Source organism: Trematomus bernacchii, unplaced genomic scaffold, assembly GCF_902827165.1.
Source record: "Trematomus bernacchii unplaced genomic scaffold, fTreBer1.1, whole genome shotgun sequence".
NCBI lineage: Eukaryota > Metazoa > Chordata > Actinopteri > Perciformes > Nototheniidae > Trematomus > Trematomus bernacchii.
Window position 1 is genome coordinate 1,161,876 of NW_022987645.1, and position 72,089 is coordinate 1,233,964.

The following is a 72,089-nucleotide window of genomic DNA, read 5'->3' on the forward strand; positions in this document are numbered from 1 at the left end:
CATATAGAGCAAGAGAGAGTAGCTGAATCTGTGACGAGAGTGGCGCAAAAGGCTACGCAGAGTTTCCCAAACTCTAAAATAACTATCTCCACAATCCTGCCCAGAAGAGATTTCCACCCTCTCACTATCCATAGGATCAATTCGGAGATCTCCAGAGGATCTGCTGTAATACCCAATGTCCACCTGGCACATCACCCCACCCTCAGCATTCACAGCCTCCATGACCACGTTCACCTCCGTAAGGACATTGTAAAAATCTTTGCTAAGACACTTAAAGATGTGGCCTTAGGACGAAGCCAGGGCGGAGCCTCTGCTAGCCGCGGACGAGCTAGCCAGCATATAACTGGACCACCCCTATCACCACCTGCAAGAGAATATCGCAGATATCCCCTTGGATCAGGCCCCTACCCCCCTCCACCATTATTACCTCACCTTCAGAGCCACCCACCCAGAACCAGAGCCATACAAGCAAGACAGGCCAGCACCACTCCAATAAACTCAAGGCCCATACCAGGATATCAGCCCTGCCCCCCGTTTCAGCAACCAGCTCAGAAAAGCTACGCCACTGCACTGAAGACCCCACCAAATATCGACAGAAACGGAGCCGACCTGGGAGAGATCAGGTCGTATAAGACTTAACTTAAAACAAACACACACACGCACACGCACACGCCTACACACACACACACACACACACACACACACACACACACACACACACACACACACACACACACACCTGTTTATCTCATTTTAAAAATGTATTTGTATTCTTCACAATGACCACTTCAATGACACCATTCTCCATCTCTATGTGGAACATCCAAGGTATACACTCTTCTCTGTTTGGACAGAAATATAGAACAGATGAATTTAAAGAGAACACACACAATGTAGACATTATTATCCTCCAAGAGACCTGGTGTAGATCTGATTCCAACATCCACTGTCCCCCAAATTACAAACAAATTATTCTGCCCTCGATCAAAAACCCAGCAATTAAAAAAGGCAGAGATTCAGGAGGCATTATAATTTGGCACAAATTCGAACTCTCAAAATATATAACAATAATAAAATCCGAGCCCTCCCACATCTGGATTAAACTATCCAAAAGCATCACATGTACAGAAAATGATTTGTTTTTATGTACAATATATGTGCCTCCGAGTGACTCTCCTTACTACAGCGAGGACATATTCCCACACCTCCACACGCAAATCTGCAGATTTCAGGCCCAAGGAAAAGTGTTGATCTGTGGAGACCTCAACGCACGTACTGGAACCCATCCAGACTCATACTCAGAGAGTGGTAACAAACATATATTTGGACAAAACTTTCCCCGCAACACCACAAATCTTCCTTGCCATAATTCTGACCCTCAGATAAACAAGAATGGGAGAGACCTGCTCCAACTCTGTCAAAGCCTCGGTCTGTACATTGTTAACGGTAGGTTTAGAGGTGACTCTTTGGGAAGACCCACCTTCTGCTCATCTCTTGGCACGAGTACCATAGATTACATGATAACTGACTTGGACCCGCTCTTTCTCAGTTCATTTATAGTCAAACCTCTAACACCTCTATCGGATCACAGCCAAATTACTGTGTTCATGAAAAGAACAGAAACTAACAGTCCACAATCTGAGCCCAATAATCTGTTTAACATTAAAAGAAAATACAAGTGGGCTCCAGACAGTGCACAAGAGTTTCCAGAAAGCTATCGGAAACGAACAAATTCAAAGACTCTTAGACAACTTTCTGGACACCACATATGACCACAATAAAGAAGGCATAGACCTGGCAGTTAGAAAAATTAACCAAATCTTCATGAGAACAGCTCATACATCCCAACTGAAGAAATGCAGCAACAAGCCCCCAAAACAAAAAGAAATCAACTGGTTTGATGAAGAATGCCAACAAAAAAGGAAAGAACTTAGGAAAATATGGAACCAAAAACATAGAGATCCTAGCAACGCAGACGTACGCCTCCTTTACTGCGACATGCTCAAACAATACAAACGTACAATCAAAATCAAGAAGGCTCAGTACACACAAAAACAACTAACGATAATCGAGGAGTCTTTAAACACAAACAGATTCTGGGAACATTGGAAAAATCTAAATAAAAGTAAACACGATGACCCAGTTATACAGAATGGAGACATCTGGACCGATCACTTCAAACATCTGTATGGTAACATTCCTATCAATTCAGACTCAGAACAAACACAAATCATTGAAAAGTTCAACAACTTAGAATTGGTCATCAAGGACTCCCTGAACCCTTTGGACTTTCTAATTACTGAACAGGAACTGGAAAAAAAGTTGATTAACCTAAAACCAAAAAAAGCAAGTGGGCTTGACGGCATACTGAACGAGATGCTAAAACACTCAAGTAAAAAGATCAGATTGGCTATACTCAAACTATTCAATTTGATCCTGATTGTAGGTTACTTTCCTGACAGCTGGAATCGTGGTCTCATAACACCCATTTTTAAAAACGGCGATAAATCTGACCCTAATAATTACAGAGGCATTTGTGTGAACAGTAACCTGGGGAAGGTCTTTTGTAGTATTATAAATTCCCGGCTTATAGACTTCCTTACGAAACACAATGTCCTGAGCAAAAGCCAATTGGATTCTTACCAAATCACCGCACATCAGACCACATTTACACCCTACACACCCTAATTGACAAATATGTTAATCAAAATAAAAGCAAAATATTTGCCTGTTTCATTGATTTCCAAAAAGCATTTGACTCGATTTGGCATGTTGGTCTATTCAACAAACTACTTCAAAGCGGTATAGGGGGTAAAACATTTGACCTAATAAAATCTATGTACACAAACAACATGTGCAGCATCAAGATCGGACACAAAAGAACAACCTTCATTTCTCAAGAACGGGGAGTAAGACAAGGATGCTGTTTATCACCGGCCCTGTTCAACATCTACATTAACGAGCTGGCCACTATCTTAGAACAGTCCACAGCACCTGGGCTCACACTTCACAAAACAGAGATCAGATTCCTGCTGTATGCAGATGATTTCATCCTGTTAAGCCCGACAAAAGAAGGACTTCAACAGAGTTTAAATATACTCGAAGGTTACTGTCAGACCTGGGCCATGGCAATTAACATCAAAAAGACAAAAACAATGATATTTCAAAAAAGATCCAGATGTCAGGCAAACAATATTGACTTCACAATTGGGACACAGACAATAGAAAATTGCTCAGAATATAATTATTTAGGCCTGAAAATAAGTCCCACTGGAAGATTTAATCAAGCTGTCAAGGAACTGAGAGAGAAAGCACGCAGGGCGTTTTATGCAATAAAAAGACAAATTCACATTCAAATTCCAATTTTAATTTGGCTTAAATTACTTCAATCAGTAATACAACCCATCCTACAAACAAACAAACAAACCAAACATTTGACAAATGGGAAAATCATCCAATAGAAAATGAGTTTTGCAAACGCATCCTCCAGGTTCACAGGAGAACAACTAACAACGCCTGCAGAGCGGAATTAGGCACCTTCCCATTATTATAAAAATCCAGAAACGATCATTAAATATTGCTACATCTAAAGAAAAGTGACCCCCACTCCTACCACCACAAAGCCCTGCAGCATCAAGAGATGAACACTGTGGCAGCCTACCTGACCACAGTGACTGATGTTCAACACAGGAAGTTGTTGACAAAGTACAGACTGAGTGCTCACGAGAGAGAGAGAGAGAGAGAGAGAGAGAGAGAGAGAGAGAGAGAGAGAGGAGAGAGAGAGAGAAGAGAGAGGAGGAGAGAGAGAGAGAGAGATAGAGAGCTAGATAGAGAGAGAGGAGCGAGAGCGAGAGATAGAGAGAGAGAGAGGAGAGAGAGAGAGAGAGAGCGATAGAGAGAGAGATATAGATAGAGAGAGAGATAGAGAGTAGATATGGAGAGTAGATAGAGTAGAGAGAGAGAGAGATACTGTCAGAAGCAGTGAATTAACAACACAGAGCAACACTGTCAGCGCGTACATTTACGCACAGTGTGGTGACGTGATATTGTAATGTACCTCAAATATATGTACCTTAATACATGAAGTATAGGGTGCTATCACAAAGCACTACTTAACAATAACAACAACCGTAATAATTCAGCATGAAATGGAAAACACTGACACTCGTCACCGTGGTTACAATATCAATCGACCCAGCAGAACAATAGTCTATAGGCAAAACACAGACAAACAATGAAAAATATGACATCAAATATACTTTCGCTAACCAAAGCTGTAGGCTCACTTGAAAAGAAAAGCGGCACGGTGGTTCTTCCTCTGAGAAAAGGTGTCAGTCACTTTGGATGGTGGGCACCAAGGCTCCAGTAGATGGTCAACTTCATTCATTTTCTAGTTTGATTATTTATCGCTGGTGATGTATTCTTTCTAAGCTCTCTCGTCTGCTCTTCTCAACTACACTTTTCACAGCACTCTCACTAACAGCCAATCAGCTCTGAATTATGAGATGACGTTTTAGTGGGGCTGCGAGCGCTTTGCCCCACTTGTGTTTATTTTCACAGTACACGTTCATTTAACAGCGAGAGAGAGGGGCAGCCCGGAGCTTGCCCCACATCGCTCAACACGACTAAATGTAATAATAACTATCTGTAACTTTCAATAATTTCCTCAGTGAATTTACATAAATAGGTTCAAGGTTCTTTATTGTCAAACTAACATAGCTACGGAGTAATTATGTCGTTGAAAATCTTAGGTCACAGGCTTCTCCAACAATGCAACACAATAATACAGATAAGCAGACAATATTAAAGCAATATTAAAATATATTATATTAAAAGTAATACAAAAGAAAAATAGTTCTAAAGAGAAAAAGTGGAATAGTGCAATACGAGTCTTTATACAAGTTATTGGAATGATATATTAGATAATAGATAAATAATTACTAAGTAGCAGATGAATGTTATGAAATTGTTTCAGCAGTTCAGTTGTTCAACAGTCTCATCGCCTGCAGGATGAAGCTGTCTCTGTGTCTGGTGGTATTAGTCCGGATGCTAGAAATAGTGTTCCAAACTAAATGTAATTCCGTCTAAGTAGCAATAAGCTTGACTCCAACAAAAATACATCTCAGGTAAGTTTGATTGACTCTTTACTAAAACAAAAGATATCAATACAAACACATATTATCAAAGGTCAAAAAACGATATTGCTCCGTGATTCTTTTCTCCTTCTCATTACCAGCAGCTGCAGTCGGCTATGACGTCAATTTAACGGCTGGTTTAAATAAATGATATAATAATAATACTAATAACAAAGAATTACAATGTTCAAGTATATATACACACATAATATATCAAATTATACATTTTAACATATGGCTCCTACAGTACTTTTAGAAACGTCATACCCTATTTGACGTATTTCTTACATATCATTTCCCAAAATACAATTATTTTCTGACATTGCCAAAACATATGGTCAGCATCAAAAGAACCACATTGTCACCAACACTTCTGTGGACTGTGCATCTGTTCACTCTTCACCTCTGGTGTTATGAAGAGAGGAATCAGAGTCTTCCACGTGAACTGGTGGATGAATGATGGATCCTCCACATATCATGCCAATCTTCATCTGGTGTTTCTATATGGAGTTCTTCCTCCCATCTAACCTCGATATATTTAGTTGAGTGTTTGTCATGTTTTGCTAAATCCTTGATATAATGCTGAAATGATTCTTATGTTTCTTTCCTGATATGCTTTAGTTATAATTTGGATGATATTATTCAACTCCTTGGAAGAATCTGATGTGACTCCCCTCTTGTAACAGTCCCTTAGTTGAAGGTATCTATAGAAGTCATGTGTTCCCAATGTGTGTTTTCTTCTCAGATTATCAAAACCCTCCAGCCTATTTAGAATTGGAATCTGGTTTACTTCATTTTCCATATGCTTCCACTTTGCTCTAAACTCCGTTTCACAGCAACAGTAAATGGGTCTTAGCTGAGCAGCAGCAGTACTCCATCAATCTGAGCAAACCCATACCGCCTCTTTCTTTGGGTAGCTGGAGAGTTCTGTACCTAACTCTTGGCCCCCCCCCCCCCCCCCCCCCCCACACCCCCCCCCCCCCCCCAAACAAATCTGGATATCAGTCTGTCCCAATTTCTAAATGGACCTTGGGGGCCCTCTACTGGTGAAGATTGGAATAGATAGAGAAATCTAGGTAGAACATTTAGTTTAACAATTTGAATTCTTGAGTTTAGGTCGAGTGGTAAGGTAGACCACCTTGTTTATATCTGTTTGTATTTCCTTGGTTTGAATTGTCGTAATTCGCTCTTTACAAATCAGAGATGTTTTACATGTACATTTTACATTTATATTTAATTTAATATTCCATTCCTTACACACTTAATGGATATAATATCCTGCTTTATATTTGGTAAATTGGTATTTCAAAATGTGTATTTTCTTCTTTTTTAATGCTGTTTTATTTCTGTTTTGAGATGTTTACATTTTAGAAGTGTTTATTTCTACTCTTTTCATTTCTCTCATGTCCCTTGTCTTTTATGCTGCTGCAACGCAATCATTTCCCAGATTGGGATCAATAAAGTGCATCTCATCGTATGCATTGGAAGCTATCTGTTAGCCGCGCATGCTAACCGGCTTCAGATAAACTCGTTGACACTGTATTGTTATTATTATTATTATTATTATTATTATACATTTAACTTTTTTATCTTCATATTCATATTTTTATTTTATTTATCTTATTTAATTATTTTTTTTATAAATGTATTCTATGTCACAAAACCAATTCTTCCCTCAGGATAAGTATTGTAATGATGTCTGCATGTATCCTCTCTCTGATAGAGACCAGCCGTTCTCTTGTATGGAATGTTCCAGCTTGTATCGCCCCCATGTGTTGCTGTAGCTCCGCCCCTTGATGGCACTGTTTGTTTCTTCCCCTGGATCTCTATAAAGTTTATTAAAAACTACAACCCCCATGATGCATTAGCTGTTATCCTTGCTAACAGAGACACACTTGTTGAGACTGTAAAGAGTCAGAGCTAACGGAGACCCTGAAACACAACTTCCGGTGCTGGCCTTCACAATAAAACCAACGGTTTTCTCTGGCCCTGACACACCAGGCAGTCACCAGAGAACTCGCTGACACCCGACACCGACAGTTCCATCGACGAGTTCTCCTGCGTCTTGGCCGTGTGTCGCACTGGAAATCACCCGCAAAGACTTCAGCCGAGCACGTACGAACTGCGCATGCGTGAGTGGCAATAACTCTCCTTACCAGCAGGCGGCGGTAGTGTGTATTCGTCATTCAAAAGAGGCAACAACCGGAAGACAGATAAGAAGAACAGACTGATATAAACAAACAAATAGCGTGTGCGTTCCATTTTCACTCTCGTCCATCGAAAACATGTTTTAGAATATAAAAATACATGAATGATGAAATGAGCACATAAAGTGCAGACATACTATAAAATCACAGTTAATAGACCTGCGTCTGATGATCGCAGTGTTCTGGCGGGTGTGTAGTTTATTGAGTCAGCAATGTAGTAATGGCCACTTCTTGCTAAATTTACGATGAGATGAAAAACCGGACTTGACCAAACAAATCACGGAGCTCTCAGCAGAGGACAGCCGGGGACGCTCCCGCCGATATCAGAGATGTCCCTGCTATGTGTGGGAGGTAAGAGAGGACATTTAAGGGCTATGTTTGATGTCTTTAAGTATCACCAGCTGGTGTTTAGCTGCTGCTTAAATCGTTTGTTTACGTCCCTCACTTCCGTTTCGCTTCTCATTTGCTAGCTGAACAGCTGATCAGAGTGGTTTCTTGGCCCGATAGCTTGTGTCCGACACCCGGCCGATTCAACATGTTGAATCGGCCGGGTGTCGACCGTGAAAGGCCAAATAAGGCGTGTCACGGCCGAGGGTTCGGGACACACCAAATTGACTTTGGGCGACAAGGAACCCGTTTTCGCCCAACAACGCAAGACGGCCGATATCGGCCTGGTGTGTAGGGGCCTTAGATCCATGGAGAAACAACAACCCCAGAGGGAAGGATTTTACTTTCTATTCTAACCCACATGGTAGCTATTCAAGGATAGACTTTTTTGTGTGTGTCACAACAACATATACACAAAGTCTTGAATTGTGACATAGAGACTATAACCATAAGTGACCATGCTCCTATAACATTGACTATAGACATGGGAAGAGAATCTTTTTTCAAATATTGGTGGCTTAATGTGTCCATTCTATCGGACCAGTCACACAGACACACAGCAGAGCTGGCAGGTGAGGCAAAGTGGGAGAAGAAAGTGAAGGTCCCTGAAAAGATGTTATGAATTTGAAATGCATATGACTGAGTGGCATGGGCCTTTGGAGTAAAAAAGAGAGTTTTTAATTCAAGCTTGTTTATGAACAGGGTCTGGGGCCGTTGGGGGCTAAACAGGGCACATAGTACAAAGCTAACTTAATCAGCATCGCATGTCTTCATTAAAAAATGCATTTAAAATGCGTGCTCTGCTCATAAAAAACACTGTAGCATATTAAATACACTAACAGCCAGACCCCAGCCAGCGTTAGAGATGTTTATACTTTTGGTGAGCCGTTATTAAAGCTCCGGGACCGCTATAGTTATGTGGCGGAAGGTGTATCTCTGCTACGCAGCAACCCGCACTCGGGCCGCTCCGGAGAGGGGACTGTAAACAGTGGGGAGGGGGAAACAACCCGAATCTCCTTGTAACACGCTGCCCGTCTTGTTGACCATGCTTTGAGGGTGAGGGTGTGTGATTTATGCTGGGTTAAGATCGTTTAAATACACCTTATTTATTTATTTCCTTTGTGTTTACAGGTTTGCTGTTTCCACTGAAGGTCACCATTTATGCTGATTTGGTAAGTTCCAAAATGAACTGTATGTAGTTTTCATGTACGTTTAAAAAGGATTGACAAACCCAAAATGGAGACTTACGGCCCGTGAAGTCAGGGTTCGAGTTATGTGGGAGCCAATGGGAGCTGAGCTCCCATAAGGAGGGGTCTGAGCTCCCACAGACGCAGTGTAATCATACATCTCTGGGGGTCGCTAATACATTACCAACACAACCATTATTTTAATCAAAAAATAATGCATGTGTCAATGTAATGAGTATTATTTACGTTAACGAGGCAAATAGGCTAAAAGAAAAACATGTTTTCGAGAAGAACTTACGCATCTCTTGAATGACAATATGCCTGCACTGCACCTCCAAGGTGTGCAACCTATGCCTGTGAGCATGCTGCGTGAGCCGAGATGATGATGTGTGTGCATTGTTGAACCTTTTCATATTTAAGTTTGTAGCAAGTAGAAGGGTGTGTGTGTGTGTGTGTGTGTGTGTGTGTGTGTGTGTGTGTGTGTGTGTGTGTGTGTGTGTGTGTGTGTGTGTGTGTGTGTGTGTGTGTGTGTGTGTGTGTGTGTGTGTGTGTGTGGTGTGTGTTGTGTGTGTGTGTGTGTGTGTGTGTGTGTGTGTGTGTGTGTGTGTGTGTGTGTGTGTGTGTGTGTTAGTTTTAAAGACCCCCTAGAGCTCAGTTTATAACTCGAACCCTGGTTGTAGCTTCAACGCAGCTTCCCATTCACTTTGACGTCACGCTTTGCCGAACTGCATTGTGGTTCTGTCACTTCGCTTTGCCTCCGTTGCTCGCTTCAAAAGTTGAGAAAAGTTCAACTTTTCAAGCTTCGACGTATCAACAATCAAATCATATGCCAGTACAAGCTCTAGCCAAACAAACCGCGTGCTTGTGTGTCCGGGGCGGGAGATTCATGTGATTGAATCTTGGTCGAGCTTCAGACACGCCCGCCGGCAAGCTTCAACGCACGCTGCCGTGTGGACGCTGCGTTACTCTACTCTAATCTCAAGTGATAATATATCTCGTTAGGTACCCAAATGTTAAATAAGGTAATTTTAAATATTAAAGTTAAATGAGAAAAAGTATGTTTTGTACAAGTAAATGAAAAATACAAGACTGCACTTCATTAATATTGTTGCATTTAAAGTCAATCCTCACATCTGTATGTTTATTGAACAAGAGCTACTGGTGGCAATCATTTGCTCTGTGATTCCAGGCATGTCACTATTGTGAGACATTTGATTTCAGTGTATCATTGCACTATTACTAATATCATTGTTTATGTTCTTGTTTTTTCTAGTTCCTTTTGGGTTGCCTGACATGGCCGTGAAAACGCCAGCCAAGTTACAAATTCTTCTGAATCCCGATGACTCCAGGAAGCTCGTTCTGCTTAATGGAATTCCAGGGACAATAGCGCAGCTTACTGATGAAGTCAGGAAAGTGTGTGAAATAGAGTGCCACAGTGACGCGTCCTAAAACTCCTTCTGGTTCCCTCAACAAATTTCTCCATAGGATTTTGGAAAATAGCTTGAAATAAGGTCTGTGGTTGACACACATTTAAGAGACGGATCACGTTTCGTTCAGTCGGATAATATCCACATGTCTACCCTAGTTTTATAATTTTCGATTTATAAATCTAATCGATAGATTTATGATTCGAAAATTATAAAAAATGCTAACTTACTTCCGGTTTTAAGACGCGTCACTGTGGCGCTATATTGGTGCAGGTTTTAGAATGCAATATCAAGACAGAGACATTGGAGATGCACTAGTCAACCTGACATCCACTGCTGACCTTGACGATTTGACAACTATCAAGGTCATCCCAATACCTGATGATTGTGTCCAAGAATACCTCTTTACCATCTGTGAAGAAGCAGTGTCTGCTCAATCAGACGATACTGACATCGTGTCCACACCCTCCAGCTCAGGCTCTACAAGAACTCGTATCTGGTTGAAATTATTGAACTGAATGCAATGCTAGTGATTGAACTGCATTTTTCGTTGCTTAATTGTTGTGGCCTCTGTATGTTTCATTTGAAGTTAAAAAAGAATGTGACATCACAGATTCTGGTAATGCTACTTAAACCCTTCTTAATGGCTAATACATGTTTATCTGAAGTTGTAAATAAGAGCTGCAGAAAATATTGTTGAAGTATTTAAAAATGTAAAAAAAAAAAGTTGTCATGCATACATTCTAGTCTTTTATTAAAAGGCAGCCAGGTTTAAACGCTGTCAGTTTTACAGTTCAATGCTATTGCATTACATATTTAAATTTTAAAGGAGAGATATGCAAGCTAGTTTAACATGTTCATATGCATATTTTTGATGCATACACTGTAAAAATATTCACCGTGAATTCACAATAATAACTTTTTGCATGACTTTCACAGTAAGGTTCACAGCAATTTACTGTGAATGTCTTCACAGCAATGTATTGTAATTTCACACCCATGATATTACAATGCATTGTTGTAAAGGTAAAACTGTATACTGTAACTTCACAGCTTCAATGACCAAGGAATTACTGTGATATTACAGTATGTTACCGGGGAATTACATCATTTTGTTGTACATGCATTACAACAAGGGCCTGTACTTTTACATTTCTATTGTGAAAGCAATGCAGGAGTTGCCAGCAATTTACTGTGAATGTACAATGATAGACGTGCATAACTGTAGTCCCCAGCTCCGGTACTTCCTGGAGGAAGCTCATACAATGGTTTCCTGTCAAATACTATTGGATGACGTGACTAATGCACAAAAAGAATCTCACCCGTGAGTCCAGTTGGGTCAAATCAAATAGGCTACACTGTAAAAAATAAAACTCGTAAAAAAACGGTCAAAGTACTGGCAGCAGCGGCTGCCAAACAAAAACCCTTAAATTAAAGTAAAACACTTTAACTGAAATAAAGTGCAAAAGCTATTAATAAACAGGAATTGTCCTTAAAGATTTTACAGGAAAACACTGTAGTGTTACAGATGTTTCCTCTCTTTTCAAAATCCATTGTTTTAAAATGTTACATTCAAATACCTTAAATAAAGTTCTGATGAGAAAAACAGTTTTTTACATTTTTTTTATTAGACTTTTATGATCACACACAAAAGTAAATACAGAACCTAAAGTTCTACAGGTAGAATACTGTTATTTTACAGCTTTTTTCTAACATTTTCCAATCAAAGACGTTCAATAAAAAGACAGCACAAAATGTTCTGTCGGGATCAATTACTATAAAAAATGTAAAACTTAAAATATAAAAATATTTGTAGAATTATACAACCATTAATGAATACAGCATTTCATATTTAAACATCTACTTATAAACAGTATAAAACAAAAAGTAAGTTTAATTTTTTAAGATTACTTTGAAACATTCTCAACTGAAAATAACAGAAATTACAAAATGGCAATATATGTTCACATTGTCAATTTGAAGGAGCAGTGTGCAGGATTTAGTACGTCTAACAATGGTAGGTTCCAACCAATGGATAACTTGTTCACTCACCCTCCTATCCCAAGTTTGTAGGAGAATGTATATTGGCTGCAAAAAGCTTGAGGCCCAATCATGTTTCCTCTGTCCATTCTGCGCTACTGTAGACGTGGCAGTGCAACCTAGAGGACAAAAAGACAACAATTAGTAAACCATAATGATGAATGTTATTATCAGCAGCTGCCAATAGATCCCCCATCTTGTATGATGGACCTTTGAAGCAGGGTTGGAAACTTAAACACACTATTGATTGTAAAACAGTTCTTGATAGCATCCCAAGGGAATTGATCAAATGCTAAACCCCTTCCAGAAAAAAGAACTTTCTAATACCTTAGAAACTACAACTAGGCGCTGGCACGAATGCAATGCTTCAGCTTCCTACCACTTTAAAGCTGTGTGGATGTGGCTCTATGAAGAGTTGCTCATATTTTTCTCATTCATTTAATAAGTTTAGAAGCGGGGAACATAGTCTAACAGTTAGCTTTTGTTAATGTTACCTCGAGGCAAACTTGTGAGACTTGTTTCTGAAATCCCTTTCTCTTAAAGTGAATACATACAAAAAAAAAGCTTACCCTAAAACTAACCACTGGATTGCTTGTCTAACATGACCTAGTCCATAAATGAGGTAAGGGTGGGAACAATCAAACGCACCCTCGCAGGCACTGCGTGTTAGCGAAGTACAACTGGGATTTCGAGGGGGAAGATATGCTTGGTCAATTCTTAATAAAAAAGCAAAAGTAACAAATTGAGCACTTGAGTTTTCATTAGCAGCGCCTAGCTACAGCTGCGGAGCTTCGGTCCATACCACTAACAGTCTATTTCCTTAAAATGGTACATATCGCTGAATCTATATTTTCATCTTCAGTTGATGAAATCTGCATAATGTCCCTGTACAATAAGATTCGAGCATTTTGTAATCCAGTGAGGAAATTCAAGACCAGTAAATATTGATTGATTAAACAACACTAAATAAAATGTTAGTGTTTTCTTCAAACTCAGACTCTCTGCTGCGGCTGTACCTCAAAAGACAAAACAATTGTCTGATGATCTTTGTTGAACAAGGTCTGATTGTCCTGTACATGTACAATGTGGGGTATTTTTAAATACTTTACTAAACCACATTGAATATTATGTTAGACACAAGTTATTACTCACATATCAAAGTCTTTTCATCTGCAAGATGGAAGAATAGCTGGGTGCTGCCTGGAGAAACTGATGAGGGACACAGGCTGGCGTCAGCAGCTTTCCACACAGCCATCACATCTTCTCTTCCACAGTCTTTACTGTCCACTGGTGCTCTGTCAAAAGAGTGAACATCACAGCTGTCATGTTAACCCTTTGTTACACAACATACAACCAACATGCGTCAAAAGTGACCCGAATTAGTTTTAATTGTAAATATCTTTGCAATAAATTACTTTAACCATTAATTCCAGGTATTCCTCAATTAACCTGTTTTGGATCAACACCAATTTTAATTTTAATTTTTCCTTTCTTACTTTTTGAATAAAAATCATGTTTGTATCACTACACCTGCACAACATGGGTAAAAAATGATGATAATAATAATAATACCAATAAGCTGTAAGCTAACGTTAGCTGCCACCTGTTAGGCCCGGTTTCCCGGGCGCAACATCTTGCAAGAAACAGCATCTCAGGGCTTCTTAACATTTAACAACCTATTAATGATGCATACCCACTTAACGGGAAGACACTCAGCTAACTAGAAGAAGAAACGTAACCTTAAATAAAAAATAAAACATTCACAAACTAAGGATTATCTAAATACATGTTTAACTCCATTACAGTTGCAGGACTCACCAGATCTCAAGTCTTCTGTTCTTTGTTGACGACGTCCCGATGCTCATATTTAACGTGTAGATGTAAAACGATCTCGATATTAATCCATAAACTCCTGCAGCAGAAATACAGGCCTCGGAGGCCTGTACTACGAAGCCGGATTTTCCTAACCTGGATATGTTTGAGTTAGCCGGTTGGCCCAATCCAAAACATACGCGCTCTCGCTAAACTGTACTACGACGCTGGTTATCAAGTGGATCGCTCAAGCCAGCCGTGTCCTATCTAGTTAGGTGCGCGTTCACATGAAAGGGGTGGTATTTGGAGCATTCGACCAATCTCAAACATGGACAAGCGTACTGACAGCGCAGCGTCATACTTCCTGAATGAAAAGTGAACTTTAATATTAGACAAATATGAAGAAGTTACACTTTAAACATCCATGACTTAAACACTTTATCCAGGATCAAAGCCACATAGCTGCACCTGCAAGGTGAATACAGCTGGTAAAAGAAAAAGCGTTTGAATGCGTACATTAACAGGTTTATGAAATCACTGCCCCGTCTAAGACACGATCTGACTTTAATTACATTGACTCGAGTGTTTCATCAACTTAATGTGTTGCTTAAAATAATACTTCTGCATACAGTATGTGACACTGTGAGTGTTGCACGGCCAGATACGGCTCAGCTGACTCAGATAAGGAAATATATGATACATTATGATGTGATATGATATGAATGATAATGGGACACATCTACGTCTGCACTCACAGTGCCGCAGACTGTACGTAATGTTACTCTGATCCGGTTCCTTATGTTGTGGCAGATATTTAAGTAAGCTTTCTTAACGCTAATGTTATAATAGTCAGATTGCTCTGAAGATGGGAGGGGATATTCTATTAATTTTCACGTTCACACAGTCAGTTGATTTTTGCCGGCCATCTTTCCTGCAACGGCAGTTTCTCTGTATTTCCTCTATCCTGTAATATGACTTGATCGCTTTAAACTCCGCACACGGAGCTCTGATTGGTCAGCAGGCGGTGAGCTCTGATTGGTCAGCAGGTGCTGCTTTCACTGAGTTGATCTCTTAGCCTGCAATCTAACCTCCTCCCGAGGAGGTTAGCCGCTCAGCATAAGTTACCATGGAGATCTAGCCCGCTAAAAAGAGAACCAGCGTCGTAGGACCGGAAAGCCCGAGTTTTCCCTGAAGTCAGCCGCTAAGCGAAAATCCGGCTTCGTAGTAGAGGCCCCTGCTCAAACTGATGTGAATGTTTCAAATGTGAACGACAGGCGCGGACAGTTCTCATTGGCAGGTTTCTTCGATGACGTTTATATTAACCAATCAGGAGTGTTGTGGACTCATTCCAAACATTCCTGACTTGTCTGCCTGTTTTGCCTGAATTCTATTTCAAGTGCCGTAGCTCTGGCTGTCGGCCAGAATCTGAAAACCATACATTATAGGCCTACTGCATGTAAGACTATAACTAACCCTTATTACTGTATATTGACCAATGGAAAAAAAAAAAAACCTGGCAACATAACACATAAATAAAACAAGGATAACTGTGACTTATTGTTGAGTAAATAACAGTGTGTGTTTTAAACCTTGGTCCTCCCTGCAGAGATTTCTCCACTTTCTATGATTTTTAACTGTGGATGTTTACAATATATAATAATAATATAAGTTAGGAATTACATGAAAACATATTTATTTACTTTTGTTTCAACATTGGATATTTTGTGTTTGTGGTGGATTCAATCGAATATTGAGAAAATGATTTATGTAAAAATGTTTTACTTTACATTTTACGTTTTATTTGACATAAACTTTTATGTTTACCTTAAAATTACAAAGAAATATCTTAAAGTCTTATAATAGTAATGCACTTTTATATTACGAGTTACATATTTAATTGCAGATAATAATTTTTATTTGACGTACATCTGCATGTGTTTTCTGAAAGTGCAAAAATACTGTAAATATGATATAGTAAATTTACTTTAAAAAAAAATGAAATAAATGTTATTTGTTGTTGTCAAAATACTTAAAATAATGTTTTGGGTTGTTAATGTATAGTTAATATCTGTAATTTTACAGGATTTTGCAAGTTATTTATAAAATCATGATAATTACTATAAAAAATGTGTTATTTCCTGTAAAATTAGGATATTTTTTTACAGTGTATAGAATGTCTCAGTTCAAATCTTCCAGACGGTTTGAGAAGTAGGCTGCAGGACACACGCCGGTTAGATAGTCTATTCTGCACATGTGCAATGCTGCACAATTCAAATGTTACAGTAATGGGTTGTGCTATTACAGATGATGTTGAGTACAGTGCCATACTGGGAAATAATAGTTAAATAATGTGAAATCCAATTTTACTGTAGTTTTATAGATATGTTGTTGTGATATTACAGGGGTTTTGATTACAATATTTCTCTGTAATATGATACTCTTAAATGCTGGGAAATCCTTGCAATGTTTACAATGTTGTTAGCCGGGCCGGCTAAAATGATTGGTCGTGCTTTTTACAGTACTACGGCTTCCACAGATGATATTTTTTTATGGATTTTTTGTCAAAGCACTTCAGATATTCATTGCTATCGGGATGTTAAGAGCATTCCATGGAATATAACAAAAAGTGTATCTCGAGCCGGTTTCTCAAACTTACCTACCCTACCTTTAAGTTATAACAAAGTAATAAATCTTGTGCGGTCTTCAGAATGAATCATCTTATTACTTTGTGTGAATGTAAATATATATCTTAGACGGAAACAATATCTTGTACTTAAAGGGCCCATGTCATGGCCATTTCCACTGATCATAATTACATTGTTGAGGTATACTAAAATAGATTTATACTGTGCAATTTTCCAAACTCACATTGGTTTCGCATACAGCATCTCTGTCAAGCATGTGTATTCAGCAGTATTCACTTTCTCCACTAAACGACTCGTTGGAGCTCTTGCCCCCCCCCTCCCTGTGAGCCTAGTGTGCTCCGATTGGTCAGCTCGGCCACTCGTTCTGATTAGTCAACCACCAGAGAGGCTGCGCCCATGTCAGTGCTTTTCCCGGCTGCTCTCAGCGTAACATCAGTCTTATCATGGCGTCGGTACAGCGGTATATTTTATATACATATATATTTTTAACTGTTGTTATAGAAGAGTGTGACGGCCCCAGGGCCTTTGTCTTACGATGGGGTGGAGCTGAAGAGGCTAATCAGCACGATCACGGACACCTCCGGACACAGTCTCTCTCCAAAGCGGCTGCAGGAAGACTAACTCTGCGATCCTCTCAACCACCTATCTTTGCATTTACCACAATAAATGTGCCGTGGTTTTGTAAACTCGTGTATGTCTCCTTGTCTTTCCGTTGTGGCCTACGAGCTACTCTCATAACAAAGAGTAAGTTATTTTTACCCGTTATAAACTACTACTGTTTGATGAGAAATCAAATCATGGTTTGCTATATATGAATTCAGGGAAGAAAGGATAGGCCTACTAAGTATTTCCATTAAACTTTATTTTTAGAAATGTACAAAATGAACATAAATATACATATATACACACGGTATATCATCCATTCCTCCTCCTCGCATCTTGCCTGCGCACAGTCGGTGCGGTGCCTTTTAGCACCCTCAGTAGTAGTAGAATCCCTTCCCCGTCATGGATTGTCCGCCAGGATCTGGCTGGACGAAATCAAATGCAAATCACAAAATATTAGAGAAACTTAGTTGTTTTAGATTAGTTAGTAGTAGTTGTGTAATGAACAGCTTGCCTGCTAATATGCTAACCTAGCTTTGTTTACCTTGGTAGCTAACACGATATGAACGTTAGCTTGGAGGAAAGGCAACTATAATGCAGTGTAATAAAACTACTATGAACAAAAGCTAGTGGTTCATATTAGGCTAGCAATAATGTGTTTATAATTGCAATCGTATACGGGTATTCTGCTACGTTCGGTCATACAATGTAACTTGCATGAATACATTGTTTTGCGCTAGCATACAGCTAGCCTCGTTAGCTACATGCAGTATATGTACGGTCACAATGTACGGTAAATCACAGTACAGTATACTGTATGAGTATTCCGTGTGTGTGACTGCAGACATTCTCCTGCCATGACAAACATGTAAGGCCATCTGCTGACATTGTAGTTGATATATTTAAACGCTAGCAACGTAGCATCACAAAAATGTTTTTCTGACCAAAACTAGCTCTAGCTCCGTGTGTTAGATCGCTACGCCAGCTATAATGTAATTACGTTTCGCGACTGACCGGCAAATCACCCGCAGTATACTGTCAATAGGTATTTTGTGTGTGAATGCAGACATTCTCCTGCTATGAGATACATGTATGCAAGGCCATCTGCTGATATTAGAGTTGATATATGGAAACTCTAGCAACTTAGTTAGCACAGTTAGCACTGTGTCAATGGCTTAGCAGTCCAACACAGTTTACACATTTAAACAGTCTTGTTTGATAAATACACAAATAACAATGCAAACTTACAGGTTCTATACCCAGATCTTCCCCTGCTCCAAACGGTCCAAACAAGCTGTGCATATCCGGCCTCAAATTGGGCAATGTTTTGGAAGCTTTCGTCTGTGAAATGCCGGTTCTTCGAACCTCTGGAGGAGGAACACGCCGCTGCTGGTGTGGCCATAGCTCTTCGGGATTGGTCCATTTCGTTCCGGGTACCGCATGACATCATGCGGTACCCGGAAGAATCAAATGGGCAGTGACGTATCTCCAACGAGGCGTTTTGGGGAGGTATTTTCTGTGTTAGAGTTTTACTCGCTACAGGGTGTACTTTGAGGGTTTTGACTCTGCACACCGTTTACATGCATAAAAACCTTCATAACACACAAGGGGACGGGTAATAACCGGAAAAGCATGACATGGGAGCTTTAACTCAAATACATTTTTTGAGGTCAAAACATTTATTTGGAATAAACTAAAAAAATTAGCTGTAACAAATTAGCAAAATTGTTTTAAGTTGATCCAACGTATCAATTTGTTCAGTGTATCTATCTATCTATCTATCTATCTATCTATCTATCTATCTATCTATCTATCTATCTATCTATCTATCTATCTATCTATCTAATAATAGCAGGGTCATGCAGAGTGGGGTCGCCTATCCCTTTAAGAGAGAGAGGGGGGGGTGGCGCGTGCATGTGTGGCGTGTGCATGTGTGGCGCGTAGTGTGTGTCCGGAAGAGAGCGGGAGTAGCAGCAGTGATCAGTCTGTCTCCAGTTAGCTGAATAACAAAGTCCTGAGGAAACACAGCGGCCTCCCAAGGAACAGCCTGCCTGTCTGCCTCATTTCAGAGTGGGTTATTGAAGCCGAAGCCTGGTGCTTCAGTCCGGGAAGACTGCAGAGAGTCCTCCCCTGCATTCCTCCACTACGGTCTGGGAGCAGCATCTATCTCCACTGTTGCTGTAACCATGTTAATGTCCCTCTGTGGGACCAATAAAGGACTTCTGATTCTGCGGACAGACAGAAGAGAGGGGGGAGGGGCGGGTTGGAATGCGGCCTTCTTCTTTTCCCGGATTTGAAGAGTCCTCTTCCTCGCAGCCCACCGTATCCCAGGATGCAATGCGCGCCGGTGACGAGGAAACAAAGAAAATGTCGGTCCGGTCTCAGAGAGAAAGCAGCACGTCAGGAGTAACTGATAAATGTGAGTATTGGGTTTAACTTACTTTAATAACTGATAAATGTGAGTATCACTTCAGGGTTTATTGTAATTTCAATCAGGAGAGACTGTTTTGATGTAACAATATATATGTATTGCCGGGTATACACGGATGAATGTAATGGTGTTGGCCGATTAGACCCCGTTTTGCTGGAATATCATTCGGGGGGGGGAAACCGAACCGATGAAGCCCCCCCTGGGGTCTAGACACTGGTGGTGGTGAAGGCATGAATAGATTGATGGAGGTCTGGAGAGGACTGGTTTAAGCTTGACCCTGGATTTGGGGGATGGAAGGGGTGGAGGAGGGCTGCGTCCAGTCTCCTGAAATGACAGCTGTCAGGAGGGGAGAGAGCAGATTTAAAGGGTTAGCAATGCACTATGATAGGCTTGTGGGAATAGAGAAGGAGTGATAGATTTAGCTGGGAGTGACACCCCCGATCACTGATTGAGAGGAGAGAGAGTACACTGCAACAAAGTAATTTAAGAAAGTGAAAAAAACTTGTTTCTGGGAAACAATTATTATTTTTCGTCTAAAAAGTCAAATTATCTTGTTAAGAATGTTTTGTTTAAGAAAAGTATTCTTACTTTGAGAAAATATATCTTACTTTTGTTTATTAAAAAATGCTATCTTATATTGAGCTAGAATTAACCAGTAACAAGTTACAGCATTGGTTTCCCGGCATGGAACAGATTAATTTTTTTCTTATTTTAAGAAATAAACCATCAAACAACTTCTCAATTTAAGAATCTGATGAAATGACATTTCATATATATTTATTCATTGCCGAGAGCTGTCTATTCCCTTTTCACATTGCCATTGAGACAACTGTGGTGTGGTTACACAACACACAACACAACAAAAATACAAGTAGAAGTTTAAAGCAGTTTAAAATGACCACACTGCAAAAACAGCCCTTCCAAAAACAAGCAAAAATATTCTTGAATCAAGTCAGATGTTCCTTTATCAAGCAACACAAATCTGCCAATGGGGTGAGACAAATTTGCTTGGCTGGAATTCTTAATATAAATAATTAATTAAATCTAGCTACTGAAATACCGTAATGGGCCTTGAAACTAGAAAGAAATGCTTATTACAAGCAATGATTCCTGAATTATTTAAGAAAGAATAACTCAAAATGAGTGTTTTGGTTGAGTCGACTAAGAATGTATTTATTAAATGAAGATTTATAATTAGCAAAGAAAGCTTACAATAAGAATTGTAATGGCAATTTTATTCTTCCAATGTCCTATATCCTTTTGCCATTACTTCACAGGAGGGCTGGAGAGTGATCCAGACGCAGACACAAACAGATGACTTTCCGGTCCTTTGGTGCAGTTCATAATGATGTTTATTTAGCGTTTTACATACCAAGGTTTAATTGTACAGTTTAATGGTTGTGGTGAGCATCTACCGGGCTGGTGGAATCAGTATGCTCTCTTCCTTCTGTGTCCTCGTCCTGCTGTCACCTATGACCTCTTTTATACACCCGGTGCAGCTAAACCCCGCCACCAAGTGTTCAAAAATAATATTGCACTATACATATAACTTAAATAAACTGAGACACCAACAACACCCATAAAATGGCTCCTACACACCGGCCCCTAATTGGCTTTAGTATGAAACAAAAAAAACAATTACCAATAAATAATAAAAGGAGCTATGAAAAATAAAAATGGTGTGTTCTGTGTGTTGGTATTTCAGTTTATTCTCTTCTCCCTTATTTTAAGGGTAACCAGTCTTTGTGGTACTTTATGTCTCAGCCTCTTGGAGCAGACATATCTTTGTTATTGGTTATTCGGAGGTTTCTTCAGGTCACCAGTCCACTTTTTTTGCATTTATGATGTCTGGGATCTCAAACCCGACCTCATACTGCTCCTGCTCTCGCTCCATGGTCTGTTTGACGACGACGACCCTGTCGACCTTTGATGCCGTTCATCAGCTCAATCTGCTCAAGTTCAGGTTCAAACTTATCAACGATGTCACAGGCATCCTTTTTGGTGAACGCAGTCTTTTCTGGATCCAAATGTTCCTGAAACCACAACAGCTTCTCACCGATGCAGCTCCGACGTGTAGCTTTGTCTTTATCCTGTCTCTCTTCCTTTTTCAGTCTGATTTCTTCTCGTGCCAGGTAAGCAGCTTTCCGGCTGTGCGGGTGACAAACCTTCTCCGGAACCTTCCGCATTTTGTCTGTTTGAAAACACGTGTGGGTGCTGCTGTTAGAATATCTGCTGTCGTTGCTTCCTCTTAGGGGACCATAGACCCACCCCAGTAGGGTCTTCATAGCATACGGTCCTTCTCCTTGGCTATTGACCAGCTCCCAAGGTTCCAATACCTTAGGAGAATTTGTCCCGATGAGTAGGTCAATACCAGAGTCAATTTTATGAATTTTGATATCCTTTAAAGTGGACCTATCATGCTATATTTAAATGATATATTGTAGGGCCATACCTATATAAGGTATATTTATACGTTTCTGTTTTCAAAATACCAAACAGATCATGATTTTAGCCATGCCTCATTTCGCTCTATTTGCTGTTCTCCAACCCTGTTTTTGCAGGGGGCTGATTCTGTGAGCTGCAGCTGACCACGCCCCCCTGCAGGAGAGGGGAGCTGTGCTCTGATCAAGTCAGAAGAGGGGGAGAAAAAGAGATCTCCGTCCTCCGTGTTTTATTATATAGAGTCGTTATTCATTTGTTTTAAAGCTCAATAAATAACAAAGAAGACCTTTGACCGGCACTTTTATAATTTTGTCCGGAAGATTTAAACTTTAACGGACATCTTGACTGGCGAAAGTAACTGAAACTGAAACTCTGCCGCACGGTCCCCTCGTTCCTTGGAAGAGGCGGAGAGGTGGGTGTTTGTCATCTGCTGGTGGACTAACCGGAGAGAATTACAGTGCTTGCCTCGACGGGGAGGGGTTGCATTGAATTAAAGCAGCGGGAGCAAACGCTTGCCTCGGGGAGGGAGAAAGAAAGCCACAGCGCAGAATAAACAGAAGGGTAACCATGGTAACTATGCGCGGGAAGTCTTCTTCGCTGCTTTTGTGGCAGACTACAGCGCCACTTACAGGCCTGGCATATGTACTCCGCTCTTTAGGGAGGGGGACAGCTCGTCGCAGCCTTTGGAGGGCGAGCGTTTTAGCCCGCAGCTCCAATCGAGACGATCACAAGGCTACAGGTAGTGATGAGCTTGAATAATCGAAATTTGAATATGCTAGCTTGGCTTCTACTCATAAAGTAGTAACCTGTGCAGCGAGAAGATGAAAAAGGACTGCACTCGTTGACAACACCGGAACTTATGCCTTCCGGGGCCATACGTGACCTGCACATGCGCGAGACAGAAGATATCCAGTGCTAAACACTGCCTCTGGCAGTCAGTAAGGAGGAAATAGAACAGACTGTAGTTCCACCTGGAGTAAATCCACAAGCTACCCTGCAGTATACAAAGTCATTCAAACTAGCTGCACCTTTACCAGCTTTGAGAACACTTTCATGATCAATCATTATAAAACATATCATATATATTATTCTGAAATGGACCAATCTGCACAATCACTACTTTTACTGTCGTTACTTTCACTATATTTTGATGAGAATACTTTTCTACTTTTACTTGAGTAACATTTTGAATACAGGACTTTTACTGAAACAGAGTATTCCTGCACTCTGGTACTTCTAATGCTCTTCAACTCCTGCGTGTTTCTGCATGGTCTCTGCGTGCCTGGATGCATGCAGCAGAAGTCTCGTCTCTGATTGACTGCAAATCGATTTTCCTGAAAAGCCTTTAAGCTTTATTTTATTTTATTTTTATCAACACAGAAGTCTTTTATCGTTTGCTGGCTGCTCCAATCCTTGTATTATTTTAAGAATTGGTAACACCACACCATAAAGATTAATTTAAAAGTAAATAAATGGGGTGCAAACTATTTACATTGCAATAAAATAGTTTAATTATTTGGATTGGATTTTCTTAATTTACAAAATGACAATGTAACTAGTTGATAAATAATCAAACAAACCCTGAAGGCCTACCAAAGACACAAGCAAAATATGTTATAAGACTTCTTTATTGTCAGTTCATTCTTTTAAATTGAGAATAGAGAACACTGATAACTAATGTTGGTGCACATTTATATAAGTTTGATTATGATCAGGAATATCCCATCTGTACTTTGCAGTCCTGTCCCAAGTACAAGTTAAGTAGGTATTAATCAACGTGTACATATAGTTTACTATCATTTGTAGTCATGCATAGTACTGCCTTCCTGATTGCTTTATTTTTGAGAAACCTATTCTGCACCTACCTGGGTTTTAAGAGAGTCCAATACCCTATGAGACTGTTCAGTCTCATAAAACATGCTCAATTTACTTTTTGAAAACACAAGCTCACAATAAAGTCAGATGGGAGATCTACAGAAGCAAAGTGTGATAGACAAAGATGCATTCCTATATTAAACAAACAGAAAAGAAAACTTCCATGAGGCAGTTGTAGCCATAGCAAATGGATTAACAAGTGAATTTAGGTACTTAACCTTCAACTACCTGCTGCCTGAAATCCCTGTGACATCACTGTAGATTGTTGTAACCAACTAGCTGTGTGGGACATTATCACAATACATATTTAAGTTAATTGACTTGGATTGTAAAAGTATTTCACTTTGTCAACATGCTTTGGTGAAGGCCTATTCTTTCAATAGGATGGATTTGAATAGTTGGATATTATTAGACGTCTAAAAGGACAACATTGGTTGTTTGTGTTACTGTAATTGCAATGCTACTAACAATTTAGCATAGTGGTAGCAGTAACTGCTAACAAGGTTTTGATATTCAGAGTCTGGCTGTTAGTGCTTGTTAGCATGTTCAACGTTATGGGCTTATGCTAGTGTGATAAGGCCTAGGGGAAGATGCTAATGTTATTTAACTTCTAGATCCTTTCATTTTTCACTTAGAGTAAAACTCATAATGTTTTTTGCATACTGTGCGCCTATCACTCTGTTTTTTAAATATTGAGTTAAAGTCACATATTTTAGTCTATTGATACATTTCTAAAAGCTACTTTCCTAACAAACATGGTGCAGTTGTAGCAATCGCTACGAGAATACACTCTTTGTTAGCTGCACAAGGCACTTTGCGGTAGCTTCACGTCTCTGATCATCTGTGAAAAGCTAAATAATGTCAAAAATTGACACAGCTTTTTCTTGTGTTGAAAGACATTCTCAGGTCAATTTTACTTGGGTTGTGAACGCACCGAACTCTGTCTGTTAGTGCTTGTATATCCTCCCTGTGTATGTAATGTGTGTAAACACAACAGAGTGTGGAAAGACATTTCCCTCCGAGGGATTAATAAAGTATATCTTCTTCTTCTTCTAAAATGTAGTTTTTTTTATATAATCGGATAGTCAATACTTGTGTTTTTCAGTTTATCAATTATATTTTTGTAACGCACAACAATTTCCTTCGGGAGGAATACAGTCCTATCTTATCTTAAAGTGGACCTATCATGCTATATTTTAAAAATATATTGTAGGGCCATACCTATATAAAACATGTCTGTGAAGTTTTTTTTTCAAAATACCAAACAGATCATGCATTTTAGCCATGCCTCATTTCGCTCTATTTGCTCTTTTCCAGCCCTGTTTTTGCAAGGGCTGATTCTGTGACGTAGCTTTAATGCAAATGAGCTGCAGCTCAAAGATCAGCTGCTGGGCTCTCAGAAGAAGGGGGGGAAAAGAGAGGCTCCGTCCTCCGTGTTTTATTCTTATATGATTATATAGAGTCGTTATTCATTTGTTTTAAAGCTCAATAAATAACAAAGACCTTTGACCGGCACTTTTCTAATTTTGTCCGGAAGATTGAAACTTTAACAGACATGTTGACCGGCGAAACAAAATCTAACTGAAACTCTGCCGCACGGTCCCCTCGTCCCTTGGAAGAGGCGGAGAGGTGGGTGTTTGTCATCTGCTGGTGGACTACCGGAGAGAATTAAGGCCGCTACACACCATCCTGAGACCAAAGAACGCGTACCGAAGGCGTCCCGACTTTTACGTCGCCTGTGTCGGCTACGCCGCCCGCCTACGAACACACCGCAAAGACTTCAGTCGACTAGTGGCAATAACTGTCCTTACCAGCAGGCAGCGGTAGTGTGTATTCGTCATTCAAAAGAGGCAACAACCGGAAGACAGACTGCGTTATACACCGAGAGAAGAACAACAGACTGCGTGATATAAACAAACAACAAATAGCGTCTGGGTTCCATTTTCACTCTCTCTCGTCGATCGAAAACATGTATCGTACGGTACTGGCGTTATCAGCAATTGGAGTGTTGCTTGCTGCTGCAGAGATTAAGAAGCGTAAGCAAAAAATCAGGAGAAACCGCACTAAATGGGTGAAAACATGGATACGACAGCGAGAAGCTCAGGGGGCTTTCCCGTGTCGAGAGCTGGAGTTAAATGAAATATGTCTAATGCTGTGTTATCAATGGCTGTAGTATCAAGGTACGAAATAAAGTTTTGTATTGCCTATCCTGCTATTTGTGTTTATTCTTTTAATCACACAGTGTTAATAAAAAATAAAAATGTGCCTACATAGCTGTCAGTTGCAGCCGTACATTATTATTGGTTTAACTACTAACAGTATATTTTTAACACATTTTAAAATGACCATCTTGAAGAGCTACAACGTTAAAATACTTCTAGGCAGATTGTGGAGGATAATGGGAGAAAGAATAGAGGGGCAGACAGAATGAAAAAGATTAGCCGTCTGTTTGTGCCTTCTTAATCGTTTGTTTGGTCCCTCACTTCCGCTTCGCTTCTCATGCACTGATTCGCTAAGCTGAACATCCAATCAGAGTGATTTCTTTGTCCAACTTTCTTTGGCCAACTGTCTACCGATTCAACAAGTTGAATCAGTCATGGGAGGCCGTGGGAGGTGTGAACATTTGCCGTAAAGAGACAACGGTGCGGGACACACCAACCTGAGTAGGGCGCCGCAAATGCCTGACGGCCTCTGACTCCCAAAATCGGGTTGGTGTGTCAGGGGCTTTAGCTAACAACAGTTAGCAGCTAACGTTTTCTGCAGTTTGTGTTGACACTGAAAAACGTGATGTAGTTATTTAAAGGTAAGATATAATGTTATCTTGCAAGTTGAGAGGGTTAAGTTTTGTTTAAAATCGTCAATGTAATGAATTACAGCGCTTGCCTCGGGGAGGGATTGCATTGAATTACAGCAGCAGGAGCAAACTCTTGCCTCGGGGATGGAGAAAAAGAGCCAGAGCGTCCACAGCGGAGAATAAACAGAAGGGCAACCATGGCAACCATGCGCGGGAAGTCTGCTTCGCTGCTTTTGTGGCAGACTACAGCGCCACTTACAGGCCTGGCATATGTACGACAGCGTCTCCAGCGCTTTCGAGCGGCAGTGGCCGTGGCCCAACCCCCCATTCCCCTGATAGGTGGAGAGTTGCCCATATAGGCGGAGCACCCCTTTTCTAACGTCAGAGAAATTAAAATCTGTATCAGCTCCGTTGCAGCCCCTTTTTTAGAGATTTGGGTATGGAGGAAAAGAGAGAGGGTTGTGTTTTCTGACACTTGGTGAGTTCCCTGGAACACCGGGGACAAATATTCATGTATAAAAGACGTACAAAAGTGCATTTTGCATGATAGGTCCCCTTTAAAGTAGTGTTTAAACTGAGCAAAATTATACCATATATATATATAACATATATATAACATACACCATATATTTTCTTGCAATTATATATTTTTTAAATGATTATTAACAGTATTTTTTATGTATTTGACAGTGATATATAGCCATAACAAAAGTATTTTTTTGTAAAATTACAGAAAATGCAGATAATTCAGAAAATCATTTATTTGTACGGTTAGTTTTGTTAAATTCACATTTAAAGGGGACCTATCATGCAAAGTGCACTTTTTAATGTTTTTTATACATAAAGATGTGTCCCCGGTGTGTCGGGGAATTCACGCAGTGTCAGAAAATAAAAACCTCTCTCTTTTCCTCCTTACCCAAATCTTTTAAAACGGGGGTACAACGAGCGGATACAGATTTGCTGCCGATATGACGTCATTTCAGATGGTGGACCCACAGAGAGTTGCTATCAGAAACAAGGCCTGACGTGTTTTGGACGTAATATGGTCTGTGTTTACATTAGCAAGCCTCGCTAACACTCAGAGCTAACCTGTACTGGAGAGCACATGTGTTTAAAAAGCAGGAAATAAAAAAAGGAACTCACCTTGTGATAAACCTGCAAGAGAAAAAGCATTTGAGCTCCATACTGTTTCAGAAATAATCCTTGATGTGGTTTAGAACAGGATGGAGTTTTATCACAGCAGAATTTAACTTTATCTCCGGGAGAATTCTGATCAGGCATTAGCTCTGCCTCCTCTTTTATTTTTCAAGCTAAGAACCCAAAATCTGCGTTTCTCTAACAGCTGGAATAGAGGGATATGAGGGATGTCTAAAGTGCATTCATCTGTTTGTATTTTGAGCAAAACACATCATAGACATGTTTTTATATATTTGTATATATCTGAGACCCATAATACATGCCTAAAGATGATATGATAGGTGCACTTTAAAACGGCTAAAAAACAGATGTATAATGTATTCCATTTATACAGTTTTTATTTTCTTAAAATAAATGACACATTTCAATAAACCGTTTATTCTTGTAATTTGAATAGGATTTCCTGTCATTATGAAATACAATTTAAAAGAAAAAAAAAAAAAGTAATTTTTTGAGGGGAAAACTGTAAAATAAATCAAAAGATTATTTTGCACTATTTCATCTGTTTTATCTGTTTATGTCCTATATATATTCATGTTGCTCTGTTGGAGGAACCTGTGGCTTCAGTTTTCATTACCATATCAACACTGTAGCTGCTGAGCACATGATGATAAAGCCTGAATATTGAATCTTGAAACCTGGAGCTCAATGCTCTCAAGACAGTGAGATGGTTGTGGACTTCAAGAAGAACGCAGCCCCACCCGCCCCCATCACTCTGTGTGACTCCCCAGTCACTGCTGTGGAGTCTTTCCTCTTCCAGTGACTTTTATCCACCCCATAATAACATTACATTAATGCACATCATGGCAACAACACCTTGTTCTTTTTAACATTGTAAATCCTGCACATGCTGCACATCTCTTCTGCACACTTCCTCTTTTAAATCAGCACAGTTCTCCACTTTAAATAAAGTGTATAGTATTTGTCACATTTAAATATTGTTAATTGGTTTTAAAGGTCCCATGTCATGGCCATTTCCACTGATCATAATTCCATTGTTGAGGTATACTAAAATAGATTTATACTGTGCAATTTTCCAAACTCACATTGGTTTCGCATACAGCATCTCTGTAAAGTATGTGTATTCAGCAGTATTCACTCTCTCCACTAAACGACTCGTTGGAGCTCTTGCCCCCCCCTCCCTGTGAGCCTAGTGTGCTCCGATTGGTCAGCTCGGCCACTCTGTTCTGATTAGTCAACCACCAGAGAGGCTCCGCCCGCTTTTTTCGGGGAACATCAGTGTAATAATGGCGTCGGTACAGCCGTATATTTTATACGCTAACTAACCGAACTGTACCTACAACTGTTGTTATAGAAGAGTGTGACGGCCCCACGGCCCCAGGGCCTTTGTGCAGGTGTGTTGCAGGTCTTACGGTGGGGTGGAGCTGAAGAGGCTAATCAGCGCGATCACGGACACCTCCGTAGCCGAGGTGCTATTAATCCCAGCGGCCCAGCGGCTCGGCGATTCTCTCCCCGACCACCTATGTCTGCATTTACCACAATAAATGTGCCGTGGTTTTGTAAACTTGTGTATGTCTCCTTGCCTTTCCGTTGTGGCCTACGAGCCGGTCATAACAAAGAGTAAGTTATTTTTACCTGTAATAAACTACTACTGTTTGATGAGAAATCAAATCATGGTTTGCTATATATGAATGATATGTTATAGGAGCAAATAATTCAGGGAAGAAAGGATAGGCCTACTAAGTATTTCCATTAAACTTTATTTTTAGAAATGTACAAAATGAACATAAATATATATATATATACACACGGTATATCATCCATTCCTCCCCGCATCTTGCCTGGGCGCAGCCGGTGCCTTTTAGCACGAGGCCTCAGTAGTAGTAGTAGTCCCGTCCCCGTCATGTATTGTCCGCCAGGATCTGGCTGGACGAAATCAAATGCAAATCACAAAATATTAGAGAAACTTGGTTGTTTTAGATTCGTTAGTAGTAGTTGTGGTAGGAGTGTGGATCTATCTAATCCATCTATCTAATGAACAGCTTGCCTGCTAATATGCTAACCTAGCTTTGTTTACCTTGGTAGCTAACACGATATGAACGTTAGCTTGGAGGAATGGCAACTATAATGGAGAGTAATAAAACTACTATGAACAAAAGCTAGTGGTTCATATTAGGCTAGCAATAACGTGTTTATAATTGCAATATTATACGGGTATTCTGCTACGTTCGGTCATACATTGTAACTTGCATGAATACATTGTTTTGCGCTAACATGTATAGCTAGCCTCATTAGCTATACATGCAGTATGTACATGTACTGTCACAATGTACGGTAAATCACCCGGAGTATACTGTATGAGTATTCCGTGTGTGTGACTGCAGACATTCTCCTGCCATGACAAACATGTAAGGCCATCTGCTGACATTGTAGTTGATATATTTAAACGCTAGCAACGTAGCATAACAAAAATGTTTTTCCGACCAAACTAAGGTCTAGCTCCGTCAGTTAGCTCGGTAGCATACACGCTACGCCAGCTATAATGTAGTTACGTTTCGCGACTGACCGAACGGTAAATCACCAGGAGTCTATGACTATTTCGTGTGTGAATGCAGACATTATCCAGCTATGTGGAACATGTATGTAAGGCGATCTGCTAATATTGGAGTTGATATATGGAAACGCTAGCAACTTAGTTAGCCCAGTTAGCACTATGTCAATGACTTAGGAGTCCGGTTTACACATTTAAACAGTCGTGGTAGATACCTTGTTTGATAAATACACAAATAACAATGCAAACTTACAGGTTGTGTACCCGAATCTTCCCCTGCTCCAAATGGTCCAAACAAGCTGTGCATATCCGGCCTCAAACTGGGCAATGTTTTGGAAGCTTTCGTCTGTGAAATGCCGGTTCTTCGAACCTCTGAAGGAACAGTGTTAAAAAGAAATTTCAACCACTGACTTCGTCGTGGTTCTTCCGTCGGTAGGACAAACAGCTCAGATTTCTCCTCACATTTCAGGAAACAGGTCCTTGGCATTGGCATGACTGGATCGATTGTGAACTGAACCAGAGCTTCCAACAGTAAATGTTAGGCTGGCAGAGGGTGCGGCCAGCGCCGCTGGGTGTGGCCATAGCTCTTCGGGATTGGTCCATTTCGTTCCGGGTACCGCATGACATCAGGCCGTACCCGGAACTAAATGGAAGACTCAAATGGGCAGTGACGTATCTCCAACGAGGCGTTTTGGGGAGGTATTTTCTGTGTTAGAGTTTTACTCGCTACAGGGTGTACTTTGAGGGTTTTGACTCTGCACACCGTTTACATGCATAAAAACCTTCATAACACACAAGGGGACGGGTAATAACCGGAAAAGCATGACATGGGAGCTTTAATAGTTTTAAAATAGTTTTGTTTTAAATAGCTGTCATAATCCTATTTGTATTTTATTTTGTTTTGCTAAGATGTTTCTTTCCGTGCTCCACATATACTAAAGCAAATTCCTCGTTATGTGTAAACCTACTTGGTAAATATAACCGATTCTGATTCTGATGAATATGTGTTTCCTGTTTCCTGCAGACGTCCAGCAGCTGGTGGTGGTTAAAGAAGAGGTTCCCCCTGAGCAGCAGGAGTGGAGCTCCAGTCTGGACCAGGAGGACCCAGAGCCCCCCCCACACATTAAAGAGGAACAGGAGGAACTCTGGAGCAGTCAGGAGGGAGAGCAGCTTCAAGGGCTTGAGGAGGCTGATATCACCAAGTCCACATTCACTCCTGTCCCTGTGAAGAGTGAAGATGATGAAGAGAAACCTCAGTCCTCTCAGCTTCATCAAAGACAAACTGAACACCTGGAAACAGAAGCTGATGGAGAGGACTGTGGAGGACCAGAACCAGCCAGGAACTCAGATCCAGAGAGACATTTACAACCAGAGACTGAGGACAACCCGGGAGACTCTTCTGAACCTGACACTGAAGACAGTGCTGATTGGAAGAAGACCAGAGAACCAGGTTCAAACTCTCAGAGAAATAAACAAGACCCTGTCAGTGATTCAAGACGTAGTGCAGGAGAGAGACCATTCAGCTGCTCAGTCTGTAAGAAATCTTTTAAACAAGGAAGACATTTAAAGGAGCACATGAAAATCCACACAGGAGAGAAACCATACAGCTGCTCAGTCTGTGAGAAAAAGTTTGCAGGGAGAGGAAGTTTAAATCGACACATTGCAATACACACAGGAGAGAAACCATTCAGCTGCTCAGTCTGTACGAAAACTTTTGCAGGGAGAGGACTTTTAAATATGCACATGGTAATACACACAGGAGAGAAACCATTCAACTGCTCAGTCTGTGAGAAAACATTTGCACGGAAAGGATATTTAAATCTGCACATGAGAAGCCACACAGAAGAGAAACCATTCAGCTGCTCAATTTGTAAGAAATCTTTTAAACACAGTGGAACTTTAAAGGACCACTTGAGAAACCACACAGGAGAGAAACCATTCATCTGCTCAATTTGTAAGAAATCTTTTGCAGTGAGAGGAAGTTTAAAGGACCACATGAGAATCCACACAGGAGAGAAACCATTCAGCTGCAGTGTTTGTGACAAAAAGTTCAACCGGAGTCAAAAGGTCAAAAGACACAAGTGTGTTGGTCGTCAGTCCTCACAGCTTCATCAAACTGAGGAGAACAGAGAGGCAGAGCCTCCAGCCAGCAGCTCAGCTGAACACATGGAAACAGAAGCTGATGGAGAGGACTGTGGAGGACCAGAACCAGCCAGGAACTCAGATCCAGAGAGACATTTACAACCTGAGACTGAGGACAACGAAAAGGATGACATATTCTGTTCATTTTCAGGTTAGTATTAGTATGTTGTCTTCACTGGGACATGTCTCCATGCTTTAATGTTGAAAAAGCTCTTTATTTTTGTCATACTGCCTCGTTTCACCCTCTGTCTGAAACCAGAGCCCAGTCTGGTCTGAATGGTTAGCTGGCCTGCTCCGTTGTGATTGGTCGACCAGTTAGAGATGTTAGAGAACACAAGGCAATTCAAAGTGCTTTACAAAAATGTCATTAAGAAAATGGCATTTAAAAACAGTCATTAAAAACCAAAGATAATAAAATAAACATTAAAAGAAAAAATACATGGATAAAAGTTACAGTGCAGTGTGAGATATGAACAGTTCAATTAAAAGCAGCGGCAAAAAGAAAAGTCTTCAGCCTGGATTTAAAAGTAGTAAGAGTTGCAGCGGACCTGCAGGTTTCTGGGAGTTCGTTCCAGATATTTGGAGCATAATAACTGAACTTCTCCATGTTTGGTTCTGACTCTGGGGACAGCAAGCAGAGCAGAAGACCTGAGAAATCTGAATGGTTCATCATTTAGCAGTAGGTCATAAATATATTTTGGGCCTAAACCATTCAATGCTTTATAAACCAGCAGCAGTGTTTTGAAATCTTAGACACACAGGAAGCCGGTGTAAAGACTTCAGAACTGGACTGATGTGATCCACTTTCTCAGTGTCAGTGAGGACTCGAGCAGCGGCGTTCTGAATTAGCTGCAGCTTTCTAATAGATTTTTTAGTGCAGTAGTCGAGTATACTGAAGATAAAAGCATGGACAAGTTTTTCCAAATCCTGCTGTGACATTGGTCTTTTAATCCTAGATATGTTCTTTAGGTGATAGTAGGCTGATTTAGTAACTGTTTTAATTTGACTGTTGAAACTCAGGTCAGAGTCCATGACTACACCTAGATGTCTGGCTTTATCTGTTATCTAAGTCCGAAAACCATTACCTCAGTTTTATCTTTGTTTAATTGGAGAAAGTTCTGACACATCCAGCCATTGATTTGTTCAATGCACTTACTCAGTGTTTGAATTGGAGCATAATCTCCTGGTGAAATGGTTATGTAAATGTGGGTGTCATCCGCATAGCTATGGTAACTTATTTTGTTGTTTTTAATTATCTGAGCCAGTGGTAGCATGTAGATGTTAAAGAGAAGAGGCCCCAGGATGGAGCCTTGAGGAACCCCACATGTCATATTTGTCAACTCAGATGTGTATTTACCTATAGAAACAAAGTTGTTTCTGTCCTTTAAGTAGGATTCAAACCAGTTTAGAACTGTTTCCGAAAGTCCCACCCAGTTTTCCAGTCGGTCTAGTAATATGTTGTGGTCAACAGTGTCAATCGCAGCACTGAGATCTAATAATACTAACACTGAAGTTCTGCCACTGTCTGTGTTTAAGTGGATGTCATTGAAGACCTTTACAAGAGCAGTCTCAGTGCTGTGGTTTGGACGAAATCCTGACTGGAACACATCGAAACAGTGATTTGAATTCAAGAAATTACCCAGCTGTTGAAAAACAACTTTTTCAATGATTTACCTAGAAATGGCAGGTTTGATATTGGCCTGTAATTGTTCATTACTGAAGCATCTAGATTATTCTTTTTTAAGAGCGGTTTAATGACTGCAGTTTGCAGGGCCTGTGGAAAAAAACCTGAGTGAAGAGACTTATTTACTATATGAAGGAGTTCTGAGGCCATGCAATGAAAAACATTTTTGAAAAATCCTGTTAATAATAATATCAAGGCAGCAGGAGGAGGATTTTAGATGTTGTATAATGTCCTATAGGTCTTTATCATTAATCAGACGGAATTGTGTCATGGTGTTTGAATTGATTTTAAGTGGATACAGGGACATCTGCTGTACCTGATACAGAGGCACTGACTGCTTGTCTAATTTTCTGAAATTTGTCAGTGAAGAAGGAGGCAAAATCATTGCACGCCCTGGTGGATAGAAGTTCAGAGGCTACTGACACTGGGGGGTTAGTTAGTCTGTCGACGGTAGCAAACAAGGCACGTGCATTGTTTTTGTTTTTGGAAATGATGTCAGAAAAGAAAGACTGTCGGGCAATTTTCAATTCCAAATTATAAAAGCCAAGTCTCTCTTTATAGATTTCAAAATGAACCTGGAGATTTGTTTTTCGCCACCTGCGTTCAGCTTTCCGACACTCTCTTTTGGCTGTTCTCACGGTCATGGCCTTTCTCCATGGAGATATTTTCTTTCCAGTCACTTCCTTTACCTTGGTGGGACCAATAGCATCTATAACAATTGTAATTGTTGAATTAAAATGATCTACTAGCTCATTTACTAAAATGTTAGCAGGGGCAAGTGTGGAAGAAACATTCTGAGTAAACATATCCCTAGTATTTTCAGTTAAATATCGTTTTGTGGTTACCTCTTTTTGAACATTTAAAAAAATCCCCAACAATGACTAGACGGTCGCAGTCAATACACACTATAGACAGCAGTTCAGTAAGGTCATCAAAAAGCTTGCGCAGTTTTTGGGTGGTCTATAGATATTTAGGAACAGAGCTCGAGAGGAGCATTTCAGCTGAAGGGCCACATATTCAAAAGAAGCAAAGTTCCCATAAGATGTCTTCCTGCAGGCTTTAGCTGTTGCTAGGCCATGCTACTGTAAAACTGAGGTCGTCGTAAAAATATTGAAATATGGCTGAAACCCTCCGTCTTTTTACGAAGAATAACTGTCCCAGTGATGAGTTAATGTCCAGGATCCGCTGCTCGAAGTTTTCAGAAAAGAAAAATAGGAAAATCAGCATAAAAAAGTAAGCAGAGGCAAGAGCAAGCAGAAAGGTCTGCACTGTAAGAAAGCAACGTCGCAAGGTCATAGCGTTTGATGGTTTTTGCGACTGAACTTGAGGATACATTAAAAGTTCTTGACATTTTCCAGATCGACTGGCCTTCATTTCTTAAAGTGAGGATGGACGGTCGTTTCTCTTTACTGAGTTGAGTGGTTCTTGCCATAATATGGATTACAAAAGTAGTCAAATAGGGCTTTCCACTGTGCACTAACCCTACCTCTGCACAACACAACGGATGGTCTCAAACACATTAAGAAGGCAAGTAATTCAACAAATGTACTCTTGACGAGGCCCACGTGTTAATTGAAAACCATTCGACGACCTCATGAAGGTGACTGAGAGAAGCCCAGAGTGTGCAAAGCTGTCATCAAGGCAAAACGGGGATACTTTGAAGAATCTGAAATAAAAATCATATTCTGGATTTTTTTGTTAGCTAGATAATTCCATATGTGTTCTTTCATAGTTATGATGTCTTCAGTATTGATCTATAAAGTAGAACACATTTTAAATAAACACAAACCATTGAATTAATAGGTGTGTCCAAACCTTTGACTTGTACTGTAACTAAAAGGGGTGAGTTATAAAAAAATTCACTCCCCGAACTATTGTCTTGAAGGTGGAATCTAACTATATCCAGAATATGTTTTTTTGGATCCAGTCTAGCAACATGTTTATTTCTGCTGGAAAGTTGGGCATTTTGACATGGGGGTTTATGGAAATTGCTCCTTTTTGCATCCATCCCCTATCAATCAATCAATAAATCAATCAATCAATCAGTTTATTTATATAGCCCAATATCACAAATGTTACATTTGTCTCAGTGGACTTCACAGTTTGTACAGAATATCAGTATGACAATACGACACTCTCTGTCCTTAGACCCTCACATCGTACAAGGAAAAACTTAAAAAAAAGGAAAAACCCCACAGTTTAAAGGGAACATGGGAGAAACCTCAGGGAGAGCAACAGAGGAGGGATCCCTCTCCCAGGACGGACAGACGTGCAATAGATGCCGTGTGTAAATCGAAAAGATAATTTATTTACAACATAGGTAGACCACATGTTTGGAAATGCATGTGTCTATAATAATAAGATGAATCCACGAGGATGTCAACAATCCTGTGGGATCTATCAGGGAAGTAGTATGATGAAAGTCAGGCAGGACCACAGAGACAGGTTCAGCCACGACTCAAAATCCAGGACTCAGATCAGGACTCAGGATCAGCCACAACTCAGGATCCCAGCGTAGATAGACACCAAAAAGAAATGTGGGGGAAGCTGGGTTATTGGGAACATGAGAGTACACAGGTACAGACAGAGAGAAGGAAGAAGTAAGGTGTCCCCCGACAGTCTAAGCCTATAGCAGCAAAACTAGGGGCTGAATCTAATCAGCCCTAACTATAAGCTTTATCAAAAAGGAAGGTCTTAAGCGCACTCTTAAAAACGGATAGGGTGTCTGCCGCCCGAACACAAACTGGAAGCTGATTCCACAAAAGTGGAGCTTGATAAGAAAAGGCTCTGGCTCCCATTGTACTTTTAGAGACTCTAGGAACAACCAACAACCCTGCATTCTAGGAACGCAATGCCCTAGTAGGACAGTAGGGTATAATGAGTTCTTTAAGGTAAGATGGCGCCTGCCCATTAAGGGCTTTGTAGGTGAGAAGAAGAATTTTAAATGCTATCCTGTGTTCTCTAGGGAGCCAGTGTAAGGCAGCCAGAACAGGAGTAATGTGGTCCCTTTTCCTAACTCTGGTTAGTACACGAGCTGCAGCATTTTGAATCAGCTGAAGAGACTTCACTGACTTCTTGGTACACCCTGATAATAAAGAGTTACAATAATCCAGCCTTGAAGTTACAAATGCATGGACTAGTTTCTCTGCATCGTTTTGAGGCAAGATATGCCTGATTTTTGCAATGTTACGTAGATGAAAAAAGGCGGTCCTTGAGATTGATTTTATGTGGGCGTTAAAGGATAAATCCTGATCAAATATGACACCAAGATTCCTTACAGTCTCACTGGAGGCCAAATTAATGCCATCCATAGTTATATATCTTTAGATAGTTTGTTTTCGTAGAGCCTTTGGGCCGAGTACAATAACTTCAGTTTTGGCCGTGTTTAACATAAACAAGTTTAAAGTCTTCCACGTTTTTAAGTCCTTGAGGCAGTCTTGAATTGTATTTAGATGATTGGTTTCATCAGGCTTGATGGATAAATATAGTTGAGTATCATCCGCATAACAATGAAAATGTACAGAATGATTCCTTATAATATTGCCTAGCGGAAGCATATATAATGTGAACAAAATGGGTCCAAGCACTGAGCCCTGTGGCACTCCATGGCTAACTTTGGTTTGCATGGAAGATTCATCGTTGACACGTACAAACTGAGAGTGTTCAGATAGATCGGACCTAAACCAGCCTAAAGCAGTTCCCTGTATGCCAACTAAGTGCTCTAGTCTTTGCAATAAGATGTCATGGTCGATAGTATCAAATGCAGCACTGAGATCGAGCAAGACAAGAATAGAGACAAGTCCTTCAGGCTATTAGAAGGTCATTTGTGACTTTAACCAGAGCGGTTTCTGTGCTATGATGTGTTCTAAAGCCAGACTGAACATTTTCAAATAAATCATTGTTTTTTAAGTAATCACACAACTGTTTTGCGACTGCTTTCTCAAGAATGTTTGAGAGGAACGGAAGATTAGAAATAGGTCGCAGCGCATCTGTAGCACTATCAACAACAAGATCAATTTGGGGTGGTGTACATTTTGTATAAGTTTCCTCCCTTACATGCAGACAAGCTATCGAGTTAAGTATTGATGGAATCTCTTCCTTAAATGTGGCTATAGCACTAACGGATAGATTTCTGCTGCAGGAACTTTTGACTAATGGTTTGTAATCTAGTAACAGTACTTCAAAAGTTACTATTTTTTTTCGGATAAAGCAGGATTATGCGGTTCGACTAATAGTTGCTCAATTTCAATACCATAAATCAGAACAAGGTTGAGAGTGTGATTATAACAGTGGGTTGGTTTATTTACACTCTGATGGAAACCAATAGAATCTAATACAGAGTTAAATGCAACAGTAAGGCTATTTTTATCGTCGTCAACATGAATATTAAAGTCACCTACGATAATTACTTTATCTGTTTTAAGTACCAACGTTGATAAAAACTCAGAGAATTCTGATAATAATTCTGAATAAGGACCTGGTGCACGGTACACTGTAACAAATACGATTGGCTGCAATGTTTTCCAGGTCGGATGCGTAAGACTAAAAACAAGGCTTTCAAAGGAGGTATAATGTAATTTTGGTAAACTTGAGTCAAAGATGGCTGCAACTCCACCTCCTCGGCCTGTGCCTCGAGCAATATGAGTATTGTTTGTTTGTAGCCTTTATTTAACCAGGTGAAAAATCCCATTGAGATCAACGATCTCTTTTTCAAGGGAGACCTGCGAAATATTGATATGGCTGGGTGGAGTGGCCTCATTTATGCTGACATATTCTTCATGTCTCAACCAAGTTTCAGTGAGACAGCATATATCAATATTATAATCTGATATTAAATCATTTACCAATATTGCTTTAGATGCTAGAGATCTTATATTTAACAGACCACATTTAATCTTCCTGTTTTGTTGCACTGTAGTAGTTGTTACATTTACTTTGATTAGATTATTATGTATGACACCTATTAGGTTTTACTTTGAATTTTCCTTGGGCAGACACACACACCGTTAATATTGGGTATTTTATTGGGTTCGGGATTCCTATGAGTGACTGCCCAGAAGAGAGCGCAGAGAAGTGTGTAAGACTGCGACTCCGCCTCCTGGTCTCAACTCCAGTTTGTCATGGATTAAGTCCACAAAGCCCTGAAATGTTTGCCGAAATGAGATATTCCCCTTCCAAAGTAGGATGAATGCCGTCTCTCTTAATCAGACCAGGTTCTCCCCAGAAGGCTGTCCAATTCTTTACGAAAGCCACATCGTTTGCTGGGCACCACCTAGACAACCAGCACTGAAATGATGACATGCGGCTATACATGTCGTCATTGATCAGATTGGGGAGGGGACCAGAGAAAATGACGGTGTCCGACATTGCTTTTGCATATCTACACACCGAACTATTAACCATTAACTTTGGTGCATTCTGATTGGCGTAAACTAACATCATTACCACCGACGTGAATAACAATCCTACTGTATTTACATTTATTCTTAGCCAGCAGTTTAAGATGCGCCTCAACGTCGCCCGCTCTGGCCCCTGGAATGCATGTGACTGTGGAGGCTTTGGTCTCTAAATTCACGTATCTCATAATAGAGCTACCAATAACCAGAGTTGGCTTCTCAGCGGGTGCCTCGCAGAGTTGGGAAAATGTGTTAGATACGTGAACGGGTTGGTGGGGACCTGTGGGTTTTGCGTAATGCCTCTTCTGAACAGTCACCCAGTCTCCCGGCTGCTCGGGAGTTGCCGGGGGACGGCTAATAGGAGCTACCTCTTCCCGGTCCGTACCGACTAACATGGCTTTACTGAAGCTGAGTTACTTTCTAAAATGCGGAACCGTGCTTCTATGTCTATGATTCCCGCCTCCAACCTAGCAACTATACTACATTTAATACATGTATGGGTACCAGTAAAGGAGGAAGGGAAGTAACCAAACATGAGACAGGTAGAGCAGGAAATAGCACCCGAGGGTGGGGAAAGAGCCATTGCTAGCCATCAAGCTAAAGTAGCTACCGTTTAGCAAACCCAAAAGGAGTGTAAGCAACTGTGGTGTTAGTCGCTAAGAGAAGGAGAGTTGTGAGAGCTTAAGCTGTAGTAACGTGTGATTACAACGTCAGGTAGCTGCCGTGATCAAGAATTTTAAAACGATCGATTTAAGATAATATAAGCTATCAGCACAGAACAGGCACAAAGGATACCCGGAGATGACAACAACAACCGGAAGTGACAACACGCTTACCGCAATAGTGAGGGTCCCATTGGCCAATAGATGAACTGCAGTTTGTGGCACTTCCTTTTGGGCTTCACGGCTCTGCCCCGGAGTTTGTCGCTTGGTTTGCATCTTGCAAATTATGTTGCACTGTTGGAGGAGCATGTGACTTCAGTTTTCATTACCATATCAACACTGTAGCTGCTGAGCACATGATGATAAAGCCTGAATATTGAATCTTGAAACCTGGAGCTCAATGCTCTCAAGACAGTGAGATGGTTGTGGACTTCAGGAAGAACGCAGCCCCACCCGCCCCCATCACTCTGTGTGACTCCCCAGTCACTGCTGTGGAGTCTTTCCTCTTCCAGTGACTTTTATCCAGCCCATAATAACATTACATTAATGCACATCATGGCAACAACACCTTGTTCTTTTTAACATTGTAAATCCTGCACATGCTGCACATCTCTTCTGCACACTTCCTCTTTTAAATCAGCACAGTTCTCCACTTTAAATAAAGTGTATAGTATTTGTCACATTTAAATATTGTTAATTGGTTTTAATAGTTTTAAAATAGTTTTGTTTTAAATAGCTGTCATAATCCTATTTGTATTTTATTTTGTTTTGCTAAGATGCTTCTTTCCATGCTCCTACTTCGTAAATATAACCGATTCTGATTCTGATGAATATGTGTTTCCTGTTTCCTGCAGACGTCCAGCAGCTGGTGGTGGTTAAAGAAGAGGTTCCCCCTGAGCAGCAGGAGTGGAGCTCCAGTCTGGACCAGGAGGACCCAGAGCCCCCTCCACACATTAAAGAGGAACAGGAGGAACTCTGGAGCAGTCAGGAGGGAGAGCAGCTTCAAGGGCTGGAGGAGGCTGATATCACCAAGTCCACATTCACTCCTGTCCCTGTGAAGAGTGAAGATGATGAAGAGAAACCTCAGTCCTCTCAGCTTCATCAAAGACAAACTGAACACCTGGAAACAGAAGCTGATGGAGAGGACTGTGGAGGACCAGAACCAGCCAGGAACTCAGATCCAGAGAGACATTTACAACCTGAGACTGAGGACAACCCTGGAGACTCTTCTGAACCTGACACTGAAGGCAGGGCTGATTGGATGGAGACCAGAGAACCAGGTTCAAACTCTCAGAGAAATAAACAAAACTCTGTCAGTGATTCAAGACGTAGTGCTGGAGAGAAACCATTCATCTGCTCAGTCTGTAAGAAAGCTTTTACACAGAGAGCACATTTAAAGGAGCACATGAAAATCCACACAGGAGAGAAACCATTCAGCTGCTCAGTCTGTGAGAATAAATTTGCACGGAAAGGATATTTAAATCTGCACATGAGAAGCCACACAGGAGAGAAACCATTCAGCTGCTCAGTCTGTAAGAAATCTTTTGCAGTGAGAGGAAGTTTAAATGACCACATGAGAATCCACACAGGAGAGAAACCATTCAGTTGCTTAGTCTGTGATACATCTTTTAAACGGAGAGACAGTTTAAAGGGCCACATGAGGATACACACAGGAGAGAAACCATTCAGTTGCAGTATTTGTGACAAAAAGTTCGCCTGGAGTCAAAAGGTCAAAAGACATAAGTGTGTTGGTCGTCAGTCCTCACAGGTTTATCAAACTCAAACTGAGGAGAACAGAGAGGCAGAGCCTCCAGCCAGCAGCTCAGCTGAACACCTGGAAACAGAAGCTGATGGAGAGGACTGTGGAGGACCAGAACCAGCCAGGAACTCAGATCTAGAGAGACATTTACAACCAGAGACTGAGGACAACCCTGGAGACTCTTCTGAACCTGGGATTGAAGACAGTGCTGATTGGAAGGAGACCAGAGAACCAGGTTCAAACTCTCAGAGTAATAAACAAGACCCTGTCAGTGATTCAAGACGTAGTGCAGGAGAGAAACCATTCAGCTGCTCAGTCTGTAAGAAATACTTTTTGCTCCAAATGCTGACCTTTTTCTAAAATGTTTCCGAAAATCTCTAAATTCTGGCTTTTGCAGAAAACCTCAGAATTTTGACTTTTTCTTAAAATCAATTCATTTTTACTTATTTTCTCAAAATTCTGCTTTTAGAAAAAGTCAGCATTTTGGGAAAAATAATTTGGAGAAAAATGTATTATGAGATATGGAGAAAAAAGTCAGTTTTGATTTTAAGAAAAAGTCAAAACTCTGAGGTTTTCTGCAAATGCCAGTATTGAGAGATTTTCGGAAAAATGTTGCATTTTAGAAAAAGGTCATTATTCTGAGTTTCCCAGAAAAAAGTCAGAATTCTGAGAAAACAAAGTCAGGATGTTGAGATTTTCTTAAAAATTCAGCATTTTAGAAAAAAGACAGAATTTGGAGAATTATTATTGTAGAGATTCTATGTATTGTCGAGAGGAAGATAAAGCACACGAGACCCAACGATGCAGACGAGCTGAAGGCCGCTAGTGAAGCAACCTGGGCTTCATCACACCTCAGCAGTGCCACAGACTGATAGTCTCCATGCCAAGCCACATTGATGCAGTTATTCATGCTAAAGGAGGTCCAACCAAGTACTGACAGCAGGAACATTAACATACTTGTCAGAAGGCCAGCACTTCTATATAAACAAAGTGGGCGGAACTTAGCAAAACCATCAGCAAGCATTTAAAATAAGGAATGGATAAGGGCTGCAAAGTTAATTAATTGTTAATCGTGGTTAGATTTTAAATTCTTATACTCTAGAGTTTCTCTGAATATGTGCTTCCTGTTTCCTGCAGACGTCCAGCAGCTGGTGGTGGTTAAAGAAGAGGTTCCCCCTGAGCAGCAGGAGTGGAGCTCCAGTCTGGACCAGGAGGACCCAGAGCCCCCCCCACACATTAAAGAGGAGCAGGAGGAACTCTGGAGCAGTCAGGAGGGAGAGCAGCTTCAAGGGCTGGAGGAGGCTGATATCACCAAGTCCACATTCACTCCTGTCCCTGTGAAGAGTGAAGATGATGAAGAGAAACCTCAGTCCTCTCAGCTTCATCAAAGACAAACTGAACACCTGGAAACAGAAGCTGATGGAGAGGACTGTGGAGGACCAGAACCAGCCAGGAACTCAGATCCAGAGAGACATTTACAACCAGAGACTGAGGACAACCCTGGAGACTCTTCTGAACCTGACACTGAAGACAGTGCTGATTGGAAGGAGACCAGAGAACCAGGTTCAAACTCTCAGAAAAATAAACAAGACCCTGTCAGTGATTCAAGACGTAGTGCTGGAGAGAAACCATTCAGCTGCTCAGTCTGTAAGAAATCTTTTAAACACAGTGGAACTTTAAAGCAGCACTTGAGAAACCACACAGGAGAAAAACTATTTATCTGCTCAATTTGTAAGAAATCTTTTGCAGTGAGAGGACATTTAAACGGCCACATGAGAATACACACGGGAGAGAAACCATTCAGCTGCAGTATTTGTGACAAAAGATTCACCTGGAGTCATCATGTCAAAAGACATAAGTGTGTTGGTCGTCAGTCCTCACAGCTTCATCAAACTCAAACTGAGGAGAACAGAGAGGCAGAGCCTCCAGCCAGCAGCTCAGCTGAACACCTGGAAACAGAAGCTGATGGAGAGGACTGTGGAGGATCAGAACCAGCCAGGAACTCAGATCCAGAAAGACATTTACAACCAGAGACTGAGGACAACCCTGGAGACTCTTCTGAACCTGACACTGAAGATAGGGCTGATTGGAAGAAGACCAGAGAACCAGGTTCAAACTCTCAGATAAATAAACAAGACCCTGTCAGTGAATCAAGACGTAGTGCAGGAGAGAAACCATTCAGCTGCTCAGTCTGTAAGAAATATTTTTTACTCGAAATGCTGACCTTTTTCTAAAATACAAAATGTTTCAGAAAATCTCTAAATTCTGGCCTTTGCAGAAAACCTCAACATTTTGACTTTTTCTTAAAATCAATACATGCTGATGTATTTTCTCAAAATTCCACCTTTTCGAAAAAGTCAGCATTTTGGGAAAAAGTAAGAATTTAGAGAAAAATGTATTGAGATATGGAGAAAAGTCGGTTTTGATTTAAAAAAAAAAGTCAAAACTCTGAGGTTTTCTGCAAAAGCTAGAATTTAGAGATTTTCTGAAAATTGTTTTATTTTAGAAAAAGGTCAGAATTTGGAGAATTATTATTGTAGAGATTCTATGTATTGTCGAGAGGAAGATAAAGCACACGAGACCCAACAATGCAGACGAGCTGAAGGCCGCAAGTGAAGCAACCTGGGCTTCATCACACCTCAGCAGTGCCACAGACTGATAGTCTCCATGCCACGCCGCATTGATGCAGTTATTCATGCTAAAGGAGTCCAACCAAGTACTGAATGCATACACATGAACATACTTGTCAGAAGGCCAGCACTTCTATATAAACAAAGTGGGCGGAACTTAGCAAAACCATCAGCAAGCATTTAAAATAAGGAATGGATAAGGGCTGCAAAGTTAATGAATTGTTAATTGTGGTTAGATTTTAAATTCTAATACTCTAGAGTTTCTCTGAATATGTGCTTCCTGTTTCCTGCAGACGTCCAGCAGCTGGTGGTGGTTAAAGAAGAGGTTCCCCCTGAGCAGCAGGAGTGGAGCTCCAGTCTGGACCAGGAGGACCCAGAGCCCCCCCCACACATTAAAGAGGAACAGGAGGAACTCTGGAGCAGTCAGGAGGGAGAGCAGCTTCAAGGGCTGGAGGAGGCTGATATCACCAAGTCCACATTCACTCCTCTCCCTGTGAAGAGTGAAGATGATGAAGAGAAACCTCCATCCTCTCAGCTTCATCAAAGACAAACTGAACACCTGGAAACAGAAGCTGATGGAGAGGACTGTGGAGGACCAGAACCAGCCAGGAACTCAGATCCAGAGAGACATTTACAACCAGAGACTGAAGACAACCCTGGAGACTCTTCTGAACCTGACACTGAAGACAGGGCTGATTGGAAGGAGACCAGAGAACCAGGTTCAAACTCTCAGAGAAATAAACAAAACTCTGTCAGTGATTCAAGACGTAGTGCAGGAGAGAAAGCATTCAGCTGCTCAGTCTGTAATCGATCTTGTAAACGGAGAGGACATTTACATGATCACATGAGAATCCACACAGGAGAGAAACCATTCAGCTGCTTAGTCTGTAAAAAATCTTTTACACAGAGAGGACATTTAAAGAAACACATGAGAATCCACACAGGAGAGAAACCATACAGCTGCAGTGTTTGTGACAAAAGATTCACCCTGAGTAGTCATGTCGAAAGACATAGGTGTTTTGGTCGTCAGTCCCCACAGCTTCATCAAACTCAAACTGAGGAGAACAGAGAGGCAGAGCCTCCAGCCAGCAGCTCAGCTGAACACCTGGAAACAGAAGCTGATGGAGAGGACTGTGGAGGACCAGAACCAGCCAGGAACTCAGATCCAGAGAGACATTTACAACCTGAGACTGAGGACAATGATGATTGTTAGGTTTAAACTCTTTGGGTAAGTCCCAGTAAGTCGTATATAAAGCGATAACTCGACTGTTTGTGATAAAAAATGTTTGGTCCAAGTAAAGAGAGGACTGTGGAGGACCAGAACCGGCAACATTTACAACCAGAGACTGAGGAGGTTTCCATATTGGGTTATGTAATTAAAACGAAAGTTAATATAATCAAATATAATTTTGTCGGATCCACAATGTAAAATGCATGATATGTCATGAAGCTCTATACTTATATACTAAATGTACATGGAGGCGTGTGGCGCAGTGGATAGAGCGTTGGTGTTCGGATCAAGGGTTCAAACCCCACTGCAGTCAGCATGTCGTTGTGTCCCTGAGACACTTCACCCTAAATTGCTCCTGTGGGGATTGCCCACAGTATTGAGTATGTAAGTCGCTTTGGATAAAAACGTCTAACAAGTGACATGTCATGTAATGTAATGTAATGTTTGATAAACTGACATGAAAGAGTGTAAGGTCTGATACAGTTTATCACTAAAGGTGTCACTATTCAGCAGAGGGAAGCAGAGGTTGCGCTAGACTTTTTCGCTGCCCGTAATTTTGACAGACAGGATCTTAACATTTCCGTCAAAATCCATTATTAACCCGTCGGTCTGTACAACTGGGGGGGGGGGGGCACGGGCTCGTGAACTGTAGCGCCGTGTTATGCATGCCCATTGCCCACTGCACCTCGCGGGAGCGCGCACAGCGTAAAGCAAAAACTCAGACATTTCAATGATTGTACGGCAAACGACATAATTTCCTTTTTGACGGGCATGCATAACACGGCAAAACACCGGAGCCTCGCTGCCGGGAAACTTTGGCGCTGTTCTGGGTTTGTTGTTCTAATCTGTCAAAAATGCTGCTCGATACTGCTTTCAGATTTTTCCGTCATTGTTAAAAGAAATCCGTCATAGACGGGAAATATTCGGTTAACGCGACCACTGGAGGGAAGACACCCTTACTCTATCAGAAGAAGGCCCCTGACTCACACCCGGAAGCAATGACTCTTCTCCACATACATGGGTCTGTTGGTGGGTATTCACTTCTGCTTCTGTTGGTATGATATAAAAGCAGCAGCTGAGAGAGGAAAACAGGTCTTAGGGTTCTTAACTGGGAATTTCTCCCTAGATTGTATTTACCCGCTGTCATCATGAGGAAATGCCTCTGGAGATATGCAGGGGGTTTTAACAAAAAGGAAAACATGTAAACCGGTAAATTAATAATTAATACCAGAGAGTGAGACATTGTATAACTGTCCCATTGTAACCAGATAAAGTAAAAAACTGTGTTAGAGTGTGGACCATTTCTTCAAATAAAACCATCCCACCCATTTGGACTGGGGTAACTTAAATGAATTAAACGCTATCCTCTCCTGATTTAGGGTAAGATTGCACGACTGCCACACCTCACTACAGGTACTAGAATCCTACGGGATCGCTGCAGCAAGATGTTGGAGATCTTCTACCAGTCTGTAGTTGAAGATCTGCTACCAGTCATTTTTTCCGTAAAAAATATTTCTTCCATGATTGTTACCCATTGGTTTTTCGTTGGTTGTGCGTCCTCACCCCAATTTCCTATTGAAAGCTTTCTTGCTGGATATTAGCATAATTTTGATCAACTATCTGTCACTTGCAATAATTTCGTCAGTGAATTTACATAAATAGAGTACCAAACTACTTTTAGAAACATCATAAGTAGTTATGCAAATGCCACTCTCGTCACATTAGTATACATACAAAGTGACAGGTGGTGTGACAGGTCACACCTACTACTACTTATGATAATGACTTCCTTTGATATGCTAATGACCCCCTTTGTTCGAGGTGTTATCGCGTGTAGGTGTGATATCACAGATAGGTGTGATATCCTTTGATGTGAGGGGGGTGAGGTGTTGTAACTTGCCGGTGTGATATCACATCGGCGTGTTATAAGCCTTTGATTTCAATCTAATTACCCTCTGAAGTCTGTCCTTTGATCAGTGTTTGTAACTAGTGTTAATTAAGGTAGTCTCTTTGAAGTTGTGTGAGACTGTCTCGCACCCCCGTCCTCCTCCAACCCCGTCCCCCTTCCTTTTGCTGTGATGCCAGAAGATAGTGAGGGGGTGGAGTTAGGTAAAAAAAAAAGAAATCCGTGCAAACTAGATAAAAAGCCTGTAATTTCCACTCACCAAGTCACCTAAGTGACAACTTACCGCCATCCGTCGGGAGCGCCAGTCAAGAAATGCATGCAGTATCTGTGCCGGGTTCAAACCCCTCCGTCTGAGGCTCTTCATGAAAAATGGAGTCTGGAAAATGGAGATGTTTGGGGTTATGTGTTCAACTATATGACGAATGAACTACATTTCTACAATCTGAAGAACGGAGAAACTTATGGGCCCCGCAGAAAAAGCAGTGAATAAAGAAACCATCGTGGATGCATTGTGGAGTCGTTCAGACATCGTACGTGCAATGTCCATGAAACCTGCAGCAAAAAGCAAAGAAACGCAAACTGTGGTCTGGATGTGTGAGACTGTCTCCCATCACACGGCTTGGAGAGCGGATAAAGAGAGGTGTATTTACTGGTGTTGAGCCCTGGATGATGTAAATAGTCCAAGTGCCATGGTTAACACAACATTACTTTTTTCATATTTTTCAACAAACTGTGATATTTGTTTTTTCTCTCCTTTTTCCATTATATTTTTGAATATACAGTGATTTTTATCAAAATACAACATGCAACTAATACATTATACAATATTACGACTTTTTGCGATATTTTCAACACAATATACTTGTACCTTTTTTTTTTGTAGGGCTTCAAAATATTTGGCATGTCATGCATAAAACCGGTGTCATCTTTCCTGAAACTGACGTGCTGTCCGTTTTACAAACAAGTTATTTTTCTGCTTCTTCACCCTCTGAATTTTCCTCCCCGTTCCGCTTCCTTCAGCCATCACAACAACAATCAAGTCAGATCTGTCAAATTAAACACCTCTTCCCAAAGTGTGACTTCCCTATTGAGGGGGTAGGGCAGTAGGGCCTAACATATACTAACATGCAGAACGTATGGTATGTTTGAAAAAGACTAACCATCTATCCAGTTCAAGCTGTCTTTAAGATGTGACATCGCGCTCTGACTTTTTCCCGTAAAATCGTGACAAACTATTACTTATTCTTAAATTTGACCTCTTGCTGCTTGGTTGAAAAATGATAGATGAAAAATAACTTTTTAAAAAGAGTCAAACAATGAGGGACATTATACGGGTGAAAGAAACTCTCATTTCTACAGATGACTCCCCCCACTCAACGCAATAAGTCCCACCCCACTCAGCAAATCATCCAAAACTAAGGACCCCACTAAGATGAACAGATTTTCTTTAAGACTGTGACTCTTAACCTGTTACGCACGGCCCGCCCGGTACCGGAAACAACGTCTAAGGAATCTTAATATTGAATAAAACTATGAATGTGTTATATCCATGTAACAGGAAGAAACTCAGCTAACTGATTTCTTTTTTTCAAAAAAAACCCACAATGCTAGCACTCAGCCTCTGAATTACCCAGGAGCGAAAAAATTTAACCTAAAACGGCACTTAAACTCACTCATAACTCCCTTATTACTTATCCTAGATACACAACCAACCACTCGTTTTTGGTGTCCTGGAGACACTGAATCTAGTGGTGCCCTCCTCAACACTCAGTGATAAACATTTACGACGCTATAAACGAAAGCGTACATCATAACATGTGGAGCTAAGTAGCTAGAAACGCTAACATGGCTTACCTTGGTCAAAACTGGTCTTCAATGGCATTAAAACGATAAAAAAACGATGCTGCAGTTAATCCATAGGTTCATCCTATGTATCTGTGCCTGCTTTGAAATTATTTCTGATAATCCATAAGCAATAAAACTGCTTTTTAGTTTCCAAATTCCAGAAGGAGAAATTCTTCCAATATGCTTTCAATTTCCAGACGCGCAGCCCCCACCATTTTTCTTTACAATGAGTGTGTATGTGGGCCTCCCCCTTCGATTCTATTGGCTCTAACGGTCAGAAAGGTGTGTCAACGATCAAAATCGACCAAGGGGGGCCAGAGATATAGAAAAAAAACTATTTTCACCCAAATCACCTCAGAGGTGGGGTGGTTTTGGCTAAACCTCTCTAAAAAGGTCAAATGTCACTTGTTTTGCATCAATCTTGATACAGGGTACTTATTATATGTTGTACTTTGGATTCCTAAAGCTTTTAGTCTACTAACCCATCATCCAAGGGTAGTTTTTACTATCTGTAAAAAATAATGTTTGGACGGACACTATAATTTACAGTTTTTTACTATGTAAAATCTGAATTTTCTTTAAAATAAAAAACATTTATATTGATTCTGACACTTCTACATCCAACTCACAGATGTAACCTTGCTTTGATAAAAGAAATTATTCATATAACCCTTTTAGAAGTTAAGTTGTAGTCATTTGTTTTGGGCATGTCATTTTCGAGCCTGAAACATGAAAAACAGGCTAGGTGCTTAACAGGTTAAAGGCACTCTGGGATTTTAGTAAGATACATGCAGCATCTGAAACATCTGCAACACATGCAACATCTGAAACACAGGCAACACAGGCAATACATGCAACATCTGAAACACATGCAACATCTGAAACACATGCAACATCTGAAACAGTTTTTCAAGCCTTATTGAAGAAACGAGGTATTGCACATTATGCAACAGCCAGTGACATGAAGGCGTGTGTGGTAGAGAGATTTAACCGTACGCTGAAAACTAAAATGAGGAGGTATTTTACAGCTAAAAAACACTCATAGATACATAGACGTCTTGCTTGAACTAATTGAAAGTTACAATAATAGTTATCACTGAAGTATTAAAATGACACCACTGCAGGTGACAAAGGAAAATGCAGCTCAAGTGTTTCGTAACCTGTATACCCCATCTAGCCATTGTAAAAAAGCTGCTACGAAAATGAACTGCAACATCTGAAACACATGCAACATCTGCAACACAAGCAACATCTGAAACATCTGCTACATCTGAAACATCTGTAACACATGCAACATCTGAAACACATGCAACACACACACACAACACACGCAACATCTGAAACACATGCAACATCTGAAACACCTGAAACACATGCAACATCTGAAACACATGCAACATCTGAAACATCTTCTCTTACTTTTGGATACAGTTTTATGTTTGTCAACTTTACAACTGATAGAAAGTTAAGTACTTTTTCTGAACAGATGTTCTTTAACCTGTTAAGTACCTAGCCTGTTTTTCATGTTTCAGGCTCGAAAATGACATGCCCAAAACAAATGACTACAACTTAACTTCTAAAAGGGTTATATGAATAATTTCTTTTATCAAAGCAAGGTTTCATCTGTGAGTTGGATGTAGAAGTGTCAGAATCAATATAAATGTTTTTTATTTTAAAGAAAATTCAGATTTTACATAGTAAAAAACTGTAAATTATAGTGTCCGTCCAAACATTATTTTTTACAGATAGTGAAAACTACCCTTGGATGATGGGTTAGTAGACTAAAAGCTTTAGGAATCCAAAGTACAACATATAATAAGTACCCTGTATCAAGATTGATGCAAAACAAGTGACATTTGACCTTTTTAGAGAGGTTTAGCCAAAACCACCCCACCTCTGAGGTGATTTGGGTGAAAATGGTTTTTTTTCTCTATCTCTGGCCCACCTTGGTCGATTTTGATGGTTGACACACCCTTCTGACCATTAGAGCCAATAGAATCGAAGGGGGAGGCCCACATACACACTCATTGTAAAGAGAAAAGGTGGGGGCTTCGCGTTTGAATATCTAGGTTAGAGTGGACCGGATCTTTCCTTCTGGAATTTGGAAACTAAAAAGCAGTTTTATTGCTTATGGATTATCAGAAATAATTTCAAAGAAGGCACAGATACATAGGATGAACCTATGGATTAACTGCAGCATCGTTTTATCGTTTTAATGCCATTGAAGACCAGTTTTGACCAAGGTAAGCCATGTTAGCGTTTCTAGCTACTTAGCTCCACATGTTATGATGTACGCTTTCGTTTATAGTGTCGCAAATGTTTATCACTGAGTGTTGAGGAGGGCACCATTAGATTCAATGTCTCCAGGACACCAAAAACGAGTGGTTGGCTGTGCATCTAGGATAAGTAATAAGGGAGTTATGAGTGAGTTTAAGTGCCGTTTTAGGTTAAATTTTTTCGCTCGTGGGTAATTCAGAGGCTGAGTGCTAGCATTGTGGGGTTTTTTTGGAGAAAAAAAATTAAAAAGATCAGTTAGCTGAGTTTCTTCCCGTTACATGGATATAAAACATTCATAGTTTATTAAATATTAACATTCCTTAGACGTTGTTTCCTGCAAATAATGCGTTTTTCCGCCCGATACCGGGCGGGCCGTGCGTAACAGGTTAAGACTGTGACTCTTAAGGGCATTTTAGTAAGACAATCCAGTTTTCTGGAAATAACTTAAATGATTTCTGTTTACTATGATTTGAAGACTATAGTTTTTTTAAATGTAAAAACACTTTTTTTTTGTGCAGAATTTCATATTTACAATTTATTGTTTTCACCCCATAGGAATCAATAATGCATTTATACTGATTGCAACATCCCCAGGATCTTCTCCAGCACAGAATCCCCCAGATGAAGGGAAATATTATAATGGAGTTTTTGCACTTCGGCCAAAGTATTCATGTGTATGCTGTTTTTGACACAAAGATGCATTACATCTACAAACAGAGCATACAATGCGAGCACATGATACACTTTTGGTGTTTGTTTCATTTCTTCGGTAATGTTACAGAATGTTTCGGAAAATGAAGATTCCAGTACCACTTTAAATGTTTCGTTTACAATCGTTTCCCAATGACCCGGAATAGTACTGCCAGAATGAACGATATCCAAAATGTCTTCTAGTTTACAAACTTCAGCCATTCTGTTTACACGGGGATCACTACTCATTCTGTTTTCAATCGTCATCAACAACACACTTATTAAACAGGTATTGACTGCATTCTGATAAATATATACCGATTGTTTTCCATAGTAGTTACCCATTTTTATTTTACTTTAAAAAAAAGTCAAAGTATCGGGAAAAATAAATAAATAAAAATCCCTGGCTTCAATCAACCGCTGGTTATTAGTCTTCTTCTTCTCCATCCAGCTCGGCATGGATCTTTTCAAGTCTCTCCTTGAGGCGTCTGCAGTTTTTGAGATTGTGCAGAAAAGCCTCCGAAGCGCCTTGGATCCTCCATTCAGCCGTGTAAATGTTTTTATCATTAAGACTCTGGTCAATCACAGTAATGAAGTCGGCGAGCCAAAGTCTTTTCATTAACGCGTTGTAATTGTTTCTGAAGAAATATTCTGGAATGTCATTCAGACAATCGTGTTGCCTCTGGCCGGGGTGACTGACTCGGCATCCATTGCAGATTTCTTCTCTGTACCGATGCAACACCCTCTCCAGAATATCAACCAACTCCGATTTCACTATGTTCAAAAACAGAGACGTCTTGGCCCCAGGAGTAACATCAGCAGCAGTAGTACTGCAAGATTTAGGTGTCCACAATGGTGGTGATGATGGTAGTCCAGGAGTTTGTTCCTGGCTGCAACTCGCGGGGGGAGACTTGGTTTTTCTCAGCTCCCTGGCTAGTTTTCAACGGTTGTCTTAGTGGGGTCCTTCATTTTAGATGATTTGCTGAGTGGGGGGTGGACTTATTGCGTTGAGTGGGGGGAGTCATCTGTAGAATTGAGAGTTTTTAGAAAGTTCTTTAACCTGTTCCACTCTGAGCCTGTTTTTCAGGTCTCAGGCTCGAAAATGACATTCCCAGAACAAATGACCATATCTTCCCTTCTAAAAGGGTTAAATTAATAATCTTTTCTCAAAGTAATGATAAACCTGTGAGTTGGATGTAGAAGTGTCAGAATCAATATAAATGTTTTTTATTTTAAAGAAAATTCAGATTTTACATAGTAAAAAACTGTAAATTATAGTGTCCGTCCAAAAATTATTTTTTACAGATAGTGAAAACTACCCTTGGATGATGGGTTAGTAGACTAAAAGCTTTAGGAATCCAAAGTACAACATATAATAAGTACCCTGTATCAAGATTGATGCAAAACAAGTGAAATTTGACCTTTTTAGAGAGATTTAGCCAAAAACTGGGCCATCTGGGGTCATTTGGGTGGATTTGACCTATCTCTGGCCCCCCTTGCTCGATCTGGTTGGTTGACATACCCTTGTGACCGTTAGAGCCAATAGAATCGAAGGAGGGAGACTCACATAGACATACATTGTAAAGAAAAAATGTTGCCGCTTCGCGTGTGGAAAGCGAAACTAAACTGGAGGAATGTCTCCTTCTGGAGTTTGGAAACTAAAACGCAGTTGTATTGCTTATGGATTATCAGAAATAATTTCAAAGAAGGCACAGACACATAGGATGAACCTATGGATTAACTGCAGCATCGTTTTTTTTATCGTTTTAATGCCATTGAAGACCACTTTTGACCAAGGTAAGTCATATTTACATGTTTAGCTTCTTGGCTCCACATGTGATGATGTACGCTTTCGTTGATAGCGTCGCGAATGTTTATCACTGAGTGTTGAGGTGGGCACCGTTAGATTCAGTGTCTCCAGGACACCAAAAAATAGTGTTTGGTTGTGCATCTAGGATAAGTAATAAGGGAGTTCTGAGTGAGTTTATGTGCCTTTGTCGGTCCCGTTTTTTCGATCGAGGCTAATTCAGAGGCTGAGTGCTAGCATTGTGGGTTTTCTTTGAAAAAAAAAATTAAAAAGATCAGTTAGCTGAGTTTCTTCCCGTTACATGGATATAACACATTCATAGTTTTATTCAATATTAAGATTCCTTAGACGTTGTTTCCTGCAAATGACGCGTTTATCCGCCCGGTACCGGGGGGGAAGGCGTGAAACAGGTTAAGCTTTGTAGCTTTTTCATCTATCATTTCCAACCAAGCAGCAAGAGGTCAAATTTAAGAATAAGTAATAGTTTGTCACGATTTTACAGAAAAAGTCAAAGTATAGTTTGTCAGAAAAAAAATATATATATATGGAAAAGTCATTGTGTACAATAGTGTGTTGAAAAACAAAAACAAAAAAGAAAACTCAATTCATTACAAAATAATGAATATTTTACCAAGTTATAAAGTTTTGCATCCATTAAAGTGTAACTATAAGTATCTTTGTAGGAGAAAAAACAAAAAAATAATTTAAGTTATTTCCATAAAACTGGATTGTCTTACTAAAATCCCAGAGTGCCTTTAAGAGTCACAGTCTTAAAGAAAATCTGTTCATAAAAAGTACTTAACCTCTTAAGCCCGGCGATCCCCCCATTGGACCCCTCCCACTTTTTTTTTTTTAGATAATGTCTCAGGGCTTCTTAAATTTATGAAACTATTAATGTGTAGCACTCTCATAATAATAATAATCTCAGCTAACTGAAGATATGAACCATTTTTAGCTAAAAGAAACACAACAGTAATACCAAGCCTTAGAATTAGCATTTTGCGAAAAAATGCTAACTAATGCTAACGGAGTTTTGCACAGCACTCACTCTCAAAATGCCCTTATTACTTATCGTAACTGCACAAACAAGATATCCGATTAAAGCTGAGACTCCACATATTCCATACATGTAGTGTCATCACTGTACGACCCCGAATTTGCGGAGCTTTCAGCCAGAAAAGAGAAAGTAAACAACATCCGGTTTCAAAAATATTACAATAATTACATCTTACCTTTTTTGATTTGTGATCAAAAGTTGTGTTCAACGGAATAAAAACGCCGCTCAAGGTTAATCCAATGTGTCTGTGTCACGTAGATTTTTTTACTGATAATACATCATCATATTTATGGCAATAAACTGGGTATAAAGTTTTGCAGTCAAGGCTTGTACTTTCAGATGTGCTTCCTTTGTTTCTCTATTACCTCCGCAATGGTAATGTTTACGTAGATTTTGGAACTGCCCATCGGATTCTATTGGATCTAATGGTTAAGAAAAAGGTGTAAATCACTCAAATCGACCAATGGGTTCCATAGATATGGTCCTGCGTAAAGTATAAATTGTGAATGCCAGCGGCACACACATTACGCAGCAGACTCTACGCAGTGTTTACTACGTAAAGAAGAGGAATTGCAGCAGGACCCAGAGCGCACAGAGCGGACAGCAGATAACGGAGCAGACTACAAGATTGGCGTTTAGGACTTTTGCTATACTTGCTCTATACTTGTAATAATGGCTTGCAGGAAAGAGATGCTTACGACTTTACAGGCAATGGAAATGGTGACTAATGCTGACAGCGATGCAGACATGTTACCTGTTGATTCTGAGTCAGACGACGAGGACCTTTTGCAGCCAGAACGGAACCCGGAGCGTTGTGACTCTGATGATGAAATTCCACCACGGGAAAGGTATGTAATCTCTCTGTTTTTATCTATTACTTAGTTATTTGGTGTACGATTATTCATATAGTTAATAAATAATAATACAGCGCTATAATAAAACTATTATTTTCTGCCTTGCTCATGAGAGTAACAGCTGGCGAAATTACAGCCTCGCCTACTGATTTTAATTTAACCATATATCGATCGTCGATTTCAAATGTGTGCTCTAAAATGGTGTTTATAAATGACTATTATCATTATTATAAGCAAGACAATAAATGGCAAAAATATGTAGAAAATAAACGTATTTAGTTGGAGTTTAGTTCTGTGGGAACATCATTTTTAGGAGACAGGGTTGGCATGTTTACTGCCAAGGAAACAGGAATTACAGGAATTAATCTAATCTCTTGGTTTTTCCACATTTCTTTTCAAAGTGATGTAGATGAGAATGAAATTGCTCTATAGTCACTAGATATGTTGCCTTCACACACTCAAAATGGCATGTTTACTGCCAAGGAAACAGGAATTACAGGAATTAATCTAATCTCTTTGTTTTTCCACATTTCTTTTCATAGTGATGGAGATGAGGATGAAATGGCTTCACCACTGCCTACTTTCACCCAGCCCACACCTGCCACACCTGCCTCACCATCACATTCCTCCAGAAAGAGATCTGCACCAGTATTGGCCACTCAGCCTGCATCCAAAAAGCCCTCACTTCCAAAGCTACCATCGTCTGGTGATGCATCTGTCAACCAAAGGAAGCGTGGCCGAGGTGGGGCTCCCGCTCCTCAGCCAGGAAAAGGAAAAGCATCAGATAAATGTGTAAAACGCAGGAAGCGTGGCCGAGGTTCTTCCTCTTCCAGAATGACAGAAGAAGAACTCGGGTGGCACAACAGAGAGGAGAATGACCAAACACCAGAGCCACTGAATTTCACACCAGCCAGGGTCCCAGGCCCAGCGCTCGACCCCACTGTAGCATGGTCTCCCCTCTCCATTTTCAGACTTTTTTTTAGCGCTTCAGTGGTTCATACAATCATTTCCAACACGAACGCCAACGCCCTGAAAAGACTGCAGGCTGGAAAGAAGCATGTTTGGAAAATGCTGACTGTGAGGGATTTCTATGTTTTCCTGTCCATTATAATTTTCTCAGGCCTCGTCACCGTTCCCAACCGATCGGACTACTGGAGGAAGAAATGGCCATATAACTTCAAATTCCCAGGTGATTCGATGTCCCGGGACCGCTTCGGAGCCATCATGTGGTCACTGCACCTGAGCAACCCTGAAGAAGACGAGGAAAACGTTCGCAAAAGGAACACCGCTGAGTACGACAGACTTTTCAAAATAAAGCCCCTGTACACGGACATCGTTACTGCCTGCAAAGCACATTTCCAGCCCCATCAAAACATTTCAATAGATGAGAGGATGGTCGCCTCAAAGGCCCGCATCAGCATGAAGCAGTACATGAAGGATAAACCAACTAAGTGGGGATACAAACTGTTTGTGCTGGCGGATTCCTCCATGGCATACACATGGAACTTCAATGTGTACACAGGGAAGAGTACGTTCTTCTCAGGCCAGGGACTCAGCTACACCTCCGTGACCGACCTCCTGCCCCTCCCTCTGCTCGGTGCGGGCTACACACTCTTTGTGGACAATTTCTACACTAGCCCTGCCCTCTTTGGGGATTTGGCCAAAAGAAACATTGGCTGTTGTGGGACCATTCGAAAAAATCGAGTTGGTTTCCCACAGACGGAGTTGAATGGCCTACCAAAGAAGGCTGAAAGGGGAGAACTGCGGTGGAGAAGGGGAAAAAGTCCCTGGGCTTCATTTCCACTTCTCTGTTAAAAAGATTCATCCATACTTTTCAAACTACCGTCTGCACGAAATCGGAAACCCAGTTTTTGGGTGCACTCAGAAAAATAACGGCTGTTGCAAATCATGGAAGAATGTATCCGCTCACCAAGCACTTTGAGTGGGCCTAATTTTGTGGCGCAAGGACCCCCCAGCCTGGTTCTCTCAATACTTAAAGTTTGACATGCAGCGCATGCCCCCTCTCCCTCCGGCTGAAATTATGAATGTAAGGGGCGTATAGTAGGACCCTGTAGGAATGTCACATGAGTCGACAGGGGACTGCTGCTGGCTAATGAAGCACTATTTCCGGGTACTTTTTTTTCATTTTCACCCAAATTTCCCTGGATGAAATATTTTTTAGTTTTTTTAGTTTTTAGCCCAGTTTTGGCCACAGCGTTGCCTGGAGGATAGGACCGAGATATGACAGACTCTCTGGCCGCCTCACAAGTCACTGTTGTCGGACACTTTCTTTGCTTTACCCCGGTTCTATCACTCTTTCCTCCTTTGACCATACAACCCGTTTCCTGCTGGGGTGGTGCCTGGTTCCGGGGTACCCCAAACCCTCTCATGGTCGGGGCACCATGTATTGATGCATCGGACCCAATGTTGCCATCACCAGCCCCGCGTTGGTGCGGAAGTGGGACCATCTGACCCGGTGGTAACCCAATACTTCCCTTCGTCCATGCACCATGAATTGATGCATCGGACCCAGTGTCGCAACCACCGCTCACGCTAACGCATATAAACGGAGAACTATAACATAATTTTGATCAAATTCATTATGTGTGTTTCAGGAAGGATGTCATCTGAATGCCCGGTGTGCAGACTCTTCTATCTGGCATTGAACAAACACCTTAAGCACAAGCATGCAGTGCGGAACTTGGAGGAGAGGGGAATCCTCCTGAAAATAGCCAGTGGAAGGATAAATGTTCGGACCAAACCCTGTCCCATCGCTGGGTGTTCATACGCTGGGAAGAGACTGGACCGTCATGTAAAACATGACCACCCTGAGTTGTCCCGACATAAGGCACATCAGGTCATGGCAAGGCTGAAGCATAGTGTGGCACTGCAGTTGCTCCATGACCTCCGTGAGACTAACCCCATCATTGGAATGGCTACATCATTGGATATAGACAATGAGGAGGAATACCCCGGGCACCCTCCACCCTTCTCCCCACATACCGAGTGTGACAACGAGGACTGCAGGCAGGTGATGCTGGAAAATGTGGCATTGAGGGCTCAGAAGGATGCCCTCAATGATGAGGTGAAGACCCTGCGCTCCAGGCTGAAAAAGGAGCTAAAACCCAGGAAGCAGAGTGCTGCTGTTCTTGAGGAAGAGGACGAATGTATACGATTTAAGGGCCTGGCAATCCCAAATACCTCCGGCATAAACACAGTAGCCTCAGGCAGCAATACCCCTGTGAAGAGCCCGGTGAAGACTGTCATGCAGTCCCCAGTAACCTCCGGTAGCGAGACCCCTGTGAGGAGCCCGGTGAAGACTGTCATGCTTGCAGTAGCCTCCGGTGGGAAGAGACCGGTCAAGAACCCTGTGAAGAGCCCAGTGAAGACTGTCATGCTTGCAGTAGCCTCCGGTGGAAAGAGACCGGTCAAGAACCCTGTGAAGAGCCCAGTGAAGACTGTCATATTACCAGTTTCCTCCGGTAGCGAGACCCCTGAGAAGAGCCCGGTGAAGACTGTCATGTTTGCAGTAGCCTCCGGTAGCGAGACCCCTGTGAAGACCCCGGTGAAGACTGTCATGTTTGCAGTAGCCTCCGGTAGCGAGACCCCTGTGAAGACCCCGGTGGAAACTGTCATGTTTGCAGTAGCCTCCGGTAGCGAGACCCCTGTGAAGACCCCGGTGGAAACTGTCATGTTTGCAGTAGCCTCCGGTAGCGAGACCCCTGTGAAGACCCCGGTGGAAACTGTCATGTTTGCAGTAGCCTCCGGTAGCGAGACCCCTGTGAAGACCCCGGTGGAAACTGTCATGTTTGCAGTAGCCTCCGGTAGCGAGACCCCTGTATGCCGGAAGACCCGTGCCTCTAAGCTGGCTAATGACTTGCCCTCTCCCTCAAATTACTGGTCCACTGGGTGTGGACGGGGGAATACCATGCGTGAAATCACGTTGCCTAGAAGCATGGAGGCGTACCTTCAGACATACTTGGATCACTGTTTGGGTGTCGCTCCGACAGTAAAACAGAAAGACAATGTTGTGTCGAAGATCAGCCGGATAAAGAACTTCATAGTATACATGGCCCATGGTGTTAACCGCCTGTCAGACTGGCTGTTCCTAAGAAACATGAAGATGATCCGTGGCTGGAGCGAGTATATTGTAAAGCCGGGCCGGGCAGTCACAACATCAGAGTTCTTCCTGAAGAATGTGCACCAGTTCATGGGGTACATGTCTGAGTCAAAGCCCCGGGGGTGCAAGCTCACCCAGTCTGATATGACCCACATAATGAGAGAGGTGAAAGCCAACATGAAACACTTGAATAAGGCAGTCACTCTACATCAGTTTAAGGTGAAGAGGAACAAACTGGATCGTCTGCCGAGCCAGGCGGAGCTTCTCGCCGCCATGGCGGCCGCTGAGAAGCGCATCCCGGAGCTCCTCGACCTGATGGCCGGCACGCCGACCTCAACCACCCAGAAGCTTCTCTATGGCTATCTCACCCTCCATTGGAGCCTCCTGTATGGCCACCGTACGGGCGTGTACGCAAACATGAAAAACAGTGAGGTCTTAGAGGCAGCCATAAGGGGAACTGCTGAGGGCTACATCATCCATGTGCAGGATCACAAGACGGCCAAGACATATGGCGAAGCACAGCTGGCGCTTACAGTAGAGGAGTTTAGCTGGGTCATGCGGTGGATGGGGATTAAAGAGGCATTGCTGGGTCCTCAGAATGAATTCTTCCTTTTCACAAGGGGGAATCGGGCCTCCAAGAACCTGAACGCTCACTTGAAGAGGGCATGGGCTGATGCTGGGCTAGAAACAGCCGTCACCTTCACAATCCTGCGCACTGCCCTGGCTGACAATATCAAGCATCACCAAGATCCAGAAAGCCGGTCGATTCTCGCCAGGTTTATGTGTCACGACGTAACCACGGCGGACCGGTTCTACGCGAATGCGCCAGGTATAAAGGAGGCATTGAGAATCCGCTCCATGTTCAGGGCGTCATCAGATGCGGCAGCAGCTGCATCATCATCAGAAGGATGTCTACCGCTGTCAGATGGGGAGACCTCCGAAGAGGGCTGCTATAACAGTACAGCTCTATCATCTTCACCTGATGGGTCATTGGAGCGGCAGCAGCAGCGGAAGCGGAAGCGGGAGGGAAAGAGGCCAATGAAGTCGGGACCGGGGCTGGTTGACACTCCTGATGATGGGGCAGGGGCCGTGGACTCAACCTGTTTGCCCTGGTGCACCGTAAGAATTAGACGCCTAATTTGGTCCCCTGAATCCCGCTAAACATTGTGAATATGTATACCGTGTATATAATTATTATTATAATCCTGTGTATACATTTTGTAAATAGTACAATATCTCCAGGGCGCATAACTGCACTTTACAAGCCAGGAAAGGTGCCAGAATCCTGGGCATACATTTTGTTAATAGTGCAACACCTCCAGGGCGCATAACTGCACTTTAAAACGTAGGTTAAGAAATTTAGTAGTACTGTTATAGCAGCAGTAGTACGTGTAAATAGTTTATGTTTTAGCCTCTCTGTACTGTGTACTGTGTTTTTTGTTCAAATAAAATAAAAAATAAAAAAAAAACAATAACCTTGATGGTTACCAGGGGCAGAAAAAGTGCCACTTTCCATCAGCACCGGGGAGGCACTCTCCTTGGTGCTGAACCCTGTGATGAGCGCTCAAGTGTTGGCGGAGGAGGTGTAAGCCAGAGGAGGGTGAACAAAAGTTAAAGTGTTTGAACCTCCAGCCCAGAAGGGGGGGTGATGCCGTGAAGAAGGCCGAATATGGATGCTGATGGGCGGACACAGAAGCACCATAAAACCACCCCCTTGTAAGACCACCAGGGGCACGAGAATACCCTCCACAGAAGGGGGGGTGATGCCGTGAAGAAGGCCGAATATGGATGCTGATGGGCGGACACAGAAGCACCATAAAACCACCCCCTTGTAAGGTCACCAGGGGCACGAGAATACCCTCCAGCCCAGAAGGGGGGGTGATGCCGTGAAGAAGGCCGAATATGGATGCTGATGGGCGGACACAGAAGCACCATAAAACCACCCCCTTGTAAGGTCACCAGGGGCACGAGAATACCCTCCACAGAAGGGGGGGTGATGCCGTGAAGAAGGCCGAATATGGATGCTGATGGGCGGACACAGAAGCACCATAAAACCACCCCCTTGTAAGGTCACCAGGGGCACGAGGTTCTGGTGGGTGTGAATACCTGTGTTTAGTCCGTGGGGGAGTGCTTAACTGTGGGGGCCCGGGGACTCAGGGTGTGCAAGGTTATGGAGGTCCCACTGTTAGGGGCCCATGCTGGAGGTAATTAGTCCGTCCTTGGGGCTCTGTGAGCGGGCAAAAAGAGGTGATTTCCCCCTGGTCTCTGCTGGAGGTGCAGAGTCCCACTGTTAGGGGCCCATGCTGGAGGTAATTAGTCCGTCCTTCGGGGCTCTGTGAGCGGGCAATGAGAGGTGATTTTCCCGGTCTCCGCCCTGGAGGTGTGAAATAAACAGAGTCCCCCTGTTAGGGACTGGTGCTGGAGGTCGCTAGTCCGTCCTTCGGTGCTCTGTGAGCGGGCAGAGAGAGGTGATTTCCCCCTGGTCTCTGCTGGAGGTGCAGAGTCCCACTGTTAGGGGCCCATGCTGGAGGTAATTAGTCCGTCCTTGGGGCTCTGTGAGCGGGCAGAGAGAGGTGATTTTCCCCTGGTCTCTGCTGGAGCTGTGAAAGAAACAGAGTCCCACTGTTATGGGGACATGCTGGAGGTAATTAGTCCGTCCTTGGGGCTCTGTGAGGGGGCAGAGAGAGGTGATTTCCCCCTGGTCTCTGCTGGAGGTGCAGAGTCCCACTGTTAGGGGCCCATGCTGGAGGTAATTAGTCCGTCCTTGGGGCTCTGTGAGCGGGCAGAGAGAGGTGATTTTCCCCTGGTCTCTGCTGGAGCTGTGAAAGAAACAGAGTCCCACTGTTATGGGGACATGCTGGAGGTCTCGAGTCCGTCCTTCGGTGCTCTGTGAGCGGGCAGAGAGAGGTGATTTTCCCCTGGTCTCTGCTGGAGCTGTGAAAGAAACAGAGTCCCACTGTTATGGGGACATGCTGGAGGTAATTAGTCCGTCCTTGGGGCTCTGTGAGGGGGCAGAGAGAGGTGATTTCCCCCTGGTCTCTGCTGGAGGTGCAGAGTCCCACTGTTAGGGGCCCATGCTGGAGGTAATTAGTCCGTCCTTGGGGCTCTGTGAGCGGGCAGAGAGAGGTGATTTTCCCCTGGTCTCTGCTGGAGCTGTGAAAGAAACAGAGTCCCACTGTTATGGGGACATGCTGGAGGTAATTAGTCCGTCCTTGGGGCTCTGTGAGCGGGCAGAGAGAGGTGATTTTCCCCTGGTCTCTGCTGGAGCTGTGAAAGAAACAGAGTCCCACTGTTATGGGGACATGCTGGAGGTAATTAGTCCGTCCTTGGGGCTCTGTGAGGGGGCAGAGAGAGGTGATTTCCCCCTGGTCTCTGCTGGAGGTGCAGAGTCCCACTGTTAGGGGCCCATGCTGGAGGTAATTAGTCCGTCCTTGGGGCTCTGTGAGCGGGCAGAGAGAGGTGATTTCCCCCTGGTCTCTGCTGGAGGTGCAGAGTCCCACTGTTAGGGGCCCATGCTGGAGGTAATTAGTCCGTCCTTCGGGGCTCTGTGAGCGGGCAATGAGAGGTGATTTTCCCGGTCTCCGCCCTGGAGGTGTGAAATAAACAGAGTCCCACTGTTAGGGACTGGTGCTGGAGGTCTCTAGTCCGTCCTTCGGGGCTCTGTGAGCGGGCAGAGAGAGGTGATTTCCCCCTGGTCTCTCCTGGAGGTGTGAAATAAACAGAGTGCTACATTTTGTAAATAGTGCAATATCTCCAGGGCGCATAACTGCACTTTACAAGCCAGAAATAATGTTTAAATGGTCGGGGAAAGTATTTTTAAATGTCTGGAAGAGAGTTTTAGACAGTCATTTTGCACGAAATCATTTAACATAGACGCTCTCCTGAAAATGCACAGAATATGTGCTTTTTCAGGAGACCGTCAATGTTAAATGATTTCGTGCAAAATGACTGGCTAAAACCTCGGAATAAGTGTTTGAAAGGCGGGGAAAAGTTGTTTAAAATAGTCTGATACCTCCAGGGCGCATCACCAAAAATGTACAAGCCAGGGAAGATGCCTGAATCCCGGATACTTTAGGTCTGTCACTTAGGGTGACCGCACCACTCCGACGCTCCCGAGAGCGGACGTCCATTGTTTGTAAGGCACCTAAGAGGGATAAGGGAAGGCAAACTCCTATTCATAAAGTGGATGGACAGCCGTGAAGTGACCATGTGCTCCACAGTGCACGAGGCCTTCAGCGGTCAGACGGTCCAGCGGAAAGTGAAACAGGCTGGTGTGTGGCAGACTAAGACTGTTCCCGTTCCTGACGCTGTGTTGGACTACAACAGAAGCATGGGCGGCGTGGATGTGTCTGACGCTTTGATCGGGTACTACAGCGTTCTCCACAAAACTATGAAATGGTACAAGACTTTTTTTTACCATTTTGTGGACATTGCAGTGGTGAACAGCTTCATTCTCCACAAGGAGCTGCACAAGATGACGAGTGACCCCAGCAGGACAAAGCCACACACCCAGAAGACTTTCAGGGAGCAGCTTGCTGCAGAAATGTTGGAATTTGGAACACCTCCACCCCCCCCCCCCCCCCCCCCCACCACCCCCACCACCACTCACATGCGGGCCCAAGTTTTATGGGAAAGATGTCCGGATCAGGAAGAACTGCAGGAACTGCCATGATGCTGGCAAAAAGAAGGTGAAGACAGCTGTGTACTGCAGGAAGTGTGAGGTCCCTCTGTGCTTCACTTCCAAAAAAAATTGTTACGAGGAATGGCATGCTAAATTGTAAAGTTTTAAATAAATCTGCTCCAGTTGGAGTCAAACTTCATTTTGTATATATTTTTTTCTTTTTTCTTTTTTTTTTACAACAGTTGTATTTGGATGGAATGAATACCTATAGTGATAATTCAAAGTAATAAAATGATTTTTACAGTGAAAAAGGTCAAATGGAACTGATGGTTCCCAAATTACCCAGAGGTGAGTCCGCCTGGACTTTATTTTTCTAAATCTCTCTAAAAAGGTCAAATGTATCTTGTTTTGCATCAATCTTGATACAGGGTACTTATTATATTTTGTACTTTGGATTCCTAAAGCTTTTAGTCTACTAACCCATCATCCAAGGGTGGTTTTCACTATCTGTAATGGGTTTTTTTTTAGGCGGAGATAGAATTTACATGTTTTTACTATGTTCCATATGAATTTATTTTAAAATAAAAACATCTATATTGATTTCTGACACTACTTCATCCAACTCACAGATGTAACCTTGCTTTGAGAAAAAAGATTATTAATTTCCCCCTTTTAGAAGTGAAGATATAGTCTTTGTTGTGTAAGTGGCATTTTCGAGCCTGAAAGCTGAAAAACAGGCTCAGGGCTTAACAGGTTAACTTTCTACCAGTTGTAAAGTTGTCATACATAAAACTGTATCCAAAAAGTAAGTGAAAGATAACGGGAGAAAAAAATAAAGTGTTAAAATCACCAACTTCCCTTTTAGAGTCACAGTCTTTAAGAAAATAAATTTGTTACAAAATAATTGACATTCTACCAGTTGTCAAATGTTCCTACATAAAAGTGTATCAAAAAAAGCATCTTGGTAGCTGAAAATAACTAAAATATCAGAGAAAACCTACATTGTTTAACTGAACAAGTGTTTTAAAAAAAAAAAATGGGGTATTAAAGAAACCCCCATTCCTTACAAAGTACTTCATATTATACCCTTTTGTTAAGTGTTGCATACATCAAAGTGTATCTAAAAGTATCTTGGTAACACAAGAAAAGAGAAAAAAGTAAAGATCTGCCTTGTGTCAGTAAATAAGTGTTAAAATCACAAACTTGGCTTTTAGAGAAACAGTCTTAGACCCCAAGCCTGTTTTTCAGGTTTCAGGCTCGAAAATGACATGCCCAGAACAAATGACTATAACTTCACTTCTAAAAGGGTTAAATTAATAATCTTTTTTCTCAAAGCAAGGTTACATCTGTGAGATGGATGTAAACGTGTCAGAATCAATATAGATGTTTCTGTGTGAGAGTAAATTCAGATGGAACATAATAAAAAAGTGTAAATTCTTACCTCCGCCTAACAAAAAACCATTACTTATAGTGAAAACCACCCTTGAATGATGGGTTAGTAGCCTAAAAGCTTTAGGAATCCAAACTATAACATATAATAAGTACCCTGTATCAAGATTGAGGTAAAACAAGTGAAAATTGACCTTTTTAGAGATATTTAGGGAAAAAAAGTCCAGGCGGAATAAGCTTTGGGCACATTTGGGCACATCTGGTTCCATCAGTGCCATTTGACCTTTTTCAGGTACCAGACTGTAAAAATCATTTTATAACATTGAATCATCACTATATCATTCCATCAAAAAAAAAAGAAAAAAAAGAAAAAAGAAATTATTGTAAAATGTAACCTGCTAATTATTGTCATGGATTTGAAAACTGATGTTGTTTATTTGCTATGTTCTGGCTGCTAGCTCAGTGAGTTCTGGCCGTGCAGTGATGAGACCTATGCCAATGGAATCTGTGGAATCTCAGCTTTCAGATGATGTGTTGTTTGTGCAGAAAGTATAATTATAAATGATCATTTTTGTGAGTTATGAGCAGAAATAGCATTAGTCCGTATTTGCTAAGGGCTCATTGAAAGGCTTCTTGTGGGAATTATTATTATTATTTTTTTATTTCTTTTTGTATAGTCAGTTAGCTGAGTTTCTTCAGCTGGGTGTGGAACATTAATAGTTTCATAAATGACACTTCCGAGATCACACTGGTGCTAGCAGATGTAGCATTTTCGGACCCTTCGGCGGGTCCATGGGGTTTAACAGGTTAAGAAAAAATCTAATCAGACAATGTACTTCATTTTCTAGTTTTAAGGTTTTGCATACCTCAAAGTGTGTCTAAAAGTACCTTGGCAAGAGAAAAAAGCCTAAAATCTGCCTAGTGTCAGTAAATAAGTGTTAAAATCACAAACTTGCCTTTTAGAGTCACAGTCTTTAAGAAAATAAATGTGTTACAAAGTGATTGACATTCTACCAGTTGTAGAGTTTTCAGACAACAAACTGTATCTAAAAGTATCTTGGTAGCAGAAAAAAGCAAAAATCAGTAAAGTCATCAACAACGACATTGTTTAGCTGGATTGTCTTACTTAAATCAAAAAGCTGCCATTAAGAGTCACATTCTTAAATAACATCTATTTAGACAAAGTATTTGATTTTTCTAGTTTTAACTTTTTGCATACCTCAAAGTGTATCTAAAAGTATCTTGACAAGAGAAAAAAGCCTAAATCTGCAGAGTGTCAGTAGAAAAGTGTTAAAATCACAAACTTGCCTTTTAGAGTCACAGTCTTTAAGAAAATAAATGTGTTACATCAAAGGCTAATTAGATTAGACAACAAAGGATTGACTACAGGGGGGGGATATCACACCTGCACGTGATAACCCCTCACCTCACCCCAAATACTATGACCAAGTATACCTGTATTCACCCTCTGACCTAAAAGCTAAATCTGCCAAGTGTCAGTAAAAAAGTGTTAAAATCACAAACTTGCCTTTTAGAGTCACATTCTTAAATAACATCTATTTAGACAAAGTATTTCATTTTTTCTAGTTTTAACTTTTTGCATACATATAATCACAAACTCTCCATTTAAAGTTTGATTCTTTAAGAAAACTCAATTCATTACAAATTAGGGAATATTTTACCAAGTTATAAAGTTTTGCACCCATTAAAGTGTAACTATAAGTATCTTTGTAGGAGAAAAACAAAAATCATTTAAGTTATTTCCAGAAAACTGGATTGTCTTACTAAAATGCCCTTAAGAGTCACAGTCTTAAAGAAAATCTCTTTACTCTCTCTCCTCTCAATAAGTGACCGGGGGCGTCACTCTTCAGCTTAACCAATCACTTCGCTCTATTCCCAAGAGCCTATCATAGCGCTCTGTCAAACCTTTTAAATCTGCTCTCCCCTCTGACAGCTCTCATTCCAGGTGAATCGGCGCAACCCTCCTCCACCCCCTTATCACCTCCTGTCCCTCTGAATCCAGGGTCAAGCTAAACCACTCCTCTTCAGACCGACCCAACTATCCATTCACCACCATCAGTGTCTAGACCCCAGGGGGGTTTCATCGGATCGGTTCTACCCTCCCGAATGATACTTCCTGCACAACGGGGCCTAATCGCCAAAATTACATTTACATTCATTTGTGCATCTGCGCAATAAATATGTATTATTACATCAAAACCAACTCTCCTGATTGAAATAATGTTGTAACGAGAGAAGGTAAAAACCCTGTATAAGTTTGGACCTATTTTTCTTCAAATAAACTGATCCCACCTTTTGGATTGGGACAACATAAAAGACATCTGCGCTCTCCTCTCCTGCTTGAAAGGTAAGATTTCACCCTGCCACACTCACACTTAGTATAGGGCCACACCTCATTTACTGATATCAAAATCCTTCGGGATCGCTTAAACAGATTTAGGGGGTCGTCTGAATTGAACCAGCAGTTAATTGAACCTGGTTCTTCGGGAGTTAATAGAGGTGAGATCTTGCTGACGTTGGTGGATCTGAGCCAAGCAGTAAACTTACATAGACTCAATAACTTCGGTTAGGTTAATTAATAGGTCTGAGTAATTTGCCGGAATAAATGATCAGATGACTCCCGACTCTTACACTTGGGATAAGGCCCTCCTATCTTTAGACGCCGAAAAGGCTTTTGATAAGGTGGAATGGCCCTACCTATTTAATACTTTGGAAAGATTTGGATATGGGAATATATTTTTTAAATGGGTTCGATTATTGTATTTAAATCCTACAGCAGAAATATTAACAAACAAAAACATATCAGAACGGATTCTAATTAAAAGAGGATGCGGTCAGGGATGCCCCCTGCCCCCACTTGTATTCACTCTAGCAATCGACCCACTTGCAGTAGCTGTAAGGATGCATACAGAAATTGTGGGAATAACAATTTGGCAGACAGAACATAAGATTTCCTTACACGCTGATGACGTCATTTTGTTTGTCTCGCACCTAAATAGAACAATTCCTGCTGTGTTGGAATTAATAAGCTCGTTCGGCGCCATATCAGGGTATACAATCAATCACACTAAATCCTCCATGCTTTTCCTTAATGAGACGGACAGAAGATACTTTATTTATTTCAGAATATTCCTTTACCTCCACTTAACGACTTTTTTCAGAAAGTTAGAAGATTATTTACAGAATGTATATGGGGAAATAAACAAGCCAGTGTGCGTGTCCCTGCTATACTTGCCATATAATAAGGGGTGTTGAGCATTCCAAATATAACCTGGTATTATTGGGCAGTCCAACTAAGGAGCATCAAGTTTCATTTTGCAAAGAAGGATATTCCACAATGGAAAGAAATGGAATCCGAGAGCTTAAGTTTGCCTTTACCCCTCTACCTATACTCAGATACTTCCACGAGTTTGATGAAAATAACTAATAATCCAATTGTCAAAAATATGATCAAGGTGTGGTCTGATGTGAAAAAATTTCTTAAAGGAACTAATACAATGTCTCAGTACAGTCCGATATGGGGAAACCAGCACTTTACTCCAGGGAGAGCAGATGCTGTATTTAGAACATGGACATCAAAGGGAATAGAAACAATTCAGGATCTGTATTTGCCCAACTCAGATAGAATGATGTCATTTGAACAAATTAAACATAAGTATAACGTAGATCACATATTTTTTTTGACATTTCTCCAACTAAGAAGTTTCATAAGAACAAGTCAGAACGGTATTATAACCAAACCCTTAACATCTGAATTGGAATAAATTATGACTAAGGATAGCCTAAGCAAAAGTGCTATATCAGAGCTATACAATTTAATAATGTCCAATTCACGAGAGAACTCAGAAGATAAACAAAATGCATGGAGTATAGATCTGGGAACAGAGATCTCCTCAAAGGACTGGGAATCAATATGCAAGAAGGCTCAATCCCAATCAGTCAACACAAGATTAAAAATGTTACAATATAGATGGATAATGAGAACATATATCACACCAGCCAAATTACATAAATATAATAGTAATATTCCAGATCTATGTATAAAATATATGGAGGAAAGGGGGACTCTATTTCATTGTTTGTGAAAATGCGAACAAATAATCATAGATATGTCTTTTGCACGCAAAAAAATCGATTGCATTATTTTGGAAAAAGACCAGCAGACCAAGCGTCACATATTGGGTCTGGCAAATGTGAACAACTTTTCCTCTGGACAGAATAACATATATACTAAAAAAAAAAACAAGACTTTTTTGACAAGATTCTTGAAACCATTGAATCTGTTTGTGGAAGGTATGGAGCTAGCAGATGGTGAGGATGATTGAATACTGACGAGTGTAAACCTCATAATATGATTATTTTGAGTTCAGACTATGAAAACTGCCTTGAATTGAACCAAAGTGGCTGGAAATGTCATTCAATTTTGAAATGTATGTAAGATGTGTCTTTGTATGAAGGGTAGTGTGTTTTCTATTTTTTATTTGTGTTTTTGTTTGCACCTGTACCTCAGTGTAATTTGACCTTGAGAAGTGCACTTCTGTATGTGTGGAACTGTACACTGTATATATGTCTTTTTTTTTGTATAAAATATTAATAAAAACATTGTTAAAAATAAATAAATAATAATAATACATATTATTTATCAAGCGCTTTATCAGGTGCTCAAAGACGCTTCAAAGAGGTAAGGTACGTTTATTTATATAGCACATTTTCAGACACAGAGGCAATTCAAAGTGCTTTACATCATCATTAACACTTAATAATAAGTGTTAGAAAAATATCACTGGTCACCTGCTTCAGCTTCAATCTCAGGATCCATGTATTTATTATCCTCTCAAGAATGGAAGTCAAAATAAAAAAAGAGAATTTGTTGGTATTTTTCCAAAAATCTCAAAATTCTGGCTTTTTCTCAAATATTCTGACTTTTTCTCAAATATTCTGACTTTTTCTCAAATATTCTGAGTTCTCAAAAATCTAAAAGATTCTGACTTTTTCTGAATACTTACAAATGTTAATAATCCCTGGTCACCGGCTTGAGCTTCAATCTCAGGATCCATGTATTTGTGATCCTCTCCAGAATGGAAGTCAAAATAAAAAAAGAGAATTTGTTGGTATTTTTCAAAAAATCTCAAAATTCTGACTTTTTCTCAAATATTCTGAGTTCTCAAAAATCTAAAAGATTCTGACTTTTTCTGAATACTTACAAATGTTAATAATCACTCGTCACCAGCTTGAGCATCAATCTCAGGATTCATGTATTTGTGATCCTCTCCAGAATGGAAGTAGTCATCACATACAGAGCAT

The 72,089-nt window shown here is 41.2% G+C and overlaps 1 protein-coding gene and 1 pseudogene across 1 annotated transcript; one reads left to right on the forward strand and one right to left on the reverse strand.

The window, feature by feature from the left end:
* Positions 1-19,394: 19,394 nt before the first annotated feature.
* Positions 19,395-46,664, forward strand: LOC117485347 (oocyte zinc finger protein XlCOF7.1-like). The gene is made up of 7 exons (XM_034133859.1): positions 19,395-19,862; positions 31,719-32,192; positions 32,421-32,702; positions 41,430-42,656; positions 43,475-44,530; positions 45,261-45,286; positions 45,554-46,664. Exons 1-7 carry the CDS (start codon positions 19,712-19,714, stop codon positions 46,178-46,180), a joined length of 3,843 nt encoding a protein of 1,280 aa, XP_033989750.1. The 5' UTR covers positions 19,395-19,711; the 3' UTR covers positions 46,181-46,664.
* Positions 21,691-22,060, reverse strand: LOC117485340 (annotated as a pseudogene).
* Positions 46,665-72,089: the final 25,425 nt, after the last annotated feature.

Bases quoted from the DNA above. Each gene is read 5' to 3' on its own strand.
- LOC117485347 (XM_034133859.1), top strand. From the start codon at position 19,712: ATGCGGCCTTCTTCTTTTCCCGGATTTGAAGAGTCCTCTTCCTCGCAG. The intron at 32,193-32,420 runs GTAGTGCAGGAG...TTGCAGGGAGAG, and splicing joins CCCTGTCAGTGATTCAAGAC to GACTTTTAAATATGCACATG. The intron at 32,703-41,429 runs CAGGAGAGAAAC...TCCTGTTTCCTG, and splicing joins GGACCACATGAGAATCCACA to CAGACGTCCAGCAGCTGGTG.